The sequence below is a fragment of the Oncorhynchus mykiss genome, chromosome 9, assembly GCF_013265735.2.
Source record: "Oncorhynchus mykiss isolate Arlee chromosome 9, USDA_OmykA_1.1, whole genome shotgun sequence".
In the NCBI taxonomy this organism is placed as follows: Eukaryota; Metazoa; Chordata; class Actinopteri; order Salmoniformes; family Salmonidae; genus Oncorhynchus; species Oncorhynchus mykiss.
The window spans coordinates 45,424,154-45,485,101 of NC_048573.1; the positions used below are offsets into that span (position 1 = coordinate 45,424,154).

At 41.5% G+C, this 60,948-nt stretch overlaps 2 protein-coding genes across 4 annotated transcripts in view; both read left to right on the plus strand.

The window, feature by feature from the left end:
• The window catches only part of LOC110532191 (serine/threonine-protein kinase 35), an 18,396-nt gene extending 18,032 nt beyond the window's left edge, over nucleotides 1-364 (plus strand). Inside the window, exon 3 of the mRNA XM_021615877.2 lies at nucleotides 1-364. This exon is cut by the window's left edge and continues 3,841 nt beyond it. The gene's annotated coding sequence lies outside the window, so the exon portion shown is untranslated.
• Nucleotides 365-38,474: 38,110 nt separating this feature from the next.
• On the plus strand, nucleotides 38,475-60,648 carry LOC110532193 (mitochondrial carrier homolog 1). 3 transcript variants are annotated; one of them, XM_021615880.2, is made up of 12 exons: nucleotides 38,480-38,763; nucleotides 40,739-40,823; nucleotides 40,914-41,020; nucleotides 41,286-41,363; nucleotides 41,812-41,869; nucleotides 43,302-43,353; nucleotides 44,704-44,763; nucleotides 45,078-45,171; nucleotides 46,911-46,958; nucleotides 47,169-47,236; nucleotides 58,699-58,774; nucleotides 58,899-60,648. In XM_021615880.2, exons 1-12 carry the CDS (start codon nucleotides 38,602-38,604, stop codon nucleotides 58,971-58,973), a joined length of 963 nt encoding a protein of 320 aa, XP_021471555.2. In that variant the 5' UTR covers nucleotides 38,480-38,601; the 3' UTR covers nucleotides 58,974-60,648. The 3 variants fall into 3 exon arrangements, with proteins under 3 accessions (XP_036844024.1, XP_036844023.1, XP_021471555.2); XM_036988128.1 differs by lacking the exon at nucleotides 44,704-44,763 and having other exon boundaries at nucleotides 38,477-38,763; XM_036988129.1 differs by lacking the exons at nucleotides 40,739-40,823; nucleotides 40,914-41,020 and having other exon boundaries at nucleotides 38,475-38,763.
• Nucleotides 60,649-60,948: the final 300 nt, after the last annotated feature.

The window sequence follows — 60,948 nt, forward strand, 5'->3', positions numbered from 1 at the left end:
TTTATTGATGTCAGTCTTCCATGTATCTTTTTCCTGTTTTGATTTAGTTCAGATGGTCTGCTAGTTTTATTCTACAGTTTTTCGCTGCAACCAGTTTTTTTTTTTTTTGTGGCTCGGATTTCCGTGTAATCTCCGTTAGTAGCTGTTAAGAAATCCAGTGGTAACCCGCAGGTGCTGTGTCTTTGTTGCAATACTTTGGTTCTAATGAGCTCAACACATTACCCTGTCTCTCACCATCAGTATTCCTCAAAAATAACATTACTGTTTGTACTGGTATTATTTAACTGGGTGTTTATACGCTTTATATATTGTTCATTGAGGTGGATCCCTGAAAATGAAAACTAATAAACCACTTTCAAAATAACTTTTCTATAGTCATTTTAAAGACCACAGAGATGACCTTTTATTTGGTAGCCAAGCTGCAGTAAAGCAGAGCTCCAACTGATAATGTATACCTTTATTTAACTAGGCAAGTCAGTTAAGAACACGTTCTTATTTTCAATGACGGCCTAGGAATGGTAGGTTAACTGCCTCGTTCAGGGGCAGAACGACAGATGTTCACCTTGTCAGCTCGGGGGATTCAATCTTGCAATAGTCCAACGCAATAACGACCTGCCTCTCTGTCGTTGCACTCCACAATGCCTGTTACCCGAAAGTAATAGCGCTAATAGCGTTTCAAACATCACTCGCTCTGAGCCTTCTAGTAGTTGTTTCCCTTGCTCTGCATGGGTAACGCTGCTTCGATGGTGGCTGTTGTCTTTGTGTTGCTGGTTCGAGCCCAGGGAGGAGCGAGGAGAGGGACGGAAGCTACACTGTTACACTGGCAATTCTCAAGTGCCTATAAGAACATCCAATAGTCAAAGGTTAATTAAATACAAATGGTATAGAGGGAAATAGTCCTATAATTCCTATAATAACTACAACCTAAAACTTCTTACCTGGGAATATTGAAGACTCATGTTAAAAGAAACCACCAGCTTTCATATGTTCTCATGTTCTGAGCAAGGAACTGAAACGTTAGCTTTCTTATATAGCACATATTGCACTTTTACTTTCTTCCCCAACACTTTGTTTTTGCGTTATTTAAACCAAATTGAACATGTTTCATTATTTACTTGAGGCTAAATTGATTTTATTGATGTATTATATTAAGTTAAAATAAGTGTTCATTCAGTATTGTTGTAATTGTCATTATTACAAATAAATAAATGGGCCGATTAATCCGTATCGGCTTTTTTGGTCCTCCAATAATCGGTATCGGTGTTGAAAAATCATAATCGGTCGACCTCTACTAGGAACAGCCAAGGGCCATGTCCGTTCACAACGCTCCTTGAACCAAAATAAATTCACAGTGACGGGTAACGTCTTCATTGTCATCCAGTCTTGAGCTGGTTCTTACCAATTATTACAAAGATTTTGCCCATATTACCCCTGCATGTGTATGCTAATGATAATATGAGGACAATCCTGCATGTGTATGTTAATGATAAAATTAGGATAATCCTGCATGTGTATGCTAATGGTAAAATTAGGATGATCCTGCATGTGTATGCTAATGATAAAATTAGGATAATCCTGCATGTGTATGCTAATGATGAGATGAGGATAATTGATCTTTATTAGAAAGCTGACAGAGAGAAAGGAAGAATTAGAGTCGTCATTCATCACAATTGAAGTTATTATCCAAACCATCTCTATCTTCGATCATGGCCACTTCCACCCCCCGGTCAAGGTCCAAAACAAAGCTCAGTGAAAGCCGTCCAGAGGAACTTTGACCCCTGTCTCTCCTCTCTTATTGTCTGACTGACCTGTATTTCCTTCCAATAGAAGAGGAACGTGGGGTATTGGGGAACCATACGTACAGAGTGCTGTCATCACACTATCAGACCAGAACATGTTAAATGCCCCGCCCTGTCTCTAATACTGTACGTGAAAGACACAGGAGCGCACACGCTCTGCAGACAATGTGTAGCTTGTTCCCATGTTCAGCTGGGTACACAATGTACTGAGAGTATATGGAGCGGTGAGGGGAGGTTTGGGAGGCGAAGCGGGGCGGTGTGGGCTAAAGAGGAGTGAGGGAGGGGAAGTTGAAATGGGCAGGGGGGGTGATGTTGAGAGAAGGGCAGCTCTGACATAGGAGGTAATGACCCAGTAGGGATACCAGCAAGCAAGCGTAGTGTCCAAAAGCACCCAATACCCCAGCAAGCAACAAAAAAGTGCTGCTTGCTGTGATACTTCTTCCATAAGCAGTCTGCTATCAAGGCCTAACACCAGCGGGTAAGCAGTTTGCTGCTTATGGGTTGATTTGCATCTCTGATGGGTTAATTTGCACACTAAAGCTGGCGGCCCACCAGTAAGGCCTCTGAGCAAGGTTACTGACGGTGCTCCGTTATCACATTGGAGGGCCACCTGCCTGCCAATTGCTTGATGCTAACTGGGACACCGTCAGGGATATTACAATGTTGTGTTATATGGGGCAGTGTGTTAGAATTACAATAAATATCACACAGTTCCAAAAATATTATTTAGAATTTTTACAATTGATATGGTGGTATACATAGCATAATTATTCTAATCATATTCTATTTTATCTTTCAATTGTGGTCTTATTACAATTTCCTAGAAAACATAAAGATTATATTTCAACGGGTTAAAAGGGGCTTTCTGGGTATTCTTAATTCATGTTCAGTATGGAATGTCATTTTAGAATCATGTAGACAGCTGCTGCTGTTCATTTTGTCCTGTTCAAGTTCTGCTACCTAATCAAACACCTTTCTAAGAGTACAGCATTAAATAAATATTGTGGTCACAAACCAACTGCAGTTTGGACCACAGTGAAGTCACAGACATCTGGAGTTGTGTGTCACAGGTTTGCATGTCTTCACCAGATGCACTAGCTTCTCTATGTGTCACCTATATACGGCATATGTAGAAAAAAAATACATGCATTGCAGCCTACTTTTACATTATCTCATCACTCAAGACTCCGATTCTCCAATCCAACACATTTGGTCTGGGACTGTGCACAGCTGGGAGAAAACAACACGAAGCTAGCGTCGCCTATAGAACAGAAGGGCGGCCTTTAACAGGGGAACGTGCCAGGGTACAGCGTGTACTTTAACATGGGCTATAGGTTGGGAGAGTGAGAGCGGGCTGGAGATAAGTAGCCATATTTGAACAGGAGAGTAAGGTGGGGCCAGGCGGGGAGTGGGTGTTGTTATGCCCATGGAGCTGCAGAGGCAAAGCAAGAAAGAAAGGGAGAGTGAGCGACGTTGGAAAAGCAGTTGTGGGACAGCTGAGGAGGTTGTCTGGGTCGCAGTGGTGTCGGTGACACGTAGTTTAATACCCCACACACACACACACACACACACACACACACACACACACACACACACACACACACACACACACACACACACACACACACACACACACACACACACACACACACACACACACACACACACACACACACACACACACACACACACACACACACACACACACACACACACACACACACCCCTCCTCGCAATAGGAATGCAAACACAAATGCATGTATAGACATCCCCCTCCCCTCAGAACAGCTTCAGTTCGTCGGGGCATGGACTCTACAAGGAGTCGAAAGCATTCCAAAGGGATGTTGGCCCATGTTGACTACAATGCTTCCAATGGTTGTGTGAACTAGGCTGGATGTTGTTTTGGTGGTGGACCACTTTTGATACACACGGGAAACTGTTGAGCGTGAAAAGCCCAGCAGCATTGCATTTCTTGACACAAAACGGTGCTCCTGGCACCTACTGACTACCATATCCCAGTCAAAGGCACTTAATAGATATTTTGTCTTGCCCATTCACCTTCTGAATGGCACACACACACAATCCATGTCTCAACTGTCTCATCTACACTGATTTGAAGTGGATTTAACAAGTGATATCAATAAGGGATTATAGCTTTCACCTGGTCTGTCATGGAAAGAGCAGGTGTTCTTAATGTTTTGTAAATGTAGACATGCATCGACCCACATACTCATGGAAACAAAGACACTTATATGCTTGCATAACACAGACGCCACACACACACGGACCACATCCACACACTTGCACACATTGGTTACACATCCTTTGATTTCTTATGGGCTACACGCAGGCCGTACATACAGTCAGACCAGTCTCTCGCTTCTCAATAACTCACCTTCAGGTAATGTTAGCAGAGTAGGGCGTTTCACGTTCACACTGACTGGGGCTGTAGCCAAATATGTTCTCACATGTGAACTACCTTGCAGGAGAAGCACATGAGATGAGGTGATGTAACTTGCAGTACAGACACCTGACAGAGGATACACTGCACTGTTCTGAAAGTCACAGAACACCTGTTGCTGTCTTGCCAATCAAACGGGTTAAAGAGGTTTTATGTCAGTCATCACAAAATGGCAACTTTTGACTAATAACTGATTGGGCCAAGAGCTGATCCCTGGGGAGTTTAGTGTGCCAGTAAAGGCCTAAGAGGCAAATCCCTACTTCCAGTTAAGTCAAGTTTTGGCTTACTCTCCCATTGACATCAATGCATGACTAAGAGAAAATGTTACTTAAGTGAAAGTTGGAATTCACCCCTAAGAAGGTGGCCCTTTATCTGCCTCCTGATTGCTATATTCCACTGTGGAACCACTTGTGTAGTATTCAAGGGCAAGGGCTGTTGTGCGATAAGGCACTGGCACTTGTGCCATTAGAGTATCAGTAACATGTCGAGACGTGGGCAGGGAGTCAATAGCACCAGCATTGTTCTACAGCCTCCTGTGACCCAGATGAGTGGAAATTGAAAAAGGTTTTGTAAGAGAGACTGAGGACGAGGGGACTTCTGCGGTCTGAAAGTGGCACGTGCCATGAAAGCCTTTGACAGGAAATCATGGTTAGGACAGAATGTACTGTAGACTGACACATGCACGGTACACACCACAGAAGGCTGCAGAGGGGAGGGGAGGATGGATCATAATGTCTGGAATGGAGTAAATGGAATGGTATCACACACATGGAATCTATGTGTTTGAGTTCGATTCCATTAATTCCGTTCCAAACATTACTAAGAGCCTGTCCTCCCCAATTAACGTGCCACCAACCTCCTGCAGTACACAGTCATGCACCCAAACACAGATAGACAGAGGTGGCTTTTTCATGCATCAGCACATAACTTGCTCAACAATCTCTCTGAAATCTGTAACACCCGCATTCCACTTAGTAAGTATCACACAGCCACCTTGATCACATGTAAAAATATGCATTGACAACATCAGGAAACAGTTTCAATTAGTTGAGTGAGACATCCATTAATCTATTATTCTACCTCACTGAGCTCTATAGATAAAGCTAATGTAATATTTAATGCCACATTTTTTCCATCCAAACACTGTTCCAGAATGTGGTTTAAAGACATATGGGAGTTCAGAAAGGCAACAGCACGTGTTCATTTAAACACCCACTCTAGTAGAAATCCACTGTTTCGGGCTGAAAGACGATGGCCAGAGTTTACCCACGATGTTGCAAAACGATTTAAGACAATAAGTCATCGTTTTAGTCAAAGTATGACATATTTGGGCTTGAATTGACAAATCCGAACTGCCTACTTGTGCATATCCGTGTGAATGTGGTGTCTTTCCTATGATATAACCTACAAATTATTTTCAGTCTACATTCAGTTTCGGGGCTGGGCTTTGTTTGAATGTTACCACCCACCAGCATGGCATTATTTATTAATAAGAAACACCTGCAAAGTTCAATGTTATTTGCAGCATGCATGATCATGAGCAAAGTTATTGAAGCCTATCATTTCACTTGTACCACAGCCGAAGCTTGCCAGCAGCCTACTTAGCAAAGGTTGCACTGTGTCCATTACAATGTAGAAAACCGCATATCAGCTATCGTTCAATAGTTATCCATATTACCGGAGCTTTATCTTATTCTTTCTAACTATTTCTTTAGCGGATTCGCGGTCGCAATTTATGGAAGATGCCAAAACGTTGGACATAGTCCAGGGGATTCCATCTGTAGCATGTTTTCCCTAAATCAATTCTTATGACAAATCCAGCTCCAGAACCAGCTATAGAGCCAGCTGGCTAATCTTTTGAATATGGTGTAGTTATAAAAACAGCAACAACAGATAACATTAGCTAGCTAAATAAGGTTAGCATGCTAACTAGCTTGCTACACTGACAGCTGCCAGTGCCCTATTTGTTGGTGTTTATCAAATACAGTTGGAAATTCCCACACCCAAATCGAGAATATGTATAAGTGGCCTTCGTCATTCTTCGGAGGTGTAACCTAAACCTGCATTTGCATATTTCCATTAGGGAACGCCTACTCTGGGAATTGCACGTCTGCAATAACTCAATTTGCCTTTGCACGCCTTCTGAACAACACCATTTTTTACAACTTTGGCAAATGATAAAGTCTACACAACTTAGTCCACTCTGTTCATAACATATTCTAGTTTTGGGAACAGAAAACGATATTGAGATCAAATGTTTCATCAATGAGAAAATTAGCAGAATGTTGGCCAAAATCCATCTCGTTCCATCTTCTCTCACTTCTGGCACTGGGCTTCCTCTCACTACCATATTTGGTAGTGAGTGGAAACGCCAAGCGGATGCATCCGGTGAAATATCTGTCTCATGGTTCTGTGATGATATGCTCTACCAAAACCCCTGAAGGAATAAACAGCACCCAGACTGGTGGAGGGGGATATCAGAAAACAGCAAGTGTAGCGAGTAACAGCTAGTTACAGCAGCAACAGCAATGGCAGCAAGAGACACCAGCGCTTGCGTGAACGTGACATCCATCGTTGAGGAAGCATTCCATTGGTCGCATATCATATCAACGTCAATACAACATTGTTCCCATGTCATTTCACAATATTGATTCAACCAGTGTGTGCCCAGTGGGATGTGTAGAACTGGTCAACTTAAATAGACTGCATGTAGGTAATGGGAATCCAATTGGTGCAATATCTGCTGATGCCACCACACAAGGGTTTCCCTGCTGAATACAATTGTATAGCACTGACAGGCAACTGGCTAGATGGCTTATGGAAAATATAATGGGAAAGTGAATGAAAAGCGTGTCCTTTTAGTATGTAACACCACTCTTAAAGCCTCTACAACAGGGTTCATCCTCCAAACATCCTTCTCTAACTTCGGGGCTAATTCTACTTAACTTCCAACTAAATCGGCAGATGAATGGAAATGATTCTAGAATAATTTCCTGAATTGAAATAGAATTTCCCAGGATGACTAAAGGACCCCTTCCCCGTGACAACAGACACAAACAGGTATGAAACATTTCCCAATATCTAACTGACAAGAGCACTCCAACTTCAGGACTTTCCTTCTAGCGTTGCAATAACACACCTGATTCACCTAACCATGTTCCAAACTGCAGACCATAATTAGTTGATTAATATTTTAATCAGGTGTGCTAGTAAAGGCCCAGTAGCCCTCCAAGACTGGAGTTGTAAATGCTATCTGGACAAGAGCCTCACATGAACTTGATACACAAACCACACAAAATGATTTTAGAGAGGGTTGAGAGAGATTTAGGACATGCTTCACTATGTTCTGTATAACAAAAACAAGAAGAAAATGTCCTAAGAAAATGAGCCCCTATGTCAATCAGTGATTTTTTTTAAAACGACACATTACAATACACAGATAAAGAAACAAATGTTCACTAGTACAATGTCTTCACTAGTACATAGTGTTCTATACTGTGAGTGGACTGCGTGCTGTGAGCTAGGCTGGGACCAGAGGTTAGAGAAGTGACGTCTATAGGCAGTAGGCTACAGACCACTAAACCCACACATGGCCCTGAACTAACATGCCGTGGCAAGAGTGCCCCCTATGAGCCATCATAGACATTGCATCTGTCCATCTTATGCACTTCTCTGTTCTGTTGTTATGACATTTGAAGTTGTCAGGTGATGTGGAGTCTGGATTACACTGGATGATTTTAAATATATTGATCTGGCGGGGGAGGGGGGGGTTTATGAGCCATACCATATTCCCTAAAAGCTACAGTTGAAGTCGGAAGTTTACATACACCTTAGCCAAATACATTTTAACTCAGTTTTTCACAATTCCTGACATTTAATCCTGTTTTAGTTCGATTAGGATCACCACTTAATTTTAAGAATGTGAAATGTCAGAATAATAGTAGAGAGAATGATTTATTTCAGCTTTTATTTCTTTCATCACATTCCCAGTGGGTCAGAAGTTTACATGCACTCAATTAGTATTTGGTAGCATTGCGTTTACATTTTTAAATTTGGGTCAAATGTTTCGAGTAGCCTTCCACAAGCTTCCCACAATAAGTTGAGTGAATTTTGGCCCATTCCTCCTGACAGATCTGGTGTAACAGAGTCAGGTGTGTAGGCCTCCTTAATCGCACACGCTTTTTCAGTTCTGCCCACAACTTTTCTACAGGATTGAGGTCAGGGCTTTGTGATGGCCACTCCAATACCTTGACTTTGTTCACATTAAGCCATTTTAACTTTGGAAGTATGCTTGGAAGTATCATTGTCCATTTGGAAGACCCATTTGCGACCAATCTTTACCTTCCGGACTGATGTCTTGAGCTGTTGCTTCAATATATCCACATAATTTTCCTTCCTCATGAAGCCATCTATTTTGTGAAGTGCACCAGTCCCTCCTGCAGCAAAGCACCCCCACAACATGATGCTGCCACCCCCGTGCTTCACGGTTGGGATGGTGTTCTTCGGCTTGCAATCCTCCCCCTTTTCCTCCAAACATAACGATGGTCATTATGGCCAAATAGTTCTATTTTTGTCAGACCAGAGGACATTTATCCAAAAACTACGATCTTTGTCCCCATGTTCAGTTGCAAACCGTAGTCTGGCTTTTTTATGGCTATTGTCACGTTCGTCATATTGATGAGACCATGATGGTTTTTCCCAAATAGTAAACAAACATGCCCCATTCCGCAGGTTCAGGGTTAAAGGGCGGGATAATCCATGGTTTTCTTCTGAGCTGTCTTGTATTATTCACGACCGTAATCTAGCCTGGGCTAAAGCAAGGAAATCATGTTATGATGCTGATTGGCTTATTTTTGGGCAGTTACATGTTCTTTTCTTCTCTTTTACCATTGATAACCTGAATGACCCTAGAAAGATTTGGAAGGCTATGAAGTCTATGTCTGGTAACAGTAATGCTACATTGCCAACAAAGGTTCAATAACAAAGTATTGAGATAAACTTTTGTTATTGACAAAATACTTATTTTCCACCATCATTTGCAAATAAATTAATTAAAAATCCTACAATGTGATTTTCTGGATTTTTTTTCTCATTTTGTCTGTCGTTGAAGTGTACCTATGATGAATTACAGGCCTCTCTCATCTTTCTAAGTGGGAGAACTTGCACAATTGGTGGCTGACGAAATACTTTTTTGCCCCACTGTATGACAAAACTGAAATGCTGAATTGTTTCAATGAGCACTTTGTATCATCTGGTAGGCTGTTTGATTCAGTGTCCTCTGTCTCTGTACAACCCTGTGTGGATGAACCAGTGACAACTGTTCAAACTTTTAGCTTTTTTCCATTCTCATGCAGGTGGTACATAAAGCCCTGAAATCCTTAGATCAGAGAAAGCCTGCAGGTCCTGATCTTTTGAATCCCTGCTTTTTAAATCTGGCAGCTGATTTCATAGCTGAACCACTTACATCTCTGTTCAATCTAACCCTGGAATGTAATAAAATTCCAAAGATCTGGAAATCAGCATTTGTCCTACCACTTTTAAAAGGGGGAGATCTAACTATTTTTTTTATAGGCCAATCTCAAAGCTGTCACCCCTGGTGAAAATACTTGAAACCGTTGTAAGTGAACAGCTAAAAGAGTATTTTATTTACTAACTCTATTTTATCAATGTACCAATCGGGCTTCAGGAAGAAGCATAGCACAATTACAGCAGCCATGAAGGTTTTAAATGATATCACTGAAGCCATTGACAAAAAACAGCACTGTCTCACTTTTTATTGATCTCTAAAGCTTTTGATACAGTTGATCATGCTATACTAAAGGCAGAGATTGTCGAGTGTAGGTCTTTCGGAGCATGCAGTTGCATGGTTTGCTAACTATCTGTCTGATAGACTCAGTGCACTCAATTTGATGGGCTTATGTCTGTTAAATTGTCTGTCTTGAATGGTGTGCACCAAGGTTCTGTACTTGGTCCTCTCTTATTCACTATTTATATAAATGATTTAGACAAAAATGTCCAAAATGCACATCTTCATTTTTATGCTGATGATACTATTATTTACTGTTGTGCCTTGTCTCTTGCAAAAGCTTTCCAGAAAATGCAAACTGCTTTTTATACTGTTCAACATACCTTGTGTCAATTGAAGCTTATCCTCAATACTGACAAAACTACATTAATGGTGTTTTGTAATGCAAGAAATAGACCTCTGAACCTTTCACCTATTACTACCTGTCAGGGCAAGGAGATTGAGGTTGTAACCTCATAAATATCTTGGAATTTTAATTGATGACGGCCTCTCTTTTAAAGTGCATATTCAACAACTTTTATTTTAGGAATGAGGCCTGTTTTTCTTTTGAAGCCAGAAGGAGGCTAGTGTCAGCTACATTTATGCCTTTACTAGACTATGGGGATATTTTATATATGAATGCTTCCGCTCAGTGTTTGAGATCTATTGACACCCTTTACCATGGCACTTTGAGATGTATTTTAAACTGCATAACCCTTACGCACCACTGCACTTTGTATACCAGGGTTGGCTGGCCTTCTCTAGTCACTGGTATACTTTTATTTACATAGCCATTTTGGGTTTACTACCTTTTTATTTGTGCATTTTTATTGTTCAGAAATGTGGTGGGTACTTTCTTCGTTCGCTGGACTTTATCCTGCCAACTGTTCCAAATGTCCGAACTGAATTTGGTAAAAGGGCTTTTATGTACTCTGCGCCATCGTCTTGGAACACCTTACAAAATACTTTTAAACTGGAAGAACTTGTCCCGAATGGTGTTTTTAAATCACTGATGAAGGATTTTGAGGCTGATTCCCTGACCTGTCAATGTTTTTAATTTGCTGTTTTATACTCTTGTGAATTCAATGGTTTTTACTAGATTACTTGTAGTTTCTCATGTTGTCTGTCTGTAATTTCTTTGTAATGACTTGGTGCTGCCTATCTTGGCCAGGGCGCTTTTGAAAAATAGATTTCTCAATGAGCCCTTCCTGGTTAAATAAAGGTTAAATTAAAAAAATTAAAAAAGGCGCAGCGTGATAAGCGAACATAACTCTTTAATAAAAGAGAGAACACTGAACAGAAGTAAACAAAACAACAAAATGAACCGTGAGGCAACTTAGGCAGAACAGGCAACTTAATTAACATAGAATAACAACCCACAAAATAACCAAGGAATATGGCTACCTAAATATGATTCCCAATCAGAGACAACGATAAACAGCTGCCTCTGATTGAGAACCAATCTAGGCAACCATAGACAAACACCTAGACTAGAAAAACCCCTAGACATACAAAATAAAAACTAAACAAACCACCCTTGTCACACCCTGACCTAACCAAATAATAAAGAAAACAAAGATAACTAAGGTCAGGGCATGACAGTGATTTTGGAGCAGTGGCTTCTTCCTTGCCGAGTGGCCTTTCAGGTTATGTCGATATAGGACTCCTTTTATTATGGACATAGATACTTTTGTACCTGTTTCCTACAGCAGGTCCTTTGCTGTTGTTCTGGGATTGATTGGCACTTTTTGCACCAAAGTACATTCATCTCTAGGAGACAGAACGCATCTCCTTCCTGAGCGGTATGATGGCTATGTGGTCCCATGGTTTTTATACTTGCGTACTATTGTTTGTACAGATGAACGTGGCACCTTCAGGCGTTTGGAAATTGCTCCCAAGGATGAACCAGACTTGTGGAGGTCTACAATTTTTTTTCTGAGGTCGTGGCTGATTTCCTTTGATTTTCCCACGATGTCAAGCAAAGAGGCACTGAGTTTGAAGGTAGGCCTTGAAATACATCCACAGGTACACCTCCAATTGACTCAACTGATGTCAATTAGCCTATCAGAAGCTTGTAAAGCCATGACATCATTTTCTGGAATTTTCCAAGCTGTTTAAAGGCACAGTCAACTTAGTGTATGTAAACTTCTGACCCACTGGAATTGTGATACAGTAAATTATAAGTGAAATAATCTTTCTGTAAAGAATTGTTGGAAAGATGTCCTGACCGACTTGCCAAAATTATAGTTTGTTAACAAGAAATTTGTGGAGTGGTTGAAAAACGAGTTTTAATGGCTGAATGTAAACTTCCGACTTTAACTGTATATGCCTCTATGTGACCTCTATCTGGCTACATTTTCTCTCATTGTCCGATAGCATATGGTCGTCGCGGTGGTGGAACATGGCTACTCATTTCTCCTAAATATAGATTTTTTATTTTCTCTCTCACTCATCTGTCCATTTTCTCATTTGAATTCCATGGTGTCACTTTCACATGTCCACTAAAGCTTAACATTGTGGTCCTCTATCGCCCACAAGGTGCCCTTAGAGAGATCCTCAATAACCTTGACACCTTAATAAGATCAGTTCCTGACAATGGCTCTTCGTACGTCTCAACTTCAACCTCCCAACCTTCGATTCATTTCTTTCCAACTCTTTCTTTCCCCTCCTTGTCTCTTTTGACCTATTCCTTTCCAAGTCCCCTCACCCTCACAAGGCAGGTAATATGTGTGACCTTGACTTTACGAGAGGCTGTTCATCTACTAATGTCACAGCTACCCCCTCCAGGTCTTTGATCACTACTTTGTTTCCTATTCTGTCTCCCTCTCCTCCAACCCTAGCCATTCAGTCCCTACCCAGATGGTCATGCGCCATCTCAATCTTTGTTCTCTCTCCCACTACTTTCTTCTCTTCTATCCTATCATCTATTCATTCTGCTAAATCCTTCTCCCTCCTGTCTCATGATTCTGCCTCTTTGACTCGGCTATCCTCCCTTTCCCCATTCTATGACTCGCACTGTCCCCTTTCCTCCGGGCTGGCTCGGACCTCCCCTCCTGCTCTGTGGCTGAGTGACTCATTGCAAGCTTACAGAGCAGGGCTGTGGGCAGCTGTGCAAAAATGTATCCGCTGCTGAAGCCACTTTCTATCACTCTACATTTCAAGATTCTGCCCTAGGAAACTCTTTTCCACCTTCTCCTCCCTCCTTAATCCTCCACCCCCTCCCTCCTACTTCTCTGTGGATGACTTCATCAACCACTTTGAAAAGAAGGTTCACAATATCCGCTCCTCATTCACTCAGCCTATTGAATCCACTGGTCCTGCTCACAAATAATTACCCTAAGCCTTGACCTCTTTCTCACCTCCCTCTCCAGATGAAATCCTATGACTAGTGAGGTCTGGCTTCCTGACTACATGCCCGCTCGACCTCATCCCCTCCTCCCTTCTCCAGACCAACTCTGGAGACCTCCCATTCCTAACTTCCCTCATTAACTCATCCCTGACCACTGACTTCAAAATGGCCCGAGTCACTCCCCTCCTCAAGAAAGCAACACTTGACCCCGTTGTCAAAAACTACAGACCGATATCCCTTCTTTATTTCTTTCCAAAACACTTGAGCGTGCTATATCGCTATCTCTCTCAGAATGATCTTCTTGACCCTAATCAGTCTGGCTTCAAGACGGGTCACTCAAACGAGGACTGCTCTTCTCTGTGTCATGGAGGCTCTCCGCACTGCCAAGGCTGACTCTCTCTCCTCTGTTCTCATCCTCCTAGATCTATCCGCTGTATTTGACACCGTGAACCATCAGATCCTTCTCGCCACCCTCTCGTGGCTGGGTGTTTTAGGTTCTACACGCTCTCAAATTGCATCCTACCTGGCAGGCCACTCCTACCAGGTGACGTGGAGAAGATCTGTGTCTGCATCACATACTCTCACTACTGGTGTCCTGCAGGGCTCAGTTCTAGGTCCTCTCTTCTTCTCTCTATGCTAAGCTCTGTCATATCCTCACATGGTCTCTCCTATCATTGCTATGCGGATGAAACGCAAGTACTTTTCTCCTTCCCCCCTTCTTACACCCAGGTGGCGACACGCATCTCTGCATGCCTGGCAGATATCTCCGCTTGGATGTCAGTCCACCACCTCAAGCTCAACCTCGACAAGACAGAGTTGCTCTTCCTACCGGGGAAGGCCGATCCTACCTCACACAGAAAGCGGCACAGGTCTTAATCCAGCCACTTATCATCTCCCGTCTGGACTACTGCAACAAACTGCTGGAGCTTATCCAGAACGCTGCAGCCCGCCATGGTGTTTAACCTTCCTAAAATTCTCCCACATCTGAAACATTACCTCTTAAAAGAGTATCTTAAATAAACCCACAGCACTTGACTCGTTTCTCGCACTTTACTCTTTCCCTCTTACTAGCTCTGACTTTGCTGAAAGCTATGAGGAAAAAATGTATTTACTATGTATTTACTATGACTGTGATATGTGGTTGTCCCACATAGCTATCTTAAGATGATTAATACTTTTTTACCCCCCGCTACAGATGGCTATATCGGTCTGCTAATACAGGACTAGTAAAGGCCCAGTGCAATTATTATTACTTTTTTTTTTACAAAATCAGATTTTTTTCATGGGGTGCTGTAGCGCCCTCAGCACCCGTATTTCTCGTGGCTATGCACACACACACGCAAACATACTCTACTATTTCTTTGCAATATCACTATTTCTCCTCACACCCAAATGGTAAAAAATAAATGTAAAATATATTTTTAGATACATTTTTTAGGATACATGTGAAGTATTTCAAATTGGCCAAAATAATGTGTGTATATATATATATATATATATATACAGCAGCAGTCAAAAGTTTGGACACACCTACTCATTCAAGGGTTTTTCTTTATTTGACTATTTTCTACATTGTAGAATAATAGTGAAGACATCAAAACTATGAAATAACACATGGAATCATGTGGTAACCAAAAAAGTGTGAAACAAATCAAAATATATTTTATATTTACAGTTCATCAAAGTAGCCACCATTTACCTTGATGACAGCTTTGCACACTCTTGGCATTCTCTCAACCAGCTTCATGAGGTAGTCACCTGGAATGCATTTCAATTAACAAGTGTGCCTTGTTAAAAGTTAATTTGTGGAATTTCTTTCCTTCTTAATGAGTTTGAGCCAATTAGTTGTGTTGTGACAAGGTAGGGGTGGGAAGACCCAGAGTTACCTCTGCTGCAGAGGGTAAGTTCAGTAGAGTTACCAGCCACAGAAATTTCAGCCCAAATAAATGCTTCAGAGTTCAAGTAACAGTGCGGAAGTGTGAGTTCCATCGCTCCACCATTCCCTTTCTGGGCTACATCATCTCTGCTGGGAGTATCCAGATGGATCCAGAGAAAGTGAGAGTGATGGTGGATTGGCCTCAGCCTACGTCCAGGGTGCAGCTGCAACACGTCCTGGGGTTCGACAACTTTAATCGCCACTTTATCCAGGGTTACAGCACCATGGCCACTCACATCTACCAAGGTTCACGTGGTCCTCTGCCGCTGACCGGGCATTCCGGGACCTTAAACACAGCTTCACCACCACATCCGATGCGTCAAATGTCAGAGTGGGGGCTGTCCTGTCCCAATGTTCTGCGCTGGACCTTAAGCTGCATCCCTGCGCCTTCTTCTCCCACTGCCACAACGTCACGGAGAGGAACTACGGAGGGGAGGGGAATTGGGAGCTTCTCGCGGTGAAGATGGCGTTGGAGGAATGGAGGCACTGGCTAGAAGGGGCAGAACATCCGTTCATTGTGTGGGCCAACCACAAAACCTGGAGTATCTCTGCACTGTCAAGCGCCTCAACTCCAGGCAAGCGAGATGGGCCCTGCTGTTTACCCAGTTCAACTTTTCCCTCTCCTACCAGCCGGGGTCCAAAAATGTCAAGCCGGATGCCCTGTCTCGCAGCTATAACCCCACGGTTACCACCCCGGAGCCCGAGACCATCCTTCCCACCTCGTGCCTGGTGCAGAGGTCCCAGCCAAACCCGTGGTGAGAGGCCCAGATAACTGGATGTTTGTGCCTGGCCAGATGTTTGTGCCTGGCGCTGTTTGCTCCACGGTCCTGGTGTGGGCCCATTCCTCCAGGCTTGCCTGTCACCCGGGCTCTAGTTGGACCCTGGCCTTCGTGCGACAACGCTTTTGGTGACCTACTATGGTTCCTGATGTTGCCACGTTTGTTGCCGCCAGCACGGTCTGCACACAGAACATAACTCCTCGGCAAGCTCCGGCTGGTCTTCTCCAACCACTGCCTGTCCCTCACCGTCCCTGGTCCCATATATCCCTGGATTTTGTCACGGGTCTCCCCCCATCTGAGGGGAACACTGCCATCCTGACTGTGGTCGACCCATTTTCCAAAGCCGCCCACTTCATTCCTCTCCCCAAACTACCCTTGGCCAAGGAGATGGCCCAGCTTATGGTGCAACACATCTTCTGAATCCACGGATTCCCGGTGGACATGGTGTCCGACCGGGGTCTGCAATTCTTGTCCCAGTTCTGGAAGGCTTTCTGCATGCTCATTGGGTCGTCGGCCAACCTGTCCTCCGGATTCCACACCCAGTCCAACGGCCAGTCGGAGCGAGCCAACCAGGACTTGGAGATGACTCTTCACTGCCTAGTCTCCGCCAACCCTACCACCTGGAGTCAGCAACTGGTATGAGTTGAGTATGCCCGCAACACCCTTCTTTGCTCTGCCAGGGGTCTCTCGCCCTTCGAGTGTACCTTGGGATATCAGCCTCCGCTCTTCCCTGAGCAAGAGGAGGAGGTCAGCAATCCCTCTGCCCAGATGTTCATCCACCGCTGTCGCCGTACCTGGAAGAGAGCCCGGGCCGCTCTGTTGAAGACCACTTCCAGGTATAGGCGTCAAGCGGATCTCCACCGGACCCTTGCTCCATGCTATCAGCTCGGGCAGGGTAAGGCTCTCCACCCGGGACCTGCCCCTCCGGGTGGAGTCCTGAAAACGTTCCCCCCCGTTTCATTGGCCTGTTCCCCATCTCTAGAGTCAATAGCCCCACTGCTGTTCGTCTTTTGTTAACCCGTACCCTCCGTATTCACCCTACTTTCCATGTGTCTAGAATTAAGCCCGTATCTCACTGCCTTCTGTTTCCAGGCCCACACCTCCCCCGCCGTGTCAGACTCCTCACCTGGGTTTCCAGTACCTAGTTAATTGGGAGTGTTATGGCCTGGAGGGAGGTGCTGGGTCCCCGCTAAAGACATCCTGGCCCCAGCCCTCATCGCCGACTTCCACCACTGGCACCCCGGTCAACCAGGTATGCGCCCAGGTAGGACACCAGGTGGTTCCCCTAGAAGGGGGGTGGGGGGTACTGTCACACCCTGATTTGTTTCTCCTGTCTTTGATTGTTTCCACCCCCCTCCAGGTGTAGACCATCTTCCCCATTATCACCTGTGTATTTATACCTGTGTTCTCTGTTTGTCAAGTCAGCCAGCGTTTTTGCCTTGGCTCCTGCTTTTCCCAGTCTCTCTTTTTCTCGCCCTCCTGCTTTTGACCCTTACCTTTCCTGACTCTGAGCCCACCTGCCTGAATTCTCTGCCTGCCCCTGACCCTGAGCCGGCCTGCCGACCTGTACCTTTGCCCCACCTCTGGATTATTACTGACCCCTGCCTGCCTTGATCTGTCTATTGTTGCCTGCCCCTGTTGTATTATTAAACCATTGTTAATTCGACGTTGTCTGCATCTGGGTCTTACCATCATACCTGATACACATCTCACCATCAACTGTTCAGAGGAGACTGCGTGAATCAGGCCTTCGTGGTCGAATTTCTGCAAAGAAACCACTACTAAAGGACACCAATAAGAAGAAGATACTTGCTTGGGCCAGGAAACACGAGCAAGGCACATTAGACCGGTGGAAATCTGTCCTTTGGTCTGATGAGTCTAAATTTGAGATTTTTGGTTCCAACCGCAGTGTCTTTGTGAGACGTAGAGTAGGTTAAAGGATGATCTCTGCATGTGTGGTTCCCACCGTGAAGAATGAAGGAGGAGGTGTGATAGTGTGGGGGTGCTTTGCTGGTGACACTATCAGTGATTTATTTAGACTTGAAGGCACACTTAACCAGCATGGCTATCACAGCATTCTGTAGCGATACGCCATCCAATCTGGTTTGCGCGTAGTGGGACTATTATTTGTTGTTCAACAGGACAATGAGAAGGAGAGTGATGGAGTGCTGCGTCAGAGACCTGGCCTCCACTTTCACCCAACCTCAACCCAAGTTTGATGGTTTGGGATGAGTTGGACCGCAGAGTGAAGGAGAATAAGCTCAATATATGTGGAAACTCCTTCAAGACTGTTGGAAAAGCATTCCAGGTGGAGCTGGTTGAGAGAATGCCAAGAGCGTGCAAAGCTGTCATCAAGACTACTTTGAAGAATCTAAAATCCAAAATATATTTGGATTTGCTATAACACTTTTTTGGTTACTAGATGATTCCGTATGTGTTATTTCATATTTTTGATATCTTCACTATTATGCTACAATGTAGAAAATAGAACAAAGAAAAACCCTTGAATGTGTCCAAACTTTTGACTGGTACTGCGTGTATATATATATATCACACTACCGTTGAAAAGTTTGGGGTCACTTAAGAAATGTCCTTGTTTTTTAAAGAAAAGCAAAAAAATGTGTCCATTAAAATGACATAAAATTGATCAAAAGTACAGTGTAGACATTGTTAATGTTGTAAATGACTATTGTACCTGGAAACTGCCCCTCACTCCAGCCTTAGCCTCAGCACTTGGCTCTCTGCAACCCGCCTCCCACTCCTCTTTCTATTCTGGTTAGAGCCAGTTTGCACTGTTGTGTGAAGGGAGTAGTACCTACACAGGTTGTACGAGATCTTCAGTTTATTTGCATTTTCTCGCATGGAATAGCCTTAAATTCTCAGAACAAGAATAGACTGACGAGTTTCAGAAGAAAGGTCTTTGTTTCTGGACATTTTGAGCCTGTAATCAAACCCACAAATGCTGATGCTCCAGATACTTAAATAGTCTAAAGAAAGCCAATTTTATTGCTTCTTTAATCAGAACAACAGTTTCCAGCTGTCCTAACACAATTGCAAAAGGGTTTTCTAATGATCAACTAGCCTTTTAAATTATAAACTTGAATTAGCTAACACAACGTGCCATTGGAACACAGGAGTGATGGCTGCTGATAATGGGCCTCCGTATGCCTATGTAGATATTCCATTAAAAATAGTTTCCAGCTACAAGTCATTTACAACATTAACAATGTCTACACTGTATTTCTGATCGATTTGATGTTATTTTAATGGACAAAAAATGTGCTTTTCTTTCAAAAACAAGGACATTTCTAAGTGACCCCAAACATTTGAACGGTATATAATCAGCACTGTAGAATGCAATGGCCTTAGTTCATTCTTACATGTTCTATGTTTGAGCTGCTTTTCAAAGGAAAAGTGTAATTGGTTAGAGAAACTAGCAAGTCTGTTTGTTTGGTTACCTAGGCAACTACTGTAACTATCTAGTACACACATTTAACTGTTCATGAACAAATTGCTAGCGGCAAATGTGGTAATTTATAGCCATGGTATAAAAGGGATAATCAACTCAAGGCTCTGCATTCTCTGGAAAATAATGCAACTCAGTGGAAGGTTATAGTTCCACACCTCTAGCGCATCATGGAACACACCTTCCATGTCGTTCATTATTTTCTATGGAACGCATAGCCCCTCACTAAATATCCCTTACAGAACTACTATGTTAATAACATAGTTATTACTGTGTTTGTTACATAGTAATAGGGGCAATTTCATGTAAAGTGTTAACCAGTTGGCTACTGTAAAAACGTAGCACAGTGTTGTATTCCATTTCTGCCTAATGCAACATTGTACACGATTACCTTTTCTGATACAGTATCGCCTGTCTCTCTGCTTGAAATTGATCAGCTTAAAGTGAATCAATGAAATTCCGATAATGGGTGGAATATATTGTTATATACAACCCAGGTATTTCACCACTGCATTGTACATACACTACACCATCATTTCAAATAGTATCACACACGGACTCTTTCCACTTTGTCCTATTGAAGCACACTGGCTGATGGAGAATGATGATGTGTATTTACTGCCACATCCACATAGTATTTGGTATAGTTGTTAACCTTTCAAAGTAAATTGATGTCTGTTTTATGCATGATTTAAAAATATTGAATTTACAGTATTCAGCATTTCTCACACTTTATACAGTACGTAAACTAAACACTATACAGTTTTGGTTCAGTAGTCCTATTAAAGTAATGTGAATATTTCATTTTGAAAAGCAGATACTTAAAATGAAAATGTACGCAAATTGAAAGAGTGATTTGGTGCAGTGAACAAGTGACTTTGTTTGTTGTACTCAGTCAATTGAAAATGTACTTAGCTTGATTATAGAACATATTTGTACTACCAGTTCTGAAAATGTACCACATACTAGTGAAAAATGCACCAAAGAGATACATTTTTTTTAAACTAATGCTATCTGGTGTGTTAACCTACCTAAAGTTAATCCACTCTATGCCTCATTAACACTGACAACCGAGTACAAATCGCGGGCCAACCTGAAACCACAGAGCAAGGGACTCACAACATGCGTCCTTTGCCATGCAGTGACGTGTCCATTCACACTTTATCTGATGGCGAGTCAAAAAACCCCGGTGTGACGTTCGTCTGTCACCAAAAAGGTCCTGCATGGAGAGAAGAAAGGGGAGTAGATTGTTTGTAAGAAGGATTAGCACAATTTAATTAACTGGCTTGTGTTATGAGTAAAATAAAAAAATAATGTTTTATTGTCACATACAGCTACAGATGTAGGATCTTTATTTGAGCCAGTTTACTACAGCAGGAAAATAATCCTGCAGCAATAGGAAATGTGAATTATTATGTGGATTATAATTAATGGAGAATTTGTTTATGGGTTGAAATATTTTTCGTAAGGGAAAATCAATTCTGACATTTCAAAGTGGAAATTACAAACTTCAGAAGCCTTTTCAAACCTCAAATATACTACAACTTGTAAACGTCCTGCATTGCAGGAAAGTTATCCTGCAAAAGGGTGATCAAATTAAAATCCTACATCTGAAGCTCCTCCTAATCCTTAGCCCAGAGGACGCTAATCGCCTGGCCAATGTAGACCAGAGGAGGTAGACCCGTCAGCGCCTTAGCCCAGATAAGATACTATAGGATAGGGCCTGTCCAGTGCACTGGACTCTCACCATTGGAAGGAATTAGAAGACTGAAAGGGATCAGGGCTCTATAATTGGGGTCAAGGGAAGGAGAGCACATTTCATTTCAATGACTTGAATGGGTTAAAGAACAACTTTTGTGAGGGAAACAGAAAAATAGGAGTCTTAAACTCAAGTCCTGGGAACCATATCAGGTCCAAAAGCAGATTTTTTGTGGCCTCTAGACTGATTTCTATACTATTTGGAATCAAGCCATGTACACAAACAGGTTTATTTAGTACTATGGCATATTACAGGCCATATTTAAGTAACCACAAACCACATTGTCACGTGTGCTCCCTCTCCAGCCTCTAGGTCACCAGGCTACTCATTATAGCGCACACCTGTCACCAGTCACCGGCTGGAGCTGACCGCGCAGGAGAGGGGGTACCGTCACGTATGATTCTTTCTCCAGCGCTCTAGGTCTCCATGTTCCTGCGTCTCAGCCGGATTGACAGGTTTCCCGCGCCTCAGCAGAGGTGACCGGTCCACTCCTGATCCCAGGGATCATCTTTTTGGTCAGCGTTCTGCGTCTGGAGCCTCTCGTCAGGGAGGAGGTACTGTCACGTGTGCTCCCTCTCCGGCCTCTAGGTCACCCGGCTGTTCATTATGGCGCATTATAGCCATCGTTACGCGCACCTGCACGTCATCAGACTCACCTGGACTTCATCACTTCCATGATTACCTTCCCTATATATGTCACTCCCTTTGGTTCCTTCACCAGGTGTCATTGTTTCTGTTCCTGGGTCATGTCTGTGCGTTCTTGTTTTGTATTACGTTTTAATTTATTAAAACACTCACTCCCTGAACTTGCTTCCCAACTCTCAGTGCACATCGTTACACACGTAAACCGGCACAACAATCACAATAACTTGTGGAACAACTCCAATCACTAACAGGGAATGTTAATGAGCCCCCGACATCACAGTATATGATACGATTTTGCGCAATACTGGAAATGGCCCCTATGAGAACAGTAAATAGAACTATCACATTGGCCACCAAGTAGTTTGAGACCCCTGCAGTAAAAACAGGAAGAGGAATTGGCAGCACCTCCAAACATGCCTGCAAAAAGAAGGCCTGACCTTTTAGTTTCTAATTGCCGGACCACTAATTACAGCCCCTGTGTGTCCTCCAATCAATTCACCGGCTGCCCCTTAGAGCAATTAACTTCAAGGGCTATGTTAGATTACTGGAGTCTAAAATGAATATGCCTAGTGCCAAAATAAAAGTGCAATTATCTCCCAGTTATCGTTAACCTGTCTACTTATTAAGAGACCTGGAGGTTTGAGCATCGCCGTGTACTGTTCAATAGGTTTGTTATATAACCTAACCCCCACCCTGGACCGCAAACAGGGTTTATTCACAACAAAGACAGGGATGACCTTGCCATGTAAATACAGTTGAGTGGGCGTCTTTTAGTCTGTCTTCCCTTACAGCCCCAGTTGGTCTATCTAATCTCTGAGTTAGCTGCCGGTGGCTCAAAAGACAAGGACTCTCCAAACACATCGCCCACATCGAAGCCGACGGACAGATGCGTAATAGAGAACCAAAGTGTGTTTTGTCATTGTTTTCTCATGACTCGGACCTTGGCATGGATTATCACTGGAAGGTTGCTGCTCCCTCCATGGTGTAGGAGGATGGACAAAACAGTTTTGTGGCATCAAAGGAGGACTATGGTGAAGAACAGGCCTATGCAGCAGCTATATTGCCAGAAGATAAACTGTCTATCAAGTGGACTACAAAAAGTGTCCTTCAGCTGATTTAATGAGTGCTACATCATCGAGCCAGCGTTGTTGTTTTTCAATCGTGTTTTTTTACACTTTTTTAAAATATTTTCTTAGGAAAGTGCATGGATCATTCGTCAACATAAACAATAGCGCCTCCTATTGTTGAAATGAGAAGCTATTCATTGAAACAAAGCTTCCTGATTCAGTGTCAGTTTAGAAGTGGAGTTTGGAACGGTTTGTGTATTTCATGCCGTCCTTATAGCATTTTGACAATTGTGTTATTAGAATTTTTTTATTAAAGAGCAACATCTTCAGAAATCGATTACAATTGTTCTCCTGTCACCAAGTTCTTCACATTAGTACTGTATGCATTAGGGAACTTCACACCCTGAACATTTTATTTCATTCCACAGGTTGAAGGGTGATCAAAACTCGCTCACACATAATTGGCTTGCATAGTAGGTTGTGACAAATATATTTGTCTCATGTTTTGCAATCGCATAGAAAACAAGATACCACATTCATTATGTTCAATACCAATATGGGGTATTGAAAAAAAAAAAAAAATTACATGTAATATGTAGAGATGACAGAGTGTCTTATTTATACATGACTGAGAATCGGGTTCTGACTTTCTGAATACAACAACCCCTGAGTGCCGGGAGTACAGTTCAAGACTTTATGAAAGGCTGGAACCTCTACACCAGGGATCATCGACTAGATTCAGCCATGGGCAGATTTTTTTATTGAGCGGATGGTCAGGAGGACTGAACATAATTACAAAAAAAATGTTAGACTGCAAATTGACCACAAAAAGGCAAAACAGATATATTTGACTAAATATAATCATTTCAAACCTTGCTTACATTTATATACGATCATGTGTCTCTCTATTATGCGTGGGAATACTTGGGAATGTATATGTATTTTTCTCCGAAAACTTGGGAGACCGAATAAAACCACCAGCGGCCCAAATTCGGGCCTGTGGGCCGGCAGTCGGGGAACCTTGCTCTACACTACCCATTTCTGTACCAGGTTATTGGGTTTGCCATAGAATTAGATAAATAGTTCCCCCTAGTGGCTATCAGATGATCCTAAGCTAGACTTTCTTTTTATCACTGACCAAACTGTATGTTTATAATATAGTTATTGTTGTATTGTTTATAAGTGTCTGGTCATCTCTATAGGCTATTCTATAACCTACTAACATATAATCTTCACCCAAACAGCACCAACCTAAAGAACTAATTATATTATTTTACATGTGTGAGACAGAGACAGAGACAGAGACTGAGACTTAGACAGAGACCAAGCTTTCATAGAACAGCACCATGAATAGGTCATTATATAAATTCACAGATATGTCACATTGGCTCAGACATTAGAATTCATGTTTTACGAGGCATTCATTCATGAGATCTTGAGTCTGGAAGTGTTCTGCACAACACGGCACTTTATAGGCTGTATTTATAGAGACTAGATGGAGTTGTCGAATCGAGAGGCTTATTTTTATAGTTGTGTATAAATATGCCGGAGCTGGGTTTGCCTTAATCCTGTAGGAGTATTGTCTTTCCTCTCCAGAGCAAATGAAAAGCCTGTTTAGGTTTGTCTATAGAAATTATGAGCCTGTTTGATTTAGTATATGGCAGGTTCCTCCAAAGCCATACTGATGCTTGCTACTGGACCGGATCTCCATTAACCCTGGGGGTCCAGGGATTAATACCACCAAATAATATTGTATAGACTAAAGTTGTTTGGTTCAGAGTTTAGAAATGACCCACAGCAAATTGCTTCATATTGAGTTCACAATTCGGACCAAAACACCTCTGGCATTCAACAAAACAATGCAACAAATTGAGCGATGATTGGAGGATACTTTTTGGGATGGATACTTTTTTTCAGTGACAGCTTGCAGTGTTCAGAATCAATCTTATTTTTACAACCATGCTTTACCCATGTTCTATGTCTTGCACTCAATACACAATCTTTCGAGTTGCATTAATGGATTCCCCATGGGACAATGGCTCTCAAATATGATCCCATACCCCTGATTCTATCACTAACTTCAGCATCTAAATGTCAACACTGTGTGTATCTATATCAGACCTGGGTTCAAACACTATTTGAAATCATTTTAGATACTCTAGCTGGGATTAGTTGACTTTGCCTAGCGCGATGAACCAATAGAATAGCAGCAAAACTGCAAATAATGCCCACCTGGCACTCCAGGCAGGCTAAAACAAATGCTAAAAGTATTTTAAAGATTTTAAATAATATTTGAACTCAGGTCTGGCCTGTATTCCTCTGTTTGGGAAAGATATGTCTAGGGTGGAGTATTTTTTAGTGCTGGACACAAAGGAGTAGAAGAGGCTAGCAGAGACCAATAACACAGCCTTTACAGATCAATGCCGCAACAACAGCAATCTGGCTGGCTTATAAACCAGAGAGCCCTTTAAGCTTTTCAACTATTTGTTTTTGTGTAAATTATGTCAGTGGACTGTATTGCTCCGTATGATATTAATTGCACACACGCCCACCCTGCCACATTTTGTGACAGTTGTTTTTCTGTGCATTAACTGTTGTGACAGTTTAATTCACATGGATGGTAACTATTGGTCCCTGCGGTCCCCTGTCCCTGGTGTCGGGTTCTCAATTATGACCACGGACTGACAACACGACACGATTCTTTGTTCCTAATGAGTTCCTCATCCCAAAGATAAGGGTGTCTTTTCCAATTAACGCATGCAAAGTTATCAATGGCATTGAGGGCTGCAACCCCATGGGCCATTGGCTAATGGCTACTGTACATGAGAGGGTTCTGTTGATCGCTAGATGAGAAAAGGAGACCAAGTGTTGCAACGTTGAAAGGACATTTGAAAGACGTTGACGTCACCAATGACTGTTCATGAGTAGGCGTCGTATGTTGAGGAGAAAAACATAGGTCACACGGCAACAATTCCAACCATTCATGGAAGTTTTACTTGACTGAAATGGCCATATAAAAACTCAAGCACAATTATGGCCATGGCACACACTTGACTAAGGCTGAAGTTAATGTGTTCCTGTACCAATGGCGCATACACTTTTATAGGCCTAACTCATCATTAGTGCCCATGACATTTGCCATCTCAGCAGGCATTCAATATAACATCCAGTTTAATATCCAAGATAAACTAACCCTATCATTTATTCAGCGAGACCTGTGGAGACTGTGCATTAGATGTTCCAAAACATTGATGGTCACAAGCTCGCTAGACTATGCTGTACTTGTTCAAGCACGCAATCACTGGGATTTTATGACCCTACTCAATAGAACGGGGCGCCCCTGACACATCATTTCATGGTAGGAAATCCTCTGCATTTTGGCCTCTATTGAAAATGACTTCATATTTTATTAATGGTAGCTCTGAAGATCTAGTATTGAAGTTAAATGACAAATCGGTATAATTACATACATAAATTCAAGTGTGTACTCACTGGGCACAGATGTCAATTCAACGTCTATTCCACGTTGGTTCAACGTAATCTCATTGAAAGGATGTGGAAACAACATTGATTCATCCAGTGTGTGCCCATTGGGAAGAGAGTGATAAACCTTTGAAAAATGTGCTTTCAGACACTCAACAGAAAAAGCCAATGGAGAACGTAGGTACCCTATATTCTTTCAAGCTGCACTCTAAAAAGACAAGGTTCCGGGGTGGCACCTTTCGGAGATTCTCAGATGGCAACACCTGCGGAACCCCTCAAAAGAATGTCCTTTTCGTTTGGTCTTGTAGAGAACTTATGTTCGGCCTCTTTTTTTGGCACTTTTCAACATGCAACTTCTGACTGAAGGAATCTTCACAAGTCTCAATCTGAAAATGAAATATAAATATGATCAAATATTGATACATACAGCATCAAACAAGATCAAAGTATAGAAAAAGGCGAAATGTCCCGTATTCACAAAACATCTCAGAGTGCTGATCTAGGATCAGGTCCTCACCGTTACATACAATCTTATTTATGATCTTAAAAACTAATCCGGGATCAGCGGTTCGACTTTGAAACACTGAATATCGGCCATTATTTGTATGCAGTTACCTTGGTTATTTTAGTTGGGTCTTCAGTTTTGGGTGTCATCTGGGTTTATTTTTTCCCCCTTGCCTCCCAAGCCTCTGCATTCCCTGCACTTGTGCAACGTGAGCAAGTGGCTGCCTTTCTTATTTGTATGTATTACTTATCATGCCTTGCCATCACTCCTTAAAAAAAATTATATGGAGAGGAGAAATGTCATGACGGATTATTGGGACTGAGGTCAGAGGAGCAGACTAGAGATGGTCTTCTTATGATGCTGGAAATGTGATGGTTTAACAATGTGAGAAGAAAATATTCAAGTCAGCAAAGGATGGCCTGGGTAGACTCAATGGTGTAAAAAGGCTATTAGTGTTAATTAATATGAGTAGGAAAACTGAAGAATCTCCTACATTGTATTGCGCGTTGTTTACTGCAATGGACTTTGTCTTGGTGACACATTTTGCTCTGATGGCTTCTTCAAATCTGGCACTTAATACTGCACGGGTAGAGTTTGCATGCAGTGGAATGTCTTGTGTGTAACGGTCATTGTTGCATGAAGAAGTGGACCAAAACGCAGCGTGGTACGTGTTCATACTTTTATTTGAACTGAACACTGAAATAACAAAGAGAACGAACAAAACCGAAACAGTTCTGTCTGGTGCAGACACAAACACAGAAAATACAGTGCCTTGCGAAAGTATTCGGCCCCCTTGAACTTTGCGACCTTTTGCCACATTTCAGGCTTCAAACATAAAGATATAAAACTGTATTTTTTTGTGAAGAATCAACAACAAGTGGGACACAATCATGAAGTGGAACAACATTTATTGGATGTTTCAAACTTTTTTAACAAATCAAAAACTGAAAAATTGGGCGTGCAAAATTATTCAGCCCCCTTAAGTTGTACGTTGTAGCGCCACCTTTTGCTGCGATTACAGCTGTAAGTCGCTTGGGGTATGTCTCTATCAGTTTTGCACATCGAGAGACTGACATTTTTTCCCATTCCTCCTTGCAAAACAGCTCGAGCTCAGTGAGGTTGGATGGAGAGCATTTGTGAACAGCAGTTTTCAGATCTTTCCACATATTCTCGATTGGATTCAGGTCTGGACTTTGACTTGGCCATTCTAACACCTGGATATGTTTATTTTTGAACCATTCCATTGTAGATTTTGCTTTATGTTTTGGATCATTGTCTTGTTGGAAGACAAATCTCCGTCCCATTCTCAGGTCTTTTGCAGACTCCATCAGGTTTTCTTCCAGAATGGTCCTGTATTTGGCTCTATCCATCTTCCCATCAATTTTAACCATCTTCCCTGTCCCTGCTGAAGAAAAACAGGCCCAAACCATGATGCTGCCACCACCATGTTTGACAGTGGGGATGGTGTGTTCACGGTGATGAGCTGTGTTGCTTTTACGCCAAACACAACGTTTTGCATTGTTGCCAAAAAGTTACATTTTGGTTTCATCTGACCAGAGCACCTTCTTCCACATGTTTGGTGTGTCTCCCAGGTGGCTTGTGGCAAACTTTAAACAACACTTTTTATGGATATCTTTAAGAAATGGCTTTCTTCTTGCCACTCTTCCATAAAGGCCAGATTTGTGCAATATACGACTGATTGTTGTCCTATGGACAGAGTCTCCCACCTCAGCTGTAGATCTCTGCAGTTCATCCAGAGTGATCATGGGCCTCTTGGCTGCATCTCTGATCAGTCTTCTCCTTGTATGAGCTGAAAGTTTAGAGGGACGGCCAGGTCTTGGTAGATTTGCAGTGGTCTGATACTCCTTCCATTTCAATATTATCGCTTGCACAGTGCTCCTTGGGATGTTTAAAGCTTGGGAAATCTTTTTGTATCCAAATCCGGCTTTAAACTTCTTCACAACAGTATCTCGGACCAGCCTGGTGTGTTCCTTGTTCTTCATGATGCTCTCTGCGCTTTTAACGGACCTCTGAGACTATCACAGTGCAGGTGCATTTATACGGAGACTTGATTACACACAGGTGGATTGTATTTATCATCATTAGTCATTTAGGTCAACATTGGATCATTCAGAGATCCTCACTGAACTTCTGGAGAGAGTTTGCTGCACTGAAAGTAAAGGTGCTGAATAATTTTGCACGCCCAATTTTTCAGTTTTTGATTTGTTAAAAAAGTTTGAAATATCCAATAAATGTCGTTCCACTTCATGATTGTGTCCCACTTGTTGTTGATTCTTCACAAAAAAATACAGTTTTATATCTTTATGTTTGAAGCCTGAAATGTGGCAAAAGGTCGCAAAGTTCAAGGGGGCCGAATACTTTCGCAAGGCACTGTAACTACCCACAAAAACCCTGTGGGAAAAAGCTACCTAAGTATGGTTCCCAATCAGAGACAACGATAGACAGCTGTCCCTGATTGAGAACCATACCCGGCCAAAACAAAGAAATACAAAAACATAGAAAAAAGAATGCCCACCCTAGTCACACCCTGGCCTAACCAAAATAGAGAATAAAAACCTCTCTATGGCCAGGGCGTGACATTGTGTCCACACTGTGTTGCTGTGTTGCCACGGCAGCTGTTGTTGGTTTGCTCCCAGAATGGTCTGTGCTGATGTCTTTTTGTTATATTTTTAAAAGTTTCCCACAACTGCAGAGAGCCTTTTGAAATATTGATGTTTCGCTTCAAATCGCATGGTGGACTGGTGGATCAAAGGTCCATAGGCAAATAGCAGGCTAGGGTAGTAGACGAGGTAGTGCATCTTTGGGATTGTCTTCCCTGGAAACAGCTCCTGGAAGAGAGCTTGAAATTCAGTGTTTTTTTCCTGTCATATATGGGATCCAGGATCTTCTTAAAACTGGGGCCAAAATGATGTCGGATATCTCTCAAAGCAGGAGGTAGAGATCCCAAGCACTGACATTTTGTATTTTACTACCAATTATTCCGGGGAGTAAATGGAAAAGTCTAAATGTTTCTGATGCACTTCCGGATAGATGGCCATTCTTCCTTAGGACTGTCGGATAGTGGCGCAGGTTTAGAAGACACATCTCGTTTGCTGTAGACAAGTTCTCAATCTCATAGTTAATCTTGGCAAGAGTAATTTGCCTCTCTTGAACCAGTTGTTACAGTACTAGTCTAAGCACTGTGGGTATGATGCCCTCATGAAGGTCATGCATGACACCTGGTGGAAACAGACAGGTAATTAGAGACGGCACATGATTCAGCTGAGAGAAGCATCAGGATTTTTTGATGCTATACGTCGATGCATTGTACGGATTGTCTTCCACAGCCTGCAGATGGTACTTGTAGTTTTATGGGTTACACATGGTGAATTCCTCTTCAGTGATTTGAGAAAATGTCCCCCTTGGTCCCTTGGTAGCCAAGCAGAAGTGACAAATGCGACCAGAGAAAAAGTTTTTGCTCAACCCTGCAATTGCATGTGCAAAGAGATTATCTGCTGAGATCGTTGTGATTTTGCCTCGGAAGGTTTTGTTTTCACCATTGCATGATAACTTCACACCCTGTGTTTCCAGTTCTTGGATGTCATGTATCAAAGGCTTGAAAACTTTTTCGGAAGTGGTGACTTGTTTTTGAATGAGGCAGTGATGAACCAGTGTGGAGAGGTATATATTTTGGAGTTGGGAAGTATCCTTGTGGTCAAGATTTCCTAATCTAAAGTACACTGTGGTCAATTTGTGTTTGCCTTTTTTAGAACTCAATGGATGGACTTCAAATGAATCTATATGGAACTGCAGACGGATGCTCTGCTTTGTTAAATTGGGATTTGATTTGAACAATTCATCGTCAGTAAAGTCTTCTAGAATTTCATCATTATGTGGCTTTTGGTCTTGATTCAAGGTGGCCCAGACCTCTTCATTACTTGCTATTTTTTGCAGTGTGAGGACCAATAGGATGTACAAAAATGACCTTGTTTCATAAACATCTTTGTTGCTCAGGAGTACTTCAATTGGCCTGACCATGCCCAATTCTTTCATACAGTAATGCTCCAGCATCCACTCAGAGCTTATGCATCTAATGTATTCCTCAAATACTGCAGAGTTGTTAAGAAAGTCCCTGAGATCGTTGTCTTCATCCACATTTATTTGCTCATTTTTAAGGTGAAACCTGATGGCATCACTGTAGCATGTCATAAATGCATTTACAAAATGGTTCTGAGGTCCTCAAAAATGCTATTCTCTACCGTAGCTGCGATGCAGTGTTTTTTCCCTGATTTTGAAAATAAAAATACCTTCTTTTTGAGACCTTCAATTAGCTGCTCAGTGTTGAACTCTGTGGCTTGAAAATGTTCAGGCTCTGGCAGACTCTACATCACTCACGTAATCTTCAATGGGATCAGTCCCAGTTTCAAATTCATCATGAGGGCAATTTTCATCGAAGTTGGAGCTTAAAGGCTTGCTGTGGTTTCAATAGGCGCTGAAACATCTACGCATTTGTTTTCCCACAACCATTAAGGCCACAGGTAATTAGAAAATGTGGTTTATGCTGGTGATAGAGGCCAATATGTGTGAGTCGTCTGGACACATAGAATGTATGTTTGTTGCAAAGTGGACAACTGAATAGAGTTGGAATTCTTCAGACAGATTGTGAACTTTAGAATGATGGGATGGAATCATGGAGATCATTGGTACTCAGCCACTTGCAGACATCATCAATGGACCAGTCTTCCACAGCCACACTCAAATTCAAGTTGACACTAAAGGCAAAAGTGAAATTTATTAGTGTTGAGGATAAAACAAAACCTATAACACTCCTTCCAGACAACCACCTGTCCTCCTGTTTTGTACTCATGGTTGTTCCACAAAGAAGCATAGCTTGTCAGGAAAGGTGAAGATGTTGCTCTTATTTATCTGACTCCATATTTCTTAGCATGGGACATTGAGATTCTGCAGTCCCACATTTAAGTGCCGACTCAGATAATATGATGCATCTTGTCACGTTCTGACCTTAGTTCCTTTGTTTTGTCTTTTGTTTTAGTATGGTCAGGGCGTGAGTTGGGTGGGTTGTCTTGTTAGTTTTCCTATTTCTGTGTTTGGCCTGGTATGGTTCTCAGAGGCAGCTGTCAACCGTTGTCCCTGATTGAGAACCATATTTATGTAGCCTGTTTTCAATTGTGTTTTGTGGGTGGTTATTTTCAATCTTTGTGTGTCTGCGCAAGACGGAACTGTTTCGGTTGTTTCTTTGTTATTTTGTTATTCAGTGTTCAGTTTGGATTATTATTAAAAATCATGAACACTTACCACGCTGCACCTTGGTCCTCACCTTCTTCCACCGACGACACCCATTACACATCTATGGGGCATTAAGTTCTTCTTCCATGTCAACCCAAATTGGCCTATTAGCGTTCTCAATTAAGAGAGCCTATTTGGGCCGTTATAATGGCTTCTTGATATAATTGCATGTTAGGGAGCTTTAATCCTCCCTTCTAAGTCTTTGCCTGTAATCTAGCTGGGTTATTCCTTGCCATTTTAGTAGTCCAAATAAATGGAATAATAATTTTGTCTATGGTGTGTGGTAGTTAATTTCTTTACTATCAAATGAGGAGAGACAAACTATTCACACAAGTCAGAGTTATCCTTAAACTAAATATTTATTAACGTATTACTAAGGGAGCAGGTCAATACAACACACAGATATAAAGTGAATCGACTGAGTGCTGTACGATAATGATGGCTGGTCGACGAATCACCCTCAGATGATTCATTGAGAGCCCCGAGACAAAGGTACAAAGGTCTTTTATAGCCAATATACACCCCCTTCAGCCTACATGACAAACAACAGATGTGTGGAATGGGTAACAAGGTTAAGATTTGTATGAAAGATACTTATAATTCACAGCAGACAGTATCTGCTGTAAAAACGGTTCTCATTGTGTAGAAACTAGGGTCTGGCCCCGAGCCATCTCTCCCTGGTACCTTATAGAATAGAAACATTAATTCATGCTCTGGAATGCGTTCTTCTCAGGCTTATCACCCAAAGACATCTCCTGTCAATGTTAAATCTCCCAGAGGCCCACTTTCAGTTCACACAGACACAATAGAGTTATAAGAACACTATTCTGTTGCATAAAACAACCATTTGATGCAATTACAGTATTATAACAATCTTGCAATTTTGCTCTCACAGGTGTAGGCAGGTATGGACAGTGGAAACGTGCTGATGACGTAATTCAGTTTAAGAGCTTTAACCATCTTTATAACATGTGGCCTACCCCACAATGAGATGTGTAGCTTATCCCAGTTCTTAAACTGGAGCTGAATTTTTTTCAAATATATAGAATCAAAAATAAACATTTCCCTTACCCTAAGAAATAACTTCTCTTCTCACATACAAAAAGACAAAATGACACCAGACATTCACCATTGAGTTAGTATTGGAAAAGACAAAGGAATTACACAAAACACACAATCACACTGGATTGATTGATTGATTGATTGTAAATACATTAATTCACTATTCAGTTGATATTTTAAAAGACAAAGACAACGGACTTACATAAACAATAAATCACATTAAATACATTCATTCACCATTCAGTTCATATTGGAAAAGACAAAGAAATAACACAGAACACACTATAACCACACAGCAAATACATCCAAAGACTTTATAGAAGCTAACCTGGTTGTGAGCTTTAAACATCATCTTGCTTTGAACAGGCCGCACCAATACACCAACCCGAAAGACATCAATTAGACACAAGCACAACATAAACAACATTAATATTCAATATCAAATGCATCTAACTAATATGATCAGTTTGATGTTTTCTTCTTTTTGTCAAGTTTAACATAACCATACCTCATCTTACCTGTTAGTAGAGGTTGATACATTTCTCTATCAGAGCTCCCAGCTCCCAAACTCTTCACCACTTAACTGGACAGGGAGGGGCAGGATAAACCAGGTACTAAAGGGAGAGACTGAAGGGAGAAGCATGTAAGGAGATGGGGAGAAAGTGTATCATGGGTATAAATGAGGACAAAAATGTCTCAACATTGAATCTAACGTTACAGTAACTTGAGCTAATATCAATAATATGCATATCAATCTCTCCTGGCTCAAAGTGAGGGAGAGATTGACTTCATCAATGCTTGTATTTATGAGAGGTATTGTTGAATGCACCGAGCTGTCTGTTTGAACTAATTGCGCTCAGCTCGGACACCCATGCATACCCCACAAGACGTGCCACAAGAGATCTCTTCACAGCCCCCAAGTCCAGAACAGACTATGGAAGGCGCACAGTACTACATAGAGCCATGACTACATGGAACTCTATTCCACATCAAGTACCTGATGCAAGCAGTAAAATTAGATTTAAAAAACAGATAAAAAAAAAACACCTTATGGAACAGTGGGGACTGTGAAGCAACACAAACATAGGCACAGACACATGCATACACACACACACGATAGCATACGCACTATACACACACGTACACATGGATTGTGTACTGTATATATGTGGTAGTGGTGGAGTAGGGGCCTGAGGGCACACTGTCTGTGAAGTAATGTTTTTAAAATTGCATAAACTGCCTTTATTTTGCTGGACCCCGGGAAGAGTAGCCTTGGCAGCAGCTAATGGGGATCCATAATAAATACAAATATATTTGAAGATGTTTTTGTGTATTTCAATCACTGAAATATACCTTTACAATGTGTTTTGTAATGTGCTCGTGGTAGGCCAGGGGTGGGTAATCCTTATTTATTTTGGTTTACATCATATTTAAAAGGACATTACACCTTCAAACCAAAGTTTGTCATAAGTTTTCAGACCTCAAAAGTAGGCTAATGTCAAGATGAATTCATGTCCCATGACATTAGTTGTGTAGATCCTGCTCATATGCCTCAATCCCAAATTAACTGAAAAGGTAAACTCAGAATAAAACCAGGAATCAAACGGTGCTCATCTTTTCCATTCATTTGGGTTGGAGGAATAGCTGAATCTACACAACAGAGATGGCCTGGGGATGTGGACATACAGTGCCTTGCGAAAGTATTCGGCCCCCTTGAACTTTGCGACCTTTTGCCACATTTCAGGCTTCAAACATAAAGATATAAAACTGTATTTTTTTTGTGAAGAATCAACAATAAGTTGGACACAATCATGAAGTGGAACGAAATTTATTGGATATTTCAAACTTTTTTAACAAATCAAAAACTGAAAAATTGGGCATGCAAAATTATTCAGCCCCTTTACTTTCAGTGCAGCAAACTCTCTCCAGAAGTTCAGTGAGGATCTCTGAATGATCCAATGTTGACCTAAATGACTAATGATGATATAAATACAATCCACCTGTGTGTAATCAAGTCTCCGTATAAATGCACCTGCACTGTGATAGTCTCAGAGGTCCGTTAAAAGCGCAGAGAGCATCATGAAGAACAAGGAACATACCAGGCAGGTCCGAGATACTGTTGTGAAGAAGTTTAAAGCCGGATTTGGATACAAAAAGATTTCCCAAGCTTTAAACATCCCAAGGAGCACTGTGCAAGCGATAATATTGAAATGGAAGGAGTATCAGACCACTGCAAATCTACCAAGACCTGGCCGTCCCGCTAAACTTTCAGCTCATACAAGGAGAAGACTGATCAGAGATGCAACCAAGAGGCCCATGATCACTCTGGATGACCTGCAGAGATCTACAGCTGAGGTGGGAGACTCTGTCCATAGGACAACAATCAGTCGTATATTGCACAAATCTGGCCTTTATGGAAGAGTGGCAAGAAGAAAGCCATTTCTTAAAGATATCCATAAAAAGTGTCGTTTAAAGTTTGCCACAAGCCACCTGGGAGACACACCAAACATGTGGAAGAAGGTGCTCTGGTCAGATGAAACCAAAATTGAACTTTTTGGCAACAATGCAAAACGTTATGTTTGGCGTAAAAGCAACACAGCTGAACACACCATCCCCACTGTCAAACATGGTGGTGGCAGCATCATGGTTTGGGCCTGCTTTTCTTCATCAGGGACAGGGAAGATGGTTAAAATTGATGGGAAGATGGATGGAGCCAAATACAGGACCATTCTGGAAGAAAACCTGATGGAGTCTGCAAAAGACCTGAGACTGGGACGGAGATTTGTCTTCCAACAAGACAATGATCCAAAACATAAAGCAAAATCTACAATGGAATGGTTCAAAAATAAACATATCCAGGTGTTAGAATGGCCAAGTCAAAGTCCAGACCTGAATCCAATCGAGAATCTGTGGAAAGAACTGAAAACTGCTGTTCACAAATGCTCTCCATCCAACCTCACTGAGCTCGAGCTGTTTTGCAAGGAGGAATGGGAAAACATTTCAGTCTCTCGATGTGCAAAACTGATAGAGACATACCCCAAGCGACTTACAGCTGTAATCGCAGCAAAAGGTGGCGCTACAAAGTATTAACTTAAGGGGGCTGAATAATTTTGCACGCCCAATTTTTCAGTTTTTGATTGTTAAAAAAGTTTGAAATATCCAATAAATGTCGTTCCACTTCATGATTGTGTCCCACTTGTTGTTGATTCTTCACAAAAAAATACAGTTTTATATCTTTATGTTTGAAGCCTGAAATGTGGCAAAAGGTCGCAAAGTTCAAGGGGGCCGAATACTTTCGCAAGGCACTGTATCTCAACATTATTCTACTTTTGAAATCTGAAAACATCTGACAAACTTGTATTTTATTTCTCCCAAAATGGAGGTAACATGTTGATGTAGAACTGTAGTAGTGGTGGTGGTGGCTGCCTGGTTTCAACAGCTGTGCATCAGCAGACAGCTTAAATGATGGATGTGTCGATCAGTGAACAGCAGCAGCTTGCCTCTGTCCAGTCAAATGGAACTAGCCGGTGGGTTATGACGAGATGAGCGCAAGCCATGATGATTGTAAATCAACGCTCTGCTCACCCCCGATGCGGCCTGCAGACAAACACCCACCAGCCATAGTCTGGTTGTTAAAAGCACAAACCTCCTCGCTCTCATAAGGGATAGATTTGTGCGTGTGTGTATGAGCAACTGGGCTACAAATAATTGCAGTCCAGAGGTTTTACTTTCATCCTATAATGTCCTAACTGATTTGTGTGTCTAAGCAAGCACAGTTTAAGTGTCGTTCCCTTTGTCATGGCAATCAGTTGTTTATTCTCACTTGTACATGGACAATGTGGAATTCAGCTTTAAAACCCAGAACAATCATTGTTTACTACTAAGAGGTGAGTGGGGAGGATGATTCAGCATTAATTGCTGAATACGTGCTAACGTTTAAGAGTATTGCATGAATTCTGTGCTGATTGTGTGATACCTGAATGTTGGTTTGAACAGACTGGTTGATTACTCAATTGGCTTATTGACATTTACACTTTTGTTTAGTTTAGCTATATTCCCTACATCTCCCATAACCATTCATGTGGAACATGGAGAATTTATCATGGTCTGGGATTTAATGTACTAATCATTTGGTGTTATGTGTATGAAACTTAGTACTAGGGTAAGGCCATACAAACTTGCTTATCAGATATATATATATTTTTTACAAAGTGACGCAAGTAAAATAGAGAAATACAAGTGGACCACCTTGTTAAAAATGCTATATCGACCTAAGGGACCTTAATACTATAGCGAACTTATACCTAGTGACCACGTCAACAGATCTGAGCCTTTTCATGTAATGGTTAAAGTTTGGAAATGACAGTCACAGGGATCACGGTTTGAGTCCCAGGCGCTGAGGCACAGTTCATTTTTCATCCTCTGAGAGTACGTTTGTTCTGTATTTCTTTACTGAAAGCTTGATGGCATTATTTGCTATAATCTTTAAACTGTTCAGATGTGTATTTTATTTTTGAGAAATGTGAGAGACATCTGTTAAACAGTTAATTAAATGTGTTATACAAGAGTAGCCTATCATATTTTTTAAAGAAACACTGGATTTAATAACCAAGATAGGAGGAAAACACTTAAAAATAGATCCTATTTCATTTGCAGTTTAAAAACCTTTACATTCCTCCTTCCAGAAATGCAGAAATAGTCCTACAGTTTTTCCAAGGTCAGATCACAACAAATGGTAGTTGACTGAGGAACGCTCAACTGCATTCTCTTATATCGAGGTGGAGTTGAGTTTTGATAACTAACTGGTCGTGGCATTTGCTAGCGCCAAAATTGAGTTTTTATTTTAAATCTTATTTTAAGGTTAGGTTAAGGTAGATAGGGTTAGCAGTGTGGTTAGGTAAAGAAAAACTGATTTTATGACTTTATGGCGGTGCCAGCTACTGTCCACTCTGCAGCGCTTCCTCATGAGTCATCGCAATAAATGCCAACCTGCGTATTGCACTGTCAATTGTCTTTGACAAACACTGCCATCTGCTGGATAGAAAAGTGCATGCAGCTCATTTCCTCTCCACATGGATGAAAAGTAGTCCCGCCTCCTGTGTTTTGGTGCGCCGAGGAATCACGTGACATGCCTATATTCTTGTTTTGCTCATCTCATTTCCTACACAGTCTCCGAAATTCTCAATACCGCCGTAAAAATGGTGACACCGGAGAACTTGTCCGGCGAGACAGGTGCTCAAAGGGAGCCCAAATTTGACCGGGATGCGTCCACTACGGCCGTGGACACAGCAATCGTGCTTCTCGGAGCCGGGGTGACAGCGATCACACACCCGCTGCTGTACGTCAAACTGCTAATTCAGGTAGCTAGCTAAACTTGCAAACTCAATTTATCTAACTAAATCCACATACTTCGTTTGAGTTATGAATTATTTAGCTAGCAAGCGCGAAAGCTATCACTTTGAAGTGCCACCTCATTGGGGCGTTTGAGTTTGCTTGACGCCGGTGTTGTGCCGAAAATCCTCTCCCCCTTCTACGACTTGCTTGCTAGTTGAGATTTCTGCTCTTCACTCCGTTGTCAGTTTAGCATACATTTCACTGATCTTAGTAGCAGAAAGCATTTGTCTGCAGTTTTCGGTTTGGCTATTTGTTTATGTGGCGGTTCTAGTCGCCCTGGGCGAACCCCCGCGGGACTGCGCTGTACCCCTTACCCATGTGTCCCGTACCTAAATCCTCTACTGATTTGTGTTAGTCTATGAATAAATCTCTTTGACAAAATTCGTAATCTGTCCCATATCTTATTCGACTAGTATTTTTGAAAGTGTAAGGATAATAATTCAGCCATAGTTGTTCTGAAATGTTTATTGCTTGCCAACATTTTACTCCCCCTTCTATGTTTAATATAACACACATACATGACTTATTAATTTCGGTTGCCTATCCTGACGTGAAGTTTGTTCTATAGAAAGTATTTGACTCTGATGTGTGCCACAGAAAGTATTGGACACTAGCCACAAAATTAAGAAAATTAGAAGGGGGGGGGATTTTCGGCATAACACCGGCTTGCTGGGTGTCGTAGGGCATCATCTCTCCTTTGCCTAACCTCAAATAAACCGCAATGCTCTCTCACATAAGTGTGTCTGGGGAAGATAGAAAGCAATATTTTCATATTATTTACATTAAATGTTAATGTAAATCATCATCCCTTCAAGTTCCTGTCACAATTAGATTTATTTGTTATTGTTTGTTTATTGGTATACACAATTCAGCTTTTAGCTGCCGTGTATACACAAAATAAAATGAAAAAATGAAAAAGCTATGCTAAAATACCCTGCCTGGCGACCTGCCCTCTTTTCATAACTGTACTTGTCAAGATGCCACCCCTTCTTCTAACTGCAAGTGCATGCCAAGGTCCTAACACTACAACTAGCTATACAAACAAACATATAAACGCAACATGCAACAATTGCAAAGATTTTACTGAGCTACAGTTCATATAAGGAAATCAGTCAATTGAAATCAATTCATTAAACCCTAATCCATGGATTTCACATACTGTAGAAAAAAAATGGGGCGTGGTTCAGAAATCTAGTCATTATCTGGTGTGACCACAATTTGCCTCATGCAGCGTGACACATCTCATTCGCATAGAATTGATCAGGGTGTTGATTGTGGAATGTTGTCCCAATCCTCTTCAATGGCTGTGAAGTTGCTGGATAGTGGTGGAAACTGGAACACGCTGTCATAAACATAGATCCAGAGCATCCCAAACATGTCTGGTGAGTATGCAGGCCATGGAAGAACTGGAACATTTTCAGCTTCCAGGAATTGTGTACAGATTCTTGCAACATGGGGCTGTGCATTATCATGCTGAAACATGAGGTGATGGCGGCAGATGAATGGCACGACAATGGGCCTCAGGATCTCGTCACGATATCTCTGTGCATTCAAATTGTCATTGATAAAATGCTATTTTGTTTTTTGGTCTGTAGTTGATGCCTGTTCATACCATAATCCCACTGCCACCATGGGGCACTCTGTTCACAATGTTGACATGAGCAAAACGCTCACCCACACAATTCCATACATATGGTATCTGGTTGTGAAGCCAGTTGGACATACTGCCCCCCCCCCCAAAAAAAACACCCTTGCCTTTCGTGAACTAACACTCGCACTTTACTTTTTTCCCTTCTTACTAGCACTGACTTTGCTGATGTACTTACTATGACTGAGATACTGTATGTGGTTGTCCCGCCAACCTATCTTAAGATGAATGCACTAACTGTAAGTCGCTCTGGATAAGAGCGTCTGCTAAAAATGACTAAAATGTAAATGTAGATTGGACATGAGCCCCTCACCCCAACTGTCGGAACCACCATGTTTGGGAGGAAAGTGTTGTACCTCCCTGGATTCTTCTCCTATGGTGAGTGGGTCTTAATGGCTTATCATCCTAATTCTTCGCCCTGAATGGGGAAGAAGAGGTGACAGGAATGTGACGTCTATCTGTCCACAGCACAGCACATCATAAGGGTGGATGGAAAGAGGGGACTCTTCCGAGGTCTGTCCCCTCGTATTATGTCCAGTGCCATCTCTACCATGGTCCGGAGTAAAGTCAAACAGGTAAAGGAATCCTAGACCCAGAGGAGAGGTAGTTCATACTCAGTAGTAACATATTGCAACTGCTCTCAATCGGTCTTTGAAATGCGCAACTCTGGCCACAAAAGCTTATAATCCAACCAATCATTGGCGCTTGCTAACGTACAGTCAGAGTATCCTTATCAAATGAGAGAGACAGATGTAATTAAATAATACCTTTGTGACAGAATGCTGGAAGTACTTAATTTATGTAGTTATTGAAGGCCTGACATCTTTTTTTTCTCTCCAGACCATTCCAGCAGAGGAGGTAGAGAATGTATCTGACAGAGATGACTTGAACACCTCCCTCAGGAAAGTGGTCAAAGAGGTGAGAGGTCAAAGTGCGATAGGGCACATAAAATGAATGTATCAAATGTCAGGTGGGTCTATGTAAAGCCATTTGAGTTTAGTAAATTGTGAGGAATAGTTTTGTGAATCATTCTTTTGTGAATCATATCATTCTCCCTTTCCTAAACATTCTTTAAGTATTATGATTACGATAACTGTGTGTATGTGTATATTCCTATTTAAATAAACTCATAAATAAAATAACTTGAATGGCCAGCATACCTGTAACAAGTAATTAACAAATCCACTCTTACGTTTTAGTTGATAAAGTATAACATTATGTTGAGAAATTCTTAATTTGCTGGTCTTATCTTTGTGTTTGCACTAGCTTCCAGTATAGCCTACATTGGTGATTTCTGAACGGATTAGATGTAGCAGTTTTGCATAACTATGCCCGCTGCACTGTTTGATTTCCTCTTTCTCTCAAGACCTCACATGAGATGGTCATCCAGTGCCTGTCCAGGATAGCCACTCATCCCTTCCATGGTAAGTCCTAAGGCTATTGCTGTTTTTGTCTGTTTATTTTCTCTATTTGCATTTGTATTTTAGTGGACACTGCAGATTGGCCTTATTTATTTGTTAGCTCTAAGGTTTAGTGTCCTTGTGATGTTCTGCAGATCCAGTCACTAGTGAAAGCCTACACACCCCTTGCAAAGTCTTCACATTTTGCTTCCTTAAAATTTGATCTAAAAAGGAGTATATTTGTTTTTTCCTCCTACCGATCTACACAACCTACTCCACATTTTCAAAGTGAAAGAAAAATGTCTAACTTTTGAATTTGATAATAATAATTTAAAAAAATGTGTATATATATTTGTCTTGATTGTGTATGTCTTCACGCCCAGAGTTAACACTTGGTGGAAGCACCTTTGGCAGCCATTACAGCTGTGAATAAGATTTTACCAACTTTGCACAACTCTTGCACAGCTCAAGATGAGTAAATTTGGTTGGGAATCATTGATGGACAGCAATATTCAAATATTGTCTCTGATTTTCAAGCAAATTTAAGTAATGATTGATACTGGACCACTCAATACCTCTTGGAGAGCCTTTCTAGTGTGTCTTTGGCGTTAACATTTGTGTAACTGTCTAGCTGAAAAATGAAACTATTATAGGTTAGATTTCAGAAGATTGAAGTGGGTTTTCCTCTAATCTTTTACCTGGGCTTTGCTCCTTTTATATTTATTTTGATCCTGATAAACTCCCAAGTCCACGCAGGTGACACGAATACCCATAACTTGATGCTGCCATCACAATGTTTTAAAATACAAAGGATCAACAACATTGCATTCACGCCACATTACTGGCCTGTATGACAAAGTGAAAAGATGGAAGCCTGTGTTAAAGAAATCCACTCCAAATCATCCATTCAGTTTTTTTTATTGTATTTATTTTTTATTTAACCTTTACTCAACAAGACCGTTAAAGCCAGAGTGAGTAAGTCTCAATTACATAATTTGTGATTATGAAATATCAAACTTTAGGGTAGACAAAACAAACCCAGGCAAGACGTCATAACGTGCTCTATCTGAGAGTTCTCAAGCGGCCGCTGGGCCAGCTACCCTTTGATCGGTCAGTATCAGACAACTGGTGTTCTCGTTTGCTTGTAGCCTACAAAAGTTGTATTTTTCAGCGGGACAATTACACAAATGTTAATTCCAAAGACACACCAGAATGGCTTTCCAATAGGTGTTGAGTGTTCCTGAATGGTCCAGTCCACCCCCAAAACCAAATTTACTGAGCTTGAGCAATTTTTACAAAAACAATGGATATACTGTACACTACCGGTCAAAATCAAATGTTTTTTTTGTTTAATGTTAAGGCAGCAAAATGGGAAGACTGTGTAAGGGGTGTGTAGACTTTCACTAGGCACTGTAACAATGTTTGCTCCCCTGATGTTCAGTTGTCCTGTTTTTAGTGATCTCAGTGCGCTGCATGGCCCAGTTTGTGGGGAGAGAGATCAAGTACAGGTAAGGTGTGACACATGCAGCATACCTCAGATTTTGTATGCAAATTTACAAGAAGAGTAGTTGACTCATACAGGGAGGAGGTGAGGGCTCTGGGAGTGTGGTGCCTGGAAAACAGCCTCTCGCTCAAAGTCAACAAAACAAAGGAGATGACCGTGGACTTCAGGAAACAGCAGAGGGTGCACTCCCCCTATCTACATCGGCGGGACCGCGGTGGACAAGGTGGAAAGCTTCAAGTTCCTTGGGGTACACATCACTGACAAACTGAAATGGACCACCCACACAGACAGTGTGGTGAAGAAGGCACATCAGAGCCTCTTCAACCTCAGGAGGCTAAAGAAATTGGGCTTGTCACCTAAAACCCTCAAACTTTTAAAGATGCACAATTGAAAGCATCCTGTCGGGCTGTATCACCGCCTGGTACGGCAACTGCACCAACCGCAAGGCTCTCCAGAGGGTGGTGCGGTCTGCCCAATGCATTACCGGGGGCAAACTACCTGCCCTGCAGGACACCTACAGCACCCGATGTCACAGGAAGGCCAAACAGATCAGACATCAACCATCCGAGCCACTGCATCTAACATCCAGAAGGCGAGGTGCATCAAAGCTGGGACCGAGAGACTTAAAAACAGCTTCTATCTCAAGGCATCAGACTGTTAAACAGCCATCACTAGCACATTAGAGGCTGCTGCCTATAGGAATAGACTAGAAATCACTTGCCACTTCAAGGAATGGAACACTAGTCACTTTAATGATGTTTACATATCTGGCATTACTCATCTCATATGTATATACTGTATTCTATACTATTCTACGGTATCTCATTCACTTAATGTTTACGCATCTTGCATTACTCATCTCATATGTATATATTGTTTTCTATACTATTCTACTGTATCTTAGTCCGTTCCGCTCTGACATTGCTCGTCCAAATGTATATAGTCATAATTCATTCCTACTAGATGTGTGTAATGCGTATATGTAGTGTAATTTTTTGGGGGGGGGGATATTACTGCACTGTCGGAGCTTGAAGTACAAGAATTTCACTACACCCGCAATAACATCTGGTAATCACGTGTATGTGACCAATAAAATTTGAATTGATTTGACTTACCTGAATTCATCAAACATTTGGGAAGACTGTCATTACTGCAACTTAATGATTCCACTGACATGGTGCAATGCAGAATGTTTACTTATTATGCAAAAATGCTATATTAGAGGTCTACATAGGTTGAAGTGGTAGAATTGATAGCTTAGTTGCATTAGAGGCACTCAGAGGTTTTAAACACGTAAATTATTAACACTTGGCTGAAACTTCGTCTTTATTTCCTCTGGGATTGACTCTGGAAGGGGGTTGTTCAGCTGCATAGCCAACATCTTCAAGGAGGAGGGCGTTGGGGGATTCTTTGCGTAAGTCATGCTTTTTCATACCACTTTGTAAAGTAATTTCATTTCTTAGCAGTTAGACAAGTGGGAGAAGTGAGACACATTGGAATCTTTGGAATTAACCATCATTCTCACTGACTACATGACCGCAATGTTTATGTGGGTGTCCTAGTTTGTGTAGCACTATAGCTTGAAGGACATCATTATCCTTTATGTATACTACCTCAGCAAACCAAATTCAAATCATGGTATGACTCAATATTACTGGTTTAAAACCTTTGAAATGGTTTTGGCCTGTACTATATTTATGGCCTTGTCTATTATTGGTGTGTTTGCAGGGGGGTTGTGCCCCATGTCCTGGGTGAGGTCATCTTCCTGTGGTGTTGTAACCTCCTGGCCCACTTCATCAACACCTACGCAGTGGACAACAATGTAAGCGCAGTACAGACACCTCTAAGCACTGGTCTAAGATCAGCTGTTACTAAAATAACCTCGGTTGTAAACCCCTGTGAGAAATTGTTGAAATTGTAGATACTTGACGAGGCCATAAGGGTAGGAAGAATACAATAACCTACTTGTCTTGTTACCCACTCTTGAATAACATGAAGATAATTATTAAAACATATTCTACTTCATCCTTTGTCCAGTAACGGACATGAGTTTCCATCAGATGCAATCAGGGGTTGGAACCAAATGTATTTTATAAGCTTTTTATTCTGAACAGAAACTTTTTTGTTTGTTCCGTTCCACTGTTCCGACCAGCAAAATACAGTTCTGAACCGGTTCGAACCAAAGAAAAGTACTGGTTTATATCATTCCTTTCTGTAGCTTTTAAACCTAGCTCATTAAATTACTTCACCAATCAGTGTGGATAGAGCAGGCAAACTAGTTGTTTACATGCGTGATGGACAGACAAGTGTAGCATATGGCGCAAGATGCGACTGAAATTTTTGCAGGTGGTGAGAGAGGGTTGATGAGGAGGCTTGACATGTTGTTATGGCATGCAATTATCTGAATTAGGTCCACAGAATTATACCTAGGAGGAGAGGCATCAATTAAGTAACTTTTATTGTAACTTGCTAGCTCAAGCTTGCAAGCTAGCTAAAAAGCTTGTGTGTATGCACAGTGGCACCGGAATTAAAAACGCGTCCTACCTTTTTGTAGTTAATAAATCCAACTTGAAACTTTAATCCATTCATGTCAAACTAATAAAAAAATATACCTCCCTATCTTCTGAATCACACTCGTAACGTCAGTATAGTAGCCTATGCTTCGGATGTGGGAGGGACCGGTAACCTAAACACGCGCCCACACACACAGGCAAAGATTTTCAACTGGCACTGGAATATGTTTCTGAGTGACAGAGTAAGGGGTTTGCATAGGCGCTTTGTGTTTTTTTGTGGGACTATAAAACAAATATGTCTGAAACGTAAAATAACGTTATTAACTGGTTCTCATGCTTTTAAAATAACGTTTCTGTTCCGGAACAGTATGGATCACTTTCGTTCCGTTTCTATTCCTTAAAAAATGACGTTTTCGGGTTCTGTTCCCTAATCGGTTCCATCCCCTGTCTGGATGCAATGTATTCTTTCTACTTTTTAATGATCTCAAATGGATAGGAATAGTCAAATATCATCATCATGCTATTCTGTTTAAAGTGAATGTGCACAGAGGGTGATGGTCCAGGGTTCAAGGCCTTCCTTGAATCTGTCTGAGGCAGGGTCTGGTAATCCAGTGACAATGGGGTAGAGTAGGGGTTGATACTTTTCAGCTGAACACTGGGCTGGAGGGTCTGATCAATCCAGCAATGAATGGGTAGCCAGTTGACATCTGGCCCGCTCAACACTGGTTCAAGATATAATAGCTTAGGGCAGATGCCCCAGAGTCGGGGATGATAGAAGAGATCATGACATCATGTGTTGGAATACAGTATGTTCATGACGGAGCACAGTAGAAAACCAACATGATGACGCTAAATTGGAACATTTTCTGTCCACAAAACATCCCTTGCAAAAGGTGACAACAAGAGTATGGAATACTGGATCTAGTGAGTGCATCGCATGAAATACATTTTCACTGAGTTTTTTTTGCATATTTCCAAGCTGTTTTGTGCTCAGAAAATGCCTAACACCATTATTTTATAAATGCTTCCCTCTCACACCTTTTTGCAGTTCAGCCAAGCCCCAGCAGTGAGAAGCTACACTAAGTTTGTGATGGGGGTAAGTTCAGCTGCACAACCTCTGCATGTCATTGTACTATTTTTTTATGAATGAACTGTGGCGGTGGGGCTATTTTGAGTATCTGTTTCCCTTGTTTATCACAGTTCTAAAAGCCTCCTTGTTTTGCAATGCTAATCAGATGGTGTTGCACCTATGACAGTTGTGTTCACCTTGTTGTCCCATGTTTGATCTCCCTACCTCTGTCTTCAGATTGCAGTGAGTGTGTTGACATACCCATTTATGCTGGTGGCAGACCTGATGGCAGTCAACAACTGTGGGTAAGTGATTAGTAAGGCTGGGAATCACACCTCAGTTTTTCTGTCTGTTTAAAAAAGTTGAAACGTTTTTAACTCGAGATGACCAGAGCACTCACAATACAGTGCAAAAACGTGCACGCTTCTCGTTGAAAAAATAGAGCTTTGATTGTCTGCTTAAAATATTCTGTTGTTAGGTATAATGAAGATCAAAATGCTGCTCTTGTTGAAAAGATTGGGCTGAAATGTTGATTTGGGGTGTTTATGGTCATCAAGATTAGTTGTAATGAAGCACAGTTGAGATCAAAATGATGCTCCTGTTGGGAAGTGCTTGCGATCTCATCGAAGAGAGAACTTTGTCTGGCTCTGTAAAGCCTCTTTTTCCTTTTGTTTAGTTTACTTAAGTGAATTCTCAATTTACTCTGTTTGACAGTCTGCTGTGTTATCAGACTTCTTTGCTATTCCCTTTGCCTTATTCCGCTCAGCAATTCATCATCTATCAATGGGGATTTGGCAGTTCTAACATTATGTTTCTTGATGGGCGCAGTTTCATACATGATACAGACCAACAAATATTTTCTCACATCTTCAACATAGAAGTCATTGCAAAACCTCTTGTATGATTGCTTATGCACAATTTTGTTTTTTCTAGATATGACTGTTATACTAGGATCACTACTTTGAATGGGTGTAGATACTGTTTTAGAACAGATTTCAGAAGCATTAGTAAAGATGTAATCAATACATGTGGGTGATTTTGTTCCTGTTCTGTTTGTAAATACCTTGATAGGTTGACTGATAACCGGAACCAGATTGCAGTCGTCAGTTACAGTTGAAAGCTTATTTTTGAGTGGGAAGCTTGATGACAATGAGTCAATATTTAGGTCACCCAGAAAATATACCTCTCTGTTGATATCACATAGTGCTTTCAGAGAGTATTCAGACCCCTTGACTTTTTCCACATTTTGATACATTACAGCCTTATTCTAAAATAGATTAAATTGTTTTTTCCTCTCATCTACACTCAATACCACATAATGACAAAGCAAAAACAACTTTTTAGAAAACGCATTCAGACCATTTACTAAGTACTTTGAAAAACCTTTGGTAGCGATTACAGCCTCGAGTCTTCTTGAGTATGATGCTGCAAGCTTGGCACACCTATATTTGGGGAGTTTCTTCCATTCTTCTCTGCAAATCCTCTCAAACTCTGTCCGAAGCGCTTCTGCACAGCTATTTTCAGGTCTCTCCATAGATGTTCAAGTCTGCGTTCTGGCTGGGCCACTCAAGGACACTTCATAGACTTGTCCCGAAGCCACTCCAGCATTGTCTTGGCTGTGTGCGTAGGGTCGTTGTCCGGAGCGCTCTGGAGTAGGTTTACATCTGGGATCTTCTGCTCTGTTAATCTTTCCCTCGATCCTGACTAGTCTCCCAGTCCCTGCTGCTGAAAAACATCCCCATGGCATGATGCTGCCACCACCATGCTTCACCGTAGGGATGGTGCCAGGTTTCCTCCAGACGTGACGCTAGGTTTTCAGGCCAAAGAGTTCACTCTTGGTTTCATCAGACCAGAGAATCTTGTTTCTCATGGTCTGAGAGTCCTTTAGGTGCCTTTTGCCAAAACTCCAAGCGGCCTGTAATTTTTATTTTACTGAGGAGTGGTTTCAGTCTGGCTGCTCTACCATATAGGCCTGATTGGTGGAGTGCTGCAGAGATAGTTGTCCTTGGAAGGACAGAGGAACTCTGGAGCTCTATCAGAGTAACCATCAGGTTCTTGGTCACCTTCCTGACCGAGGCCTTTCTTCCCCGATTGCTCAGTTTGGCTGGGCGGCCAGCTCTAGGAAGAGTCTTGGTGGTTCCAAACTTCTTCCATTTAAGAATAATGGAGGACACTGTGTTCTTGGGGACCTTCAATGCTGCAGACATTTTTTTGTACCCTTCCCCAGATCTGTGCCTCGAAGCAATCCTGTCTCGGACCTCTAAGGACAATTCCATCAACCTCATGCCTTGGTTTTTGCTCTGACATGCACTGTCAACTGTGGGACCTTGTATGCCTTTCCAAATCATGTCCAATCAATTGAATTGACCACAGGTGACTCCAATCAAGTTGTAAAAACATCTCAAGGATGATCAATGGAAACAGGATGCACCTGAGCTCAATTTCGAGTCTCAAAGCAAAGGGTCTGAATATCTATGTAAATAAGGGGTTTGTGTTTTTTTTAAACCCGTTTTAACTTTGTCCCTATGGGGTATTGTGTGTAGATTGATGAGGCTGTAACGTAACAAAATGTGGAAAAAGTCAAGGAATCTGAATACTTCCCTAATGCACTGTACATTATCCAACATTTCACACATATAGTCCAAATCCTAACTTTTATTGCTCTGTGGTCTATAGCAATTTCCTACAAGAATAAACTTTAGATGAGGCAGATGAACCTGTAGCATATTACTTCGACATAATCTGACATGAGATCCTCTCTGTCTAACAGGAATAAGACTCTGGACATGCATAGCAACACCTCCTATATTTGCATTTCTATTTTTCCTATATATTCTATAACCATATATAGCTACTAGTGCATAATCAAAGGAATTATCTAAGTGCTTCACAGATGGCCAGGATATGAATGTTTACTGATGTTAGTAGGTTGTCAATTTCATGAACCTTTGTTTCTCACATGCTGACCACCATCGCTCGCAAGTTGATTTTGTTCACCCACACCAGAAGCGATCAGGACACATAGGTTGAAATATCAAAACAAACTCTGAACCAATTATATTAATTTGGGGACAGGTCAAAAAGCATTAAACATTTATGGCTATTTAGTTAGCTAGCTTGCTGTTGCTAGCTAATTTGTCCTGGTATATAATAGGGCTGGGCGGTATACCGTATTTTATGATATACCAGTATTGATACAGGGACCGGTTTGGGTTTTTACTTTATTAATTTTTATAGTTTACTTTGCTACTTGAGTGATCTCTCTCCACTCTTTCTCTCCGTGACACTTTCCAACAGACCTAGCCACGCCCCCTATCACTCAAGATGCGCATTTGATGTTCCTCCCGAGACACTTGCGTTCAGTCTGCATGGTCAATGCAGCACATGCAGCAATGTTGATGACAACAATGCCTTTATCACTTTGCTTCTAAATCCACTAGCGTTCTATAATTACACTAATAGTTTGTGTTTCTTACATCCGCAAACAGCTAGTTTGTCTTTTCTCAGCAAGTTGCCCTAAATCTTGACGCTAATTGTTAACCGCTAATGCTAATAGCTAGCTAGCTAATACATGTACTGAGTAAGAGCAAATGTAGCAATCTAATACAGCCTGATAATACCAGTGATGGTGTAGACCTAAATCAGCATGTTGTTTGTGCAACAGTATCTTCTAAATCAAAGAGAAATATGCAAAGCAAGAATATGTTAGCTACATGAAGTAGCTAAGAGAGAACATGCAACGTAGCCAAAGTTTATAGGGTCCACTAGGAAACACTTTAGTTCCTATAATGTCACAATAACTCCTCCCTGGCATTTCAATTCCTTGTCATCTCAAACAACACTGTATTCAAAATGCCCACTATTATATTCTAGCTATAGAATTAGAATAGTCTCTCTATTTCCATGATTCCAACAGTTTTTGCTCTAATTCGCAAGTGAAATTGCGATTGGTTAAAAATAAATCCTAGATTATTTGCCCATATCGTACAGCCCTACATGGCAGTGTGAAAATTATCTCAATTGAGCAGTAGTGTAAAGTACTGAAAGTATTTGTACTTAAAGTACTACTTAAGTATTTTTTTTTGGTATCTTTACTATTTTTATTTTTGACAACTTTTACTTTACTGCATTCCTAAAAAGAATACTGTATTTTTTACTCAATACATTTTCCCTGACACCTAAAAGTAATCGTTACATTTTGAATGCTTAGCAGGACAGGAAAATGGTCCAATTCACGCACTTGTCAAGAGAACATCCCTGGTCATCTACTGCCTCTGATCTGGAGGACTCACTAAACACAAATGCTTTGTTTGTAAATTATCTCTGAGTGTTGGAGTGTGCTCCTGGCTATCCGTAAATTAAAAAAACAAGAAAATGGTGCCGTCTGTTTGGCTTAATATAAGGAATTAGAAATGTTTTTTTTATACTTTTGATACTTAAATACATTTGATCAATTACATTTACTTTTGATACGTAAGTATATTTAAAATCAAATACTTTTAGACTTTTACTCAAGTAGTATTTTACTGGGTGACTTTCACTTTTACTTGAGTCATTTTCTGTGAACGTATCTTTATTTTTACTGAAGTATGACAATTGGGTACTTTTTCTACCACTGCAATTGACGGTAGGATCACTCGGTACTCATAAAGCAAATGTAGAACTTTTATTATTCAAAAACTAAAAATGCCATCATACCGTAATTTTTTTTTTAAATACTGTGATATAATATTTTGGCCATATCGCCCAGCGCTAGTATATAAACATTGGGTTGTTATTTTACCTGACATGCACAAGGTCCTCTACTCCGACATGTAATCCAAATATAAAACTGTAAACATAATTTGTTTCTCGTCATCTCTCCTCCTTCCATCTTTTTCTTCTTTGGACTTTATTTGGCGGGTTGGCAACCAACTTGACAGCATTACTACAGCCGACCAGAGTGTGGACCTAAGTTCATCTTTCAGTCACCCTCAAACTGGATGGACATCAGAAATAGAGGAAGGACTAAAAACAAACCAAATACAGTGCCTTGCGAAAGTATTCGGCCCCCTTGAACTTTGCGACCTTTTGCCACATTTCAGGCTTCAAACATAAAGATATAAAACTGTATTGTTTTGTGAAAAATCAACAACAAGTGGGACACAATCATGAAGTGGAACGACATTTATTGGATATTTCAAACTTTTTTAACAAATCACAAACTGAAAAATTGGGCGTGCAAAATTATTCAGCCCCCTTAAGTTAATACTTTGTAGCGCCACCTTTTGCTGCGATTACAGCTGTAAGTCGATTGGGGTATGTCTCTATCAGTTTTGCACATCGAGAGACTGACATTTTTTCCCATTCCTCCTTGCAAACAGCTCGAGCTCAGTGAGGTTGGATGGAGAGCATTTGTGAACAGCAGTTTTCAGTTCTTTCCACAGATTCTCGATTGGATTCAGGTCTGGACTTTGACTTGGTCATTCTAACACCTGGATATGTTTATTATTGAACCATTCCATTGTAGATTTTGCTTTATGTTTTGGATCATTGTCTTGTTGGAAGACAAATCTCCGTCCCAGTCTCAGGTCTTTTGCAGACTCCATCAGGTTTTCTTCCAGAATGGTCCTGTATTTGGCTCCATCCATCTTCCCATCAATTTTAACCATCTTCCCTGTCCCTGCTGAAGAAAAGCAGGCCCAAACCATGATGCTGCCACCACCATGTTTGACAGTGGGGATGGTGTGAGCTGTGTTGCTTTTACGCCAAACATAACGTTTTGCATTGTTGCCAAAAAGTTCAATTTTGGTTTCATCTGACCAGAGCACCTTCTTCCACATGTTTGGTGTGTCTCCCAGGTGGCTTGTGGCAAACTTTAAACAACACTTTTTATGGATATCTTTAAGAAATGGCTTTCTTCTTGCCACTCTTCCATAAAGGCCAGATTTGTGCAATATACAACTGATTGTTGTCCTATGGACAGAGTCTCCCACCTCAGCTGTAGATCTCTGCAGTTCATCCAGAGTGATCATGGGCCTCTTGGCTGCATCTCTGATCAGTCTTCTCCTTGTATGAGCTGAAAGTTTAGAGGGACGGCCAGGTCTTGGTAGATTTGCAGTGGTCTGATACTCCTTCCATTTCAATATTATCGCTTGCACAGTGCTCCTTGGGATGTTTAAAGCTTGGGAAATCTTTTTGTATCCAAATCCGGCTTTAAACTTCTTCACAACAGCATCTCGGACCTGCCTGGTGTGTTCCTTGTTCTTCATGATGCTCTCTGCTCTTTTAACGGACCTCTGAGACTATCACAGTGCAGGTGCATTTATACGGAGACTTGATTACACACAGGTGGATTGTATTTATCATCATTAGTCATTTAGGTCAACATTGGATCATTCAGAGATCCTCACTGAACTTCTGGAGAGAGTTTGCTGCACTGAAAGTAAAGGGGCTGAATAATTTTGCACGCCCAATTTTTCAGTTTTTGATTTGTTAAAGAAGTTTGAAATATCCAATAAATGTCGTTCCACTTCATGATTGTGTCCCACTTGTTGTTGATTCTTCACAAAAAAATACAGTTTTATATCTTTATGTTTGAAGCCTGAAATGTGGCAAAAGGTCGCAAAGTTCAAGGGGGCCGAATACTTTCGCAAGGCACTGTATAACTATTGTAAAATAGATTGTGTCTGTAAAATGTGTATAAGAGGCTACCTTCAGTTTAAACATAAGTGTTTATTAGTTTGCTCCTCTCTAGAATTCTGAAAATGTTCTGCATACGGAGATCTGATTCTCCATGCTGATGTGCGGTGCTTGAGTCGCGGCAAGGTGCTCCAGCATTTTCTTGATTTGGTGCCTGAAATTATAGATTTTCTGGAATCGAGGAACGAGGAGTATGAACAGCTTTCAGAGGACTCATGGTTGCTTGACTTGGGGTTCCTTAAAGATTTAACAGCAAAACTGAACCAGCTCAACTGTGAGCTGAAAGGGAAATACCGAAACACCCACATGATTAGCGCAGTGAATGTATTCAAGGTCAAGCTGGGTTTGTGGACCTCCCAGCTAAGGAATTGGAGGCTGACACACTTCCCAAACCTTGAAAATGTGTCACAAAACATTGAAGACAAAAACGCCTTTCATCCTGAACAATTCTATGCCGATCTGAACAAGCTGGCATCAGAATTCGCCTGGCGATTTCAGGAGGTAAACCAGATGGAGAAAGTTGTTGCTTTTATTTCAATCCCTTTCCTTTCATTGACATTGAAGAGCTGTCAGCTAAAATGCAGGGGTTTGCTTTACCAACGGGAGCTGACATGGAGATGCTTGATTTACAAAGTGACATTGAGTTGAAAGCTAGATGGAGAGACAAGGACTTGTGAGTAGAGCGAAGTATTCACTCGTTTCATTCTGCATTCTTAAGGTGCAGATCTTCTTTGGATCCAATGATGGTTGCTGATAATGGGCCTCCATACGCAGATGTAGATATTCCATGAGAAATCGTCCATTTCCAGCTATAATAGTCATTTACAACATTAACAATGTCTGTATTTCTGATCAATTTGAGGTTATTCTAATGGACCAAAAATGTGCTTTTCTTTCAAAAACAAGGACTTTTCTAAGTGACCCCAAACTTTTGAACGATAGTGTATAACTATCTCTATAATTTGGGTACATCGGCGGGGCTGTAGTGGAGCGGGTAGAGAGTTTCAAGTTCCTTGGTGTCCACATCACCAACGAACTATCATGGTCCAAACATACCAAGACAGTCATGAAGAGGGCACGACAAAATCTTTTCCCCCTTAGGAGAAAAGATTTGGCATGGGTCCCCAGATCCTCAAAAGGTTCTACAGCTGCACCATCGAGAGCATCCTGACCGGTTGCTTCACCGCCTGGTATGGCAACTGCTCGGCATCTGACCGTAAGGCGTAAGGCCCAGTACATTACTGGGGCCAAGCTCCCTGCCATCCAGGACCTATACAATAGGCGGTGTCAGAGGAAAGCCCATAAAATTGTCAGATACTCCAGTCACCCAAGTTATAGACTGTTTTCTCTGCTACCGCATGGCAAGCGGTACCGGAGCGCCAAGTCTAGGACCAAAAGGCTCCTCAACAGCTTCTACCCTGTCGCGGATGGGTCAACTTAGCTGTGGTTTGTCACTTCTAAGCCTTAGATTTCAGTTAGCTGGTTTGTCACCTAACTTGAGGTCTCCCGAATGAAACCCATATTCACCTTTGTGTATCCGAACAATACCTATTTCTATTGCGTGGAATCTTGGAGCGAAGCACATTTAAGAACAACTCAGTTACACCTAACCTATCTGGTTCTTTATATCTCAGTGTTGATACCTTTTCCTTTTTAGATATTTAGTTAAACTTCTCCCTTTATGGTAGTCTTCTCTCCCCTTTCTATAAGCCTAGGGTACTTCTCACCCTATGAGCGTCTTCTTTCGTCCTTTGTCGATAGCCTATATACTTAGTCCAACTATTCTTGTACGAAATAATTATCTAACAGTTAATTTCTTTTTAGACCAATTCCTTCTTCATTCCCCAATGGAACCTTTTTGTTTTGTTGTCATTTATTCAATCAATTACATCAGTTTAGCAACAAAGCTTCTCAAGCAAGTACCCTTTTAACATCAACCACAGTTTTACAGAGTAATTCCTAACTTTTTCCTATATCAGTGGTACATTGTGTCTATCTGTGCATTTTTTAATATTTACCAGAAGTCAGTCGATCCTGAGGAGGGTAGATACTGTGCCCGGAGTTGATCTGGACAGGAATTTAGAATTTGGCTATGTTCCTAAGTTTGGAACTCTATCGCTTACACTGGACGACACTCAGTACGTAGTAGCTTTCGCTGTAGACTCGTATTCAGTCGACCGGCTAGAACGGTGTATTTTTATAGTTAACTACATCACTTTCCAGTGGATTAGTGATAGGTAGACACATTTATCCTAACAGGTTGTAGGTATGGTACTTTGAATAGTATAGTCAGGAAAGGACTAAGGTACTTCAACGAGCGTATAAGTATAAAACGAACTACGGTTTCCAATTGGTAACAGTGGTAGTTTTAAACAAGACAAGTAGTCTATGAGATCAGAACTCCAAGTTGTGACCCTGTTCTCTCCTTTTAGCACAGTGTATATACCCTTTCTCAGTAGTTAGACCTTGAGTACTCAGCTCTTTGTGGTCACTACTTAGGCAACTCCCTCATCAGAGTCATCCACACTTCCTCTTCGTTAGATTGTTGTGTTTCTAACAGAGGCGTCACTAACGGAAGCGGTTTCACCAAAGCCATTTTTGGTGCTATTGCGTCAACCCCAATAAGACTGCTGAACAATTAATAAAATTGTTACCGGACAATTTACATTGACCCCCGCCCCCCCTCTCTTTTGTACACTGCTGCTTCTCGTTGTTTATTATCTATGCGTAGTCACTTCACCCCTACCTACATGTACAAATTACCTCAACTAACCTATATCCCCGCACACTGACGCAGTACCGGTGCCCCCTGTATATAGCCTCGTTATTGTGCTACTTTTTATTTTAATGTTCTTGGTAAATATTTTCTTAACCAACAGTGCACTTCAAGAAGAGTTAAGGGCTTGTAAGTAAGCATTTCACAGTAAAGTCTACACTTGTATTCGGTGCATGTGACAAATTAAGTTTGATTTGATTTTAAGTTTAGTCACAATTTCTGAGCAGCCTGAATATTTTGCCACCTTTTTTGCATAATTTATTTTAACCATACGATTTTTCAATTCATCATCGATCCAAGGGGCTCTAACAGTTCTCACAGTTAGTTTCTTAACAGGTGCACACTTGTCAAGAAATTGGCAAGAATCATTTTACAAATACTCTCAGGTGCTGCATCTGGATTCTCCTCCTTATACACATCAGACCAACATAAATGTTTTACACCTTCAACAAAAGAGTCCTGAGAAAACATTTTGTATGATCTCTTAAAAAACTTTAGGCCCTGCCTTTGTTACTTTGGCTTTCCTTGTTATTGCTACACTGTTGTGGTCACCACAGCCAATGGGGAGTGATATTGCTTTGTAGCAAAGCTCTGCAGCATTTGTGAAAATATGGATATCACAGAACCAACACTATTGGTATACACTGTAGTTGGTTGAGTGATAACCTGTCATGTTACTGGCATTAGTCACAGTAAAAAGTTTCCTCTTGAGAGGTCACCAAGAAAATACATTTCTCTGTTCGCATCAGAGACCGTATCTAACATCACACACACATTCACCAGATTTTGACAGTTTGCACTTGGTGGCCTATAGCAGCGCCCTAAAAGAAGATGCTTCAGATGAGTCAGGGGAACCTGCAGCCACAGCCCTTCTACTTCATTTGTCATGAGATCCTCTGAGCTTAAACAGGAATGTCTCTGAATATATACAGCAGCCCCTCCCCTGTTGACATTCCTGTCTTTTCTTTAGATGTTATCCTTGTATTCCTACTGCTGTATCATCAAAGGTGCAGTCTAAATGAGTCTCAGAAATGGCTGATATATTCATATCTGAAATGAGCAAATTTCTAATCATGAACTTTGTTTCTGAAGCTACATATATTTATCTGAGAGAATGTAGAACCTTTCCTGGGTAGCTTATCTAAAACTGAACCTGTAATAATATTATAGGTTGTGTTTCTAATTCTATTTCTGAGGGGGTATGGGGTGCTCTCCTGTCGGCATGGGGCGGTAGTGGCGTGGGGGTATGGGGTGCTCTCCTGTCGGCATGGGGCGGTAGTGGCGGGGGTGTATGGGGTGCTCTCCTGTCGGCATGGGGCGGTAGTGGCGGGGAGGTATGGGGTGCTCTCCTGTCGGCATGGGGCGGTAGTGGCGGGGGGGTATGGGGTGCTCTCCTGTCGGCATGGGGCGGTAGTGGCGGGGGTGTATGGGGTGCTCTCCTGTCGGCATGGGGCGGTAGTGGCGAGGGGGTATGGGGTGCTCTCCTGTCGGCATGGGGCGGTAGTGGCAGGGGGGTATGGGGTGCTCTCCTGTCGGCATGGGGCGGTAGTGGCGGGGGTGTATGGGGTGCTCTCCTGTCGGCATGGGGCGGTAATGGCGGGGGGGTATGGGGTGCTCTCCTTTCGGCATGAGGGGTAGTGGTGTGAGGGGCTGCTGTCATGTAAGCATGGGAGGTAATGGGGTGTGGCGGTGCTGTCATGTCAGCATGAGGGGTAGTGAGTGGGGGCCAATGGAGTGGGGGGTTTCTGGCCTCTCTGGCCGAGTTAGTGTCTGGGTTTTAACATATAGAGTATTGGTTGGGGTTGGTAAAACTAAACCATTGCTAGAGTGGATATATTTAGCTGAACATTTTTAAATGCAGGCAATAAGAATAATAAATTGATTAGTTATCACTGTTCAATGTCTGTGTACAACATCTGTCACAAAATGTCATAGTATTATTTATTTGCTGGAGGACAAGATTACTGTACATCATACTTCATTTGTTATTACATAGGTAATTATTCAATTCCGTTTGTAAGGGTTCCAAGCATACCTGAGTCAGTGATCTCTCACTGAAGCAAGCCCAGCTTCTTTAAGTCAAGAGCACAACAACAGTAGAAAGTACCACTGATTATGCCCTTGTTATGGTCCGTTTTCTGTACTGGTGCCAGTTGAAAATAGTAAAAATGATCTGTCTCAACTTTCATATGAAGTCAATACATAGACTTGATGGGATATGGTTTCTATTGATTTGTTTGACGTCCATTAGATCAATCCTTTAGCTTGTGGGTTCAGCTTTTAATGGATCTCTGCCTTGTGTGTTCACAGCTTAGTGGCTGGTGTTCCCCCTAACTCTCCCATCTTCAAGTCCTGGGTGTGCTGTTGGGCTCACCTGAGCCATGAGGTACAGTCCACTTATGTGGATCAAATGGAACCCACTGATACTGGTTGTATTTGTGTGTGAGTATATTTTTGTTTTCTCTGGTAGCGCACGTCTGAAACCTGTCTTTTTGTGCCTCACCCACCAGGGCCATCTCTTCCGAGGATCCAGCTTCTTCTTCCGCCGCGTACCTGTGAAAGCGATGGCCTTGACTGAGGAGTGATGTCATCAACCGCCGCACAACCTGTGCCACTGTTCTCCCTCCTAACTGGTACCTCAGTGAGACCAACGTACAGCCCACCAAGTCAAACCTTCCCCTCACCTTAAACACCCTGGTGGGTACAGCAGGAGCAGCAAGATATCAATGGGCTTGGTGATCTACTGATCTTTTTTTTTGCTGAATCAAAGTTACTTACAAAATAAGTTGTTTTGTTAATTTGGTTTTTAATCTTAAGTATTAGTGTAGCCACTCAAAAGTAAGAGGTTGGAGAATTAATGTGAGCAAATCAAAATGCTATCCAATAGATGTCCTCTTGGTTGAATGCTGAGAGTATAATCTCCTTTTACTATCCCAGCCTAAAGTTGCACAATTCTTTTTTATTTTTTCAATTCAAATCTATCACTTAATTTAGCCATGTATTTATTTTTATATACAGTTTAATTAAGTTCTATGTAAGCTTTGGAATTGGATAGTTGATAACATCATCTATTGAAATATGCCAAATGTTTATTTTTCAAATGATCTTCTTCCCAGAAGCATGATAAGTGTTGTTGCATTCAAAGGGGATCCTTTGTCTCCTATCAGAAGTGCTTTAACCAAGAATTATACCTATTCAGAAACATCATAAACCCACAATAACTGGAGTACTCTCCTTTCAACCATAAGATTAATTAGACAACTGGTTTCTCGCAAATTCTTACAAATTGCAGCTCTAGTGTTTGCCTGCCATGAGGAGTATGAAACGGGAGGAATTCAGAGGGCAACCAGTGGTTTTCAGTGATGTCTAAAAACTAAGCCTGCCATCCAAAAAAGGTTTTCTCTGTGGCCATATTGACAACTGTCCTTTAATGTATAATATATCAAATAAGTGATATATCTAACTGGTGCAAAATTATGGGTATGTTTGTGTTACCAATGACAAAGAAATGCTAAATTATGTGATGACAATGGCTGAGCATATTATGCATATTACGATACATTTTGCATTCAGGCTAAGGGTGTGTGCCTGATCTTTGAACCAACCATTTCTGTTTGAGTTCCTTTTTGACTGCAGGTGAAGATCCCAATTAACCTGATAGTTTACAGTTAACCACTTGTAGTAGCATATAAATAAAAGGAATCACCTTACCTCCTCGTTAACATGATCATATTGTGTCTCCCCCTGCCCCCATGATCAGTGTTAACCACAAAATGATCTTGACCGGGTTTGGTATAGGCTGTTTTTGTCCTTATTCCAGATGTTTTTGTTGCAATGGATTGCTCTAATCATGTCTACTTGAAATAATGTGTGGAAAAAAGCTTGCAGAAGAGACCTGCTTTGCCAAGTGTGTGAGTGGGTTTATGATGTGTGCATCTTTATACCATGTAATTGAGAATATGATGCCCAGTGCTGTAATCTTTCTGTATGTTTTTTTTTCTCAAAATGTCATGAGCATTCACTCTCGTGTGTGTGTGTGTGTGTGTGTTCCAGCCAAACATTCCCTGTAAACTGTGATCTCCGAAAGAGGGAGAAGCAATGGCGAGGCAGTTGCTTTGCGACCTTGCATTTCCGATGTCTATTTTCCTGAAATAATATGAAAGCTGGCATTCTTGTCTAGTCTACAGTATCTGTGTTAGGTTTAAAAACAATCCTTTGATCTGGTTTTATATTTTAAAAAATGAAATTACATGGATGATGTGATGGTCTACAAGTAGTCATTTCTCTGTGACCAACTGGGCAGACACACACACATTTTTGTGCAAGGCAGCAGCTTGAATGAGAGGGTCAAAGAGTGGTAATTTCCTGTAAATGTATTAGCTGGGACAGACACATACTTTTTGTTCCCTGCATAGTTAATCAATCATTCATCAGCTTTTCATTAAACCCATTTGTAATATAAAATCTATCTGACCAGTTAAAATCCATTGTGCATGCCAGGAGTTGTTCTACATGTCCAGTCTGCACAAAGCAGTCTTTCTTTTACCCAGTGGGTCACAG

What these genes read in the sequence shown, in the direction of transcription:
- LOC110532193 (XM_021615880.2), top strand. Translation starts at nt 38,602, where the DNA reads ATGGTGACACCGGAGAACTTGTCCGGCGAGACAGGTGCTCAAAGGGAG. An exon ending in TCCGGAGTAAAGTCAAACAG is followed by an intron (nt 41,021 to 41,285) that starts GTAAAGGAATCC and finishes TTTTCTCTCCAG; the next exon opens with ACCATTCCAGCAGAGGAGGT. An exon ending in ACACTAAGTTTGTGATGGGG is followed by an intron (nt 46,959 to 47,168) that starts GTAAGTTCAGCT and finishes CTCTGTCTTCAG; the next exon opens with ATTGCAGTGAGTGTGTTGAC.